At 42.5% G+C, this 60,948-nt stretch overlaps 1 protein-coding gene across 1 annotated transcript; it reads left to right on the top strand.

Annotated features, from left to right (window-relative positions):
• Positions 1-27,179: 27,179 nt before the first annotated feature.
• LOC130069450 (EMILIN-3) lies at positions 27,180-60,544 on the top strand. The gene is made up of 5 exons (XM_056233324.1): positions 27,180-27,436; positions 50,370-50,492; positions 51,909-52,168; positions 55,201-55,733; positions 58,171-60,544. The coding sequence occupies exons 1-5, from the start codon at positions 27,276-27,278 to the stop codon at positions 59,452-59,454; spliced, it is 2,361 nt and encodes a 786-aa protein (XP_056089299.1). The 5' UTR covers positions 27,180-27,275; the 3' UTR covers positions 59,455-60,544.
• The last annotated feature ends 404 nt before the right edge of the window (positions 60,545-60,948 follow it).

Consider the following 60,948-nt stretch of genomic DNA (forward strand, 5'->3'; position numbering starts at 1 on the left):
TGAATTAAACTTGTATTTTATTTTACAGCACTATGTTGTAATTTCACTAAAGTACAGTATCTACCTGGCAATAAAGTTGCCAATAAAATCCTGTAAATATATTTTACAGCAATTTTTTGTAATTTCACTAAAGTACAGTATTAACCTGGCAATAAAGTTGCCAATAAAATCGTGTAAATACCCACACAATTAAAGAAGATGCTGTAATAGTTTAACATTTAAAAAGCTGAAAAGAATCCTTTTAACAGTAAACTGTACTCTATTATTTACCATTATATTTATATAAATGCATTAAAATAAACATTTAAAAAAACAAACACAAAGTCAAAGCTGTTGTAGAAAAATATTTATTAAAATAATAAGCAAATTACTGCAAAGACTTTACTTTTTCAAGTACAGAAAATCTTTTCAAAATCAGTCACAAAATAACTACAAATAACTTGTAAGACTTAAAAGCAAGATTCTGGGTTCAATAAAAGTTAAAGGGACAGTTCATCCAAAAATAAAAATTGTCATCATTCTTTTTGCTCACCCTCAATTTGTTCCAAACCTGTATGACTTTCTTTCTTCTGTTGAACACAAAATATGATATTTTAAAGAATTTTGGTAACCAGACAATTGATAGTAAATGGCTACCATCAACTGTTTGATTACCGACATTCTTCAAAATATCTTCTGTGTTCAGCAGAAGAAAGAAACTCATACAGGTTTGGAACAACATGGGGGTGAGTAAATGATGAAGGAATTTCCATTTTTGGGTGAACTAACCCTTTAAGCTCAATCAACAGAATGGCATTATGGGTAACTCACATCTCCTGTTAAAAGTCACATTTCTGCTTTTTTTATTTATTATTTTTTGTATAAATGTTTGTGATAAACAACAATGGTGATTGACAACATTCCCTCTAAAAACATTTAAACTGTTTTAATGTAAAGTACTTTTTTACATTTTGTGTAAGTATAGACATCTCCTCCTGTAGTTTTTTTTTTATTATATACATTTGACAACTTACATGCTTAACCACTCAAAGTCCATTAGCCTTCTGAGAAGAGTAGACACATGAGGATTGACTGTGTTGTTCCTCTTCTCTGAGGTCTTTCCACTTTTTTTGACTGTCTTGGTACCAGTGGATGGGTTGATTCCAACAAAACATCTGCACAAAAATCAATCAGAAAAACACAAGCAGAAGCTTTAGGATCATGTGCAGACTAATGAATATATACCACTTTACAATAAGCATTCGCTGCACTACTAATAGGGGTGTAACAATACACGTATTCGTATTGAACTGTTCGGTACGAGGCTTACGGTTCGGTTTTCGGTACGCATTTTTAAACCGAACCGTTGGACCATTTTTCCTGCCGACCAAAATTTCGTTATTTCAAATGTAGGCGCGTTGCGCGTGGCAAGCGCGCTCATAATGTAAGAGACGCTGGCGTGACCACAACATTGCGCAACATCAAATGGTAAATGTAATGTAAGCGGAACGAAACTAAGCTACTGGTTATTGTGTGGTTGACGGACCATTTATCAGTTTGGACCAATGCAGCGCGAGCCGATCTTCATCAACAGCACTGTTACTACACAGCGAGATCCAGTAAAGAAAACATTTGAGTTCGCCACTGAAGTAATAACATCGCTGCGAGATCTAGTGAGAAACATTCACATTTCTCCGTTATTAACGGATCAAACAGCGCTGACGTGGAAACCAGGAAGAAACATTGTGCCATGAATGAACTATCCAGTGTCCACAGATCAGCAACATTCACCATGGGTTTACTGTAGTAACACTACTAACTGTAACCATGGACGTTTGGCAGGAATAGTAGGCTATAATGCTTTCAAGTAACATCCCGTCAGTTTTATTTTGACATTATGAATACAATTGCTGCCCTCAAATGTTAATCTGAACTAAAATAAACCTTTGTTTATAACTACTACAATATTTCATTTCATTTTGTCCAAGGAGCTGTTCCCTTTCGAGGGAACTCTCGATGCGTCACTTGACGCTTTGGGAACGCCCCCAGCGTGCATGCGTCTGAGCATCAATGTCAACTAGTCCAATGGAAAGAATGAGCGTCACGGGCGGGTGACGTCATGACCAGGAAGGGATAAAGGCTCACCCGGTGAAACGCGGCATTAGCTTCTGTGTCTCAGCAAGCGATCTGTGTCATTTTGTCTCTGTCTATTTACTGTTGTCTGTTGCGGAAAAGGATGGAAACTAAACAAGTGTACAAACAGTGTGCTTCTCCCTGCCCGCGTTATTTAACGGGTGGGGACACACACGAGCTTTGTGTCGTTTGTTTGGGAGTGGAGCATGCGGTCTCAGCCTTCGAGGGGGCTGAGTGCCAGCATTGTGAGATGTTACCGCTTCGCATGCTCCGCTCTCGCCTGTCACTCTTTGATAAAGAGAGTGGGCAGGCTCGCGATCCGCAGGGATCAGGACCCGCGTCTGCTGAGGCAGCGCGGAGATTGCATTCCTGGGGATCGCAAAAGGAACTTTCGGAGGGGTTGGAGACGGGTCCGAGGGCTCTTTCTCCTTTCTTACCCGAGAGATCCAGCGCTCTCCCCCCGGTGTCGGAAGCACGCTCTGCGGTTTCTTCCGCCCGGGGAGAGAGCCCTCCATTACTTCATTGCTCTTCCTCCGAGGAGGTTGATGCGATGAGTTTGGAGAGTGAAAGCACACACATGGGGGAAAGAGATTCACAATTTATTTCCCCAGCATATGATGAGCTGGTGGATGTTATGTCGAGGGCTGTAGAGAAATTAAATATTGAATGGCCATCTGAGAAGAAGGGCGCTCGTCCTAAAAGCAAATTAGATGAGCGCTTTTTATCTTCCACCACATTATCTCCACCACGAGGGCTTCCATTTTTTCCCGATTTGCACAATGAAATATCTAAATCGTGGAATAAACCTTACTCATCACGTCTTTTCAGCCCTCAAGTTAACACTTATTCGAGAATAAGAGGGCTGAAAGAGTATGGTTATGAGGCGATGCCCCAGGCGGAAGAGAATTTAGCTAGTTATCTTTCCCCTGGTCCCGCATCGTCTCTGAAAGCCTCGACTTTGCCCACTAGACCGCTCAAAGCCACTTCGGTGTTAGTGGGCAAAGCTTATACGGCAGCAGGTCAAGCTGGAGCATGTCTGCATACTATGGCAGTGCTCCAGGCTTATCAAGCAGACCTGCTGGGGGATCTGGATAGTAGTGAGGGAGTCAGTCATGACGATATTCGTGAACTTCGTGGGGCTACCGATCTTTCACTCAGGGCTACTAAGGAGACCGCCAGAGCAATTGGGCGGTCTATGGCAGCCTTGGTAGCTACTGAGAGACATTTATGGTTAAATCTGTCTGAAATTAAAGAAAAAGATCGAGCTTTTTTATTAGATGCTCCGCTTGAACCTTCTGGTGGACGCAGTCCACGCGGTCGTCGAGAGATTTCAGGAGTCAAAGAAACAAGCTGACGTTTTTAAAAAGTTTATCCCTCGCCGGGTCCAGCCCACTGGGGCTGCTGGGCGTGAGCAGCCCCAGCCGTCGAGCTCATCATATCGTGTGCATCAGAAAGAGAGTGTTGCGTCTCGTGCACCTCCACGTAGAGGCTGGAGACGGACGCAACCCTCTCAACCGAAGTCTTCTAAGTCGAAGCCGGATCTGAGGACCGTTCTTCAGGTGAAGAAGACTTCGGTTCAAAAAAAAAAAAAGGTCCTGATGTTCATGCATCAGGCCTGTGAGGACAGCCCCGACCGAAGTGGAGCGGTGTACACCTCATTACACGGTGCCCGTTCCATTTCGGGGTCCTCACGAGACCGTTCTGCCAACCCTGCCACCCTCGGTGTTTCAGGGCGCAGCGGTCTCCAGCGAGTCGCTGATGCTATGCTGCGGCACAGCATCGGTTTCGCGCCCTCTGAGGGGGGCCTTAGAGCGGCCAGTTCAGGTAGTTCCTGCCATTATGTTTCAGGCTCCGGAATTAGCCGTCTCGATAACACCAGAGACCAGCCTCGAGAGGCTGGTTCCCTTAGTAAATTTTCTGGCAGCGTGGAAGCTTCTGCCGAATATTTCTCGTTGGGTCCTGCAGATTGTAGAGAAAGGATACAGAATCCAGTTTGGTTCTCGTCCTCCTCGTTACAACGGGGTGCTGCCCACAGTGGTGCATCCCGAGCAGGCTCTGGTAATGGAGCAAGAGGTAAAGGCCCTGTTAGCAAAGGAAGCTATAGAACAGGTGTACTCACCCGACAGAGAGTCGGGTTTTTACAGCCGTTATTTCATTGTTCCAAAAAAGGATGGAGGGTTGCGTCCCATTTTAGATCTTCGTCTGTTAAATCGTTCAGTACAGAAACTCAAGTTCAAGATGCTGACACTCAAGCAGATCGTGACTCAAATCAGATCCGAGGACTGGTTTGTCACGATAGATCTGAAGGACGCTTACTTCCATGTCTCCATCCTCCCTCAGCACAGGAAGTTCCTAAGGTTTTCTTTCGGGGGCAAAGAATACCAATATCGGGTTCTTCCTTTCGGTCTAGCTTTATCACCCCGCACGTTCACGAAATGCGTGGATGCAGCTCTAGCCCCTCTCAGGCTTCAGGGCATACGTATTCTGAACTACATCGACGACTGGCTGATTCTAGCGGAATCAGAGCAGTTGGCGGTTCGGCACCGAGGTGTCGTTCTCGCTCATATGCAGATGTTGGGGTTGAGGCTCAATGCCAAGAAAAGTGTGCTTTCTCCAGTACAGAGAACCACTTTCCTTGGTGTGGTATGGGATTCAGTGACGATGCGGGCCACTCTATCGCCCGTTCGTGTAGCTGCTATCCTGACAGCCACCAAAGAGCTAAAGCTAGGCCAGTCACGCACTGTAAAACAGTTCGAGAGACTGTTGGGTCTTTTGGCGGCAGCGTCCAACGTGATTCCTTTTGGCCTGCTGTACATGAGACCTTTGCAGTGGTGGCTCAGGACCAGAGGGTTCTCCCCGAGGGGAAACCCACTTCGTATGATCAAGATCACGCGGCGATGCCTTCGTGCCTTGGTTATATGGAGAAAACACTGGTTCTTGACCCAGGGTCCGGTGTTGGGAGCTCTCTGCCATCGAGTTACGATCTCGACAGATGCTTCCCTCACCGGCTGGGGAGCGGTAATGGAAGGCCGCTCGGTTCAGGGTCGGTGGAGGAGTCATCATCTTTCTTGGCACATAAATTGCCTGGAGATGATGGCCGTCTTCAATGCGTTGAAGCAATTCCTCCCAGACCTGAGGGGCCATCATGTGCTCGTCCGTACAGACAACACATCGGTGGTCTCTTATCTGAACCGTCAGGGGGGTCTGCGGTCGCGTCCGCTTTGCAAGCTGGCGCACCAGATCCTCCTGTGGTCTCTGGGGAAGGTACTCTCCCTGAGGGCAGTGTATATTCCTGGGGACCAGAATATTGGGGCAGACATCCTGTCGAGGCAGGAGCTGAGGCCAGGGGACTGGAGACTCCACCCCGAGGCGGTGGAGAAAATTTGGGAGGTTTACGGCCAAGCAGAGGTGGATCTGTTTGCGTCTCAGCATACGACGCACTGTCCACTTTGGTTCTCCCTTACTCACCCAGCCCCCCTGGGGCTGGATGCTATGGTGCAGACGTGGCCGAGGCTACGTCTGTACGCATTTCCCCCTGTTGCTCTGCTCCCAGGAGTTCTGGAACGAGTCCGCCAGTACGGAATAAGCCTACTGCTAGTAGTACCACGCTGGCCGAGTCGGATCTGGTTTGCGGACCTGATCCATCTCTTAGACGGTCCTCCCTTGGAGATCCCGATCAGGAGAGACCTTCTGTCTCAGGCCGGGGGCACAATATTTCACCCTCGACCAGAAATTTGGAACCTGTGGGTTTGGCCTCTGAGGGGGCCCAACTCATAGAGAGTGGTCTCTCAGCTGAGGCTGCTGAGACCATTCTAAGCTCCAGAGCTCCAGCTACTAGGAAACTATATGCGCTTAAATGGAGAGTTTTTTCTGTATGGTGTCACCGACATCAGTGGGATCCAGTTAACTGTTCTGTGAACACAGTACTCGAGTTCCTGCAGGAGCGCTTTACGTCAGGTCTATGTCCTTCCACGCTCAAGGTCTACGTGGCGGCCATTGCGGCTTACCACGCCCTGGTGGGGGGTACGTCGTTGGGTCGAGACCCCCTGATTACACGTTTCCTTCGTGGCACTTTGAGGCTAAGGCCTGCAACTCGCACTAGGGTGCCAGCTTGGGATCTTGCTTTAGTACTAGAAGGCCTGTCTAGGGCTCCATTCGAGCCCTTAGATTCGGTTTCAGAGAAGTTTCTTACCTTTAAGACTATCTTTCTGCTAGCTATTTCGTCCCTTAAGAGAGTTGGAGACCTTCAGGCCCTTTCGGTTTCCCCCACTTGCCTTGAGTTTGCACCGGGGATGGTCAAGGCATTCTTATATCCAAAACAGGGATACGTCCCTAAGGTGCCGACCTTGACTCCGAGGCCTATTGTGCTGCAGGCTTTCTGTCCTCCTCCTTTTACATCTGCGGACCAGGAAAGGCTGAACCTCTTGTGTCCAGTGCGAGCACTGGATACATATGTTCATCGGACATCGTCAATGAGGAAGTCCGACCAGTTATTTATTTGCTTTGGATCACCTAAGAAGGGTCTTCCTGCTTCTAAACAGACGGTTAGTAAGTGGATAGTTGAGGCTATTTCACTTGCATACGAGTACTCTGACCTGCCGTGTCCTTTGGCGGTCAGAGCTCATTCTACGAGGGGTATGGCGGCCTCTAAAGCCTTACTATTTGGAGTTTCTCTTCAAGACGTTTGTGATGCGGCAGGCTGGTCCTCACCGCTCACATTCGTTAGGTTTTACAGCTTAGACCTGGATGCTGCCCCAGGTTCTCAGGTGCTTAGTGCTTAGTTTCAACAGACTGACACTCAGGTACTTGGAATTCTGGCGTTTTGGGTATTCTCGTTCCCAAAGTGTCAAGTGACGCATCGAGAGTTCCCTCGAAAGGGAACGTCTCAGGTTACGACTGTAACCGTAGTTCCCTGAGAAAGGGAACGAGACGATGCGTCACCCTGCCATACTTCCTGCTTCCCTGTGATCGGCTTGCTTCGACTTTTTGAAGCTAATGCTGCGTTTCACCGGGTGAGCCTTTATCCCTTCCTGGTCATGACGTCACCCGCCCGTGACGCTCATTCTTTCCATTGGACTAGTTGACATTGATGCTCAGACGCATGCACGCTGGGGGCGTTCCCAACGCGTCAAGTGACGCATCGTCTCGTTCCCTTTCTCAGGGAACTACGGTTACAGTCGTAACCTGAGACGTTTTGTTTTATAAGCTTCTAAGAAAAGTCAAATATAGCTCCATCATTGCTCAAAGTTAAAAAATATCATACTTTATGATGTTAGTTTTAAAGGGGTCATATAATGGTACATGCACTTTTTTAAGTTGATTGTACTGAAATGTGTGTTGGCAGTGCCTGTACACAACCATCATATAATGATAAAAATCCATCCAGTGGTTTTGTTTTAATCTCCTTATATGTTTTCCCCTGCCTCAAATCGAGCCGTTCGACCGTGTGACGTCACACGGTCGGACGCCCCTCCCGCGATTGTTGATTGATAGGCGCGTTTCAACACAGACCCGCCCTCGCTCGTGAGAGCTGTCAATCATAGTCTGCGCGGACCGGCGCGGTCATTGTTGATATGCTGGAGCACTGTCTATGAGCAGAATGGCGTCTAAGCGATTGTGGTGTTCTGTTCTTGGGTGTAATAACGAACACAGCAGTCATTTTAATGTTCCTAAATCCGAACCGCTGAAGACGCAGTGGTTGAGTTTGTTTTCGAAGGGAATATTCCCCACGACCAACGTCAATGCTCTCATGTTTGCGCGAATCATTTGAACCGAACCGTGAATTTTGTCAACCGTTACACCCCTAACTACTAAAAAGGGTTAGTTCACCCCAAAATTACATTTCTGTAATTAATTACTCATTAATCTGTCATTAATTAACTACTGATCATTAATTTTCAGGAACACACATTAAGATGTTTTTGATGAAATCAGAGAGCTTACTGAACCACACATAGACCACAACGTCATTACAACTTCCAAGGCCCAGAAAGGTAGTAAAAACATCATTAAAATAGTCCATGTAACTCCAGTGGATCAACCTCAATATTATGAAGTGATGAGAATAGGCTTTATGCCGAGCGCCACGCGACCAAGCCGGAAAACAGATCACATCGCTTCCGATTCAGGTCTTTTGTATGTGCTTCATGAAATTTTTTGCGGTTTTACTCAAGATAACTTAAAAGGAGCAAGCAAAAATGAGCATAACCAATGTCCCTCGCATGTGCAGATTGATATTTAAAAGTTTTTTAATTTTTCTTCTTCACACTAACATTTAGATATTTAAATAGCATAAAACACCAATAACTTAGTAGGTTAGCTGATTACCTTAAAAATCCATAGATATCGTAGATAGTTCTTACGGCCGTTAACACTTTCTCTGACAAGCGGATGCAATGAGACCCGTTTTGCGTTTTGGTCACGTGACGCTCGGCATAAAGCCTATACTTTTTGCTCTAAAGTAGAACCTGGAAGCACTGCACTGTGTTTATTACATTAACAGCTTCAGAGACTGACACAGAAGAGATTGTTGAATAAAGTCGTTATTTTGGGGGGGTTTTGCGCACAAAAAGTATTATCGTGGCTTCATAACATTAAGGTTGATCCACTGTAGTCACATGGTCTATTTTAACAATGTCTTAACTGCCTTTCTGGACCTTGAAAGTTGCAATGATTTTGCTGCCTATGTGTAGTTCAGAAACCTCTCGGATTTCATCAAAAATATCTTAATTTGTGTTCCGAAAATGAACGAAGGTCAGTAGTTAATTAATGACAGAAATTTAATTGTTGGGTGAACTGATCCTTTAACATATACACATTTATATTTAAGTAAAGTGTTACCTTTGAACAAATTCAAGTGTGCAGGATGCCTCGTGCTGGTACACCAGATTAAAGTTGTAGTAAACTGCAAACAAAGCAGCAAATCCAGCCATAAAATTGGGGTGTGGATGCAGTGAGAATTTCACCTAAAAATAATAAATATAAGAAAACACTTTATAAAAATGTATGCTAAAATACAACAGGCAAAATGTATTAAGTAATTTAAATATTTTGGAACGTACATTACCTAAGACAGTCTCGGAGAGTCTGGAAGTTTAGAACTTTTTTCCTCATCAGCTGCTGTTGCTGACATCTACAAGAAGAAAAATATAAAAGGAATTTTTTTTTAAATGTAATTAAATGCAGTATATGCAGTAAATGCAGTACAGACAGATTCCCCTGCCCTCATCAATATGGCATTTTAAATGCCTAATTAAGTCATTCAGAGTTGTACATGTGAAATGACAATATCCAATCTGGCAAATCAGTGTTGTCTATTTGGTCAAATCTGGCACCTTTACGAGACTTCTGATAACCTGTATGGTCTCTATATAGATGAGACTTAAAAGCTGCAAATTTTGTGAATGCACGGGAACAGTCAGGTACACCACAGGTAAAGCAGCAGTTTGGAACATTACTGTGATCTTTCATATGCTTAGTAATACCTACAATGGTATTGCTCTCATGTTGACACAATTTACAGTGATGCATTTCTCATTTAGATTTTGGTTCAAGTTATATTAAGAAAACGATAACTATGGGAACTTTGAACAGAAAATAAAATGAACTTTCAAATATTTTGCCAGTCATTTTGAATTTAGTTATGACGCAGGGATTTGTTAAATACTGGTTTTACATGCTCTCAATAAGAAATCCAAACTAGTGAAATAAATGAGAAAATAGCAGCATCATCCAACGATGTTACAATCATATTCTAATGTTTTTCATCAGCAAAGGTAACTGCACGTGCGTATTTACTGTATGTAGTTTTGTCTCAACAGCACTTCAGTAATTATGTCTTGTCTTCCAAACTGCAAATGCTCTAAAAAATACTCGAGAGCAAAGGCGAATAGGCATATTATCATTGTTCGCAGCAAATTGCTTTGCGTTAGTTATGACGCAGGCCTTTGTTAAACACTGGTTTTACATGCTCTCAATAAGAAATCAAAACTGGTGAAATAAATGAGAAAATAGCAGCATCCAACGATGTTAATATCATACAGGCCAAGATTCTAATGTTTTTCGTCAAGAAAGAACGTCTCAGGTTACTACTGTAACCATAGTTCCCTGAGAAAGGGAACGAGAAGATGCGTCACTTGACGCTTTGGGAACGCCCCAGCGTGAATGCGTCTGAGCATCAATGTCAACTAGTCCAATGGAAAGAATGAGCGTCACGGGCGGGTGACGTCATGACCAGGAAGGCATAAGAGCACATCCGGTGAAACGCGGCATTAGCTTCAAAAAGTCGAAGCAAGCCGATCACAGGGATGCAGGAAGTATGGCAGGGTGACGCATCGTCTCGTTCCCTTTCTCAGGGAACTATGGTTACAGTAGTAACCTGAGACGTTCCCTTTCGAGGGAACTCGCGATGCGTCACTTGACACTTTGGGAACGAGAATACCCAAAACGCCAGAATTCCAAGTACCTGAGTGTCAGTCTGTTGGAACTAAGCACTAAGCACCTGAGAACCTGGGGCAGCATCCAGGTCCAAACTGTAAAACCTGACGAATGTGAGCGGTGAGGACCAGCCTGCCGCATCACAAACGTCTTGGAGAGAAACCCCAAATAACAAGGCTTTAGAGGCCGCCATACCCCTCGTTGAGTGAGCTCTGACCACCAAGGGACACGGATGGTCAGAGTACTCGTATGCAAGTGAAATAGCCTCGACTATCCACTTACTAACCGTCTGTTTAGAAGCAGGAAGACCCTTCTTAGGTGATCCAAAGCAAATAAATAACTGGTCGGACTTCCTCATAGAAGATGTCCGATGAACATAAGTATCCAGTGCTCGCACTGGACACAAGAGGTTCAGCCTTTCCTGGGCCGCAGATGTAAAAGGAGGAGGACAGAAAGCCTGCAGCACAATAGGCCTCGGAATCAAGGTCGGCACCTTAGGGACGTATCCCTGTTTTGGATATAAGAATGCCTTGACCATCCCCGGTGCAAACTCAAGGCAGGTGGGGGAAACCGAAAGGGCCTGAAGGTCTCCAACTCTCTTAAGGGAAGAAATAGCTAGCAGAAAGATAGTCTTGAGGGTAAGAAATTTCTCTGAAACCGAATCTAAGGGCTCGAACGGAGCCCTAGACAGGCCTTCTAGTACTATAGCAAGATCCCAAGCTGGCACCTTAGTGCGAGTTGCAGGCCTCAGCCTCAATGTGCCACGAAGGAAACGTGTAATCAGGGGGTCTCGACCCAACGATGTACCCCCCACCAGGGCGTGGTAAGCCGCAATGGCCGCCACGTAGACCTTGAGCGTGGAAGGACATAGACCTGACGTAAAGCGCTCCTGCAGGAACTCGAGTACTGTGTTCACAGAACAGTTAACTGGATCCCACTGATGTCGGTGACACCATACAGAAAAAACTCTCCATTTAAGCGCATAAAGTTTCCTAGTAGCTGGAGCTCTGGAGGTTAGGATGGTCTCAGCAGCCTCAGCTGAGAGACCACTCTCTATGAGTTGGGCCCCCTCAGAGGCCAAACCCACAGGTTCCAAATCTCTGGTCGAGGGTGAAATATTGTGCCCCCGGCCTGAGACAGAAGGTCTCTCCTGATCGGGATCTCCAAGGGAGGACCGTCTAAGAGATGGATCAGGTCCGCAAACCAGATCCGACTCGGCCAGCGTGGTGCTACAAGCAGTAGGCTTATTCCGTACTGGCGGACTCGCTCCAGAACTCCTGGGAGCAGAGCAACAGGGGGAAATGCGTACAGACGTAGCCTCGGCCACGTCTGCACCATAGCATCCAGCCCCAGGGGGGCTGGGTGAGTAAGGGAGAACCAAAGTGGACAGTGCGTCGTATGCTGAGACGCAAACAGATCCACCTCTGCTTGGCCGTAAACCTCCCAAATTTTCTCCACCGCCTCGGGGTGGAGTCTCCAGTCCCCTGGCCTCAGCTCCTGCCTCGACAGGATGTCTGCCCCCATATTCTGGTCCCCAGGAATATACACTGCCCTCAGGGAGAGTACCTTCCCCAGAGACCACAGGAGGATCTGGTGCGCCAGTTTGCAAAGCGGACGCGACCGCAGACCCCCCTGACGGTTAAGATAAGAGACCATTGATGTGTTGTCTGTTCGTACAAGCACATGATGGCCCCTCAGGTCTGGGAGAAACTGTCTCAACGCATTGAAGACAGCCATCATCTCCAGGCAATTGATATGCCACGAAAGATGATGATTTTTCCACAGACCCTGAACCGAGCGGCCTTCCATTACCGCTCCCCAGCCGGTGAGGGAAGCATCTGTCGAGATCGTAACACGATGGCAAAGAGCTCCCAATACCGGACCCTGGGTTAAGAACCAATGTTTCCTCCATATAATTAAGGCACGAAGGCACCGCCGCGTGACCTTGATCATACGAAGTGGGTTTCCCCTCGGGGAGAACCCTCTGGTCCTTAGCCACCACTGTAAAGGTCTCATGTACAGCAGGCCAAAAGGTATCACGTTGGACGCTGCCGCCAAGAGACCCAACAGTCTCTCGAACTGTTTCACAGTGCGTGACTGGCCTAGCTTTAGCTCTTTGGTGGCTGTCAGGATAGCAGCTACACGAACGGGCGATAGAGTGGCCCGCATCGTCACTGAATCCCATACCACACCAAGGAAAGTGGTTCTCTGTACTGGAGAAAGAACACTCTTCTTGGCATTGAGCCTCAACCCCAACATCTGCATATGAGCGAGAACGACACCTCGGTGCCGAACCGCCAACTGCTCTGATTCCGCCAGAATCAGCCAGTCGTCGATGTAGTTCAGAATACGTATGCCCTGAAGCCTGAGAGGGGCTAGAGCTGCATCCACGCATTTCGTGAACGTGCGGGGTGATAAAGCTAGACCGAAAGGAAGAACCCGATATTGGTATTCTTTGCCCCCGAAAGAAAACCTTAGGAACTTCCTGTGCTGAGGGAGGATGGAGATATGGAAGTAGGCGTCCTTCAGATCTATCGTGACAAACCAGTCCTCGGATCTGATTTGAGTCACGATCTGTTTGAGTGTCAGCATCTTGAACTTGAGTTTCTGTACTGAACGATTCAACAGACGAAGATCTAAAATGGGACGCAACCCCCCATCCTTTTTTGGAACCATGAAATAACGGCTGTAAAAACCCGACTCTCTGTCGGGTGAGTACACCTGTTCTATAGCTTCCTTTGCTAACAGGGCCTTTACCTCTTGCTCCATTACCAGAGCCTGCTCGGGATGCACCACTGTGGGCAGCACCCCGTTGTAACGAGGAGGACGAGAACCAAACTGGATTCTGTATCCTTTCTCTACAATCTGCAGGACCCAACGAGAAATATTCGGCAGAAGCTTCCACGCTGCCAGAAAATTTACTAAGGGAACCAGCCTCTCGAGGCTGGTCTCTGGTGTTATCGAGACAGCCAATTCCGGAGCCTGAAACATAATGGCAGGAACTACCTGAACTGGCCGCTCTAAAGCCCCCCTCAGAGGGCGCGAAACCGATGCTGTGCCGCAGCATAGCATCAGCGACTCGCTGGAGACCGCTGCGCCCTGAAGCACCGAGGGTGGCAGGGTTGGCAGAACGGGCTCGTGAGGACCCCGAAATGGAACGGGCACCGTATGATGAGGTGTACACCGCTCTATTTCGGTCGGGGCTGTCCTCACAGGCCTGATGCATGAACATCAGGACCTTTTTTTTTTCTGAGCCGAAGTCTTCTTCGCCTGAAGAGCGGTCCTCAGATCCGGCTTCGACTTAGAAGACTTCGGCTGAGAGGGTTGCGTCTGTCTCCAGTTTCCACGTGGAGGTGCACGAGACGCAACACTCTCTTTCTGATGCACACGATATGTGTTCATGCGACGAACAACCGTATAAGTCCAAAAAAACAAAAATTGAGATAACCATGTGACTTGAATGTATGTGTGCCACTTTGTATACAGAATCACTTTGGGGGTGTGTTCGCGCGACCAAAACTCTGTATTTTAAATTTTAAAATAGTCTCACGCGGAAAAACCGTTTATGTCCACTAACGAAAAATGGAGACGCCGGTTGCTTTCATGTCCGCTGCGGACATTAAACGGCAAAACCTCGGCAAAAAAAGGAGAGCGAACATGAATGAATGGAAGGACAGAGCAAGGAAGTCTTTGAGGGATGCTGGGAAACCATATGTGAACCGGAGAGGAGAGCAAAAACGAGGAAAAAGTCCACCGAAAGAGGTGAGTGAAAGAACCGTATACAAAGTATCTAACTTAGCAGCTACTGTTACAGTCAGAGGGGCGTGTAGGCTCCTGCGCGTCGTCTAACGTTACTACAGTTCATTCATATAGCTCACTCTGTTTAACGGATCAATTCATGAATGGGTCGAAATTAATGCTGTAGGCTACTACTCCTTATAACCGAGGATAAATGAATCGAAACATTATAGCTGCGTTTGATGTCTGGCTAGCCAGTTACTTTGTAACGTAGCTGGTTACAGTCAGGGGGCATATTACTGGGCGTCTAACGTTACTAATGTTCATACAGCTCTGACTGTTTAGCGAATCAAGTCATGAATGGGTCGAAATGAAAGCTGAGAAAATTAGACTTTGATTGCTTTATGTCTTCACTGAAATTGGTGAAAAAAAAAAAAAAAAAAAAGTCATTGACGTGTTTAAAATATTTTGATATACTTTTTGGATCCCATGTTACCATTTATGCAACACTTTGTTTTGTAATATTGTATGCTATATTTGTTTGTTACTCATTTTTTAATAAATAAAAGGTAATAATAAAAAAATGCATTGATTGTGTAAGCTGTTACGTTATATATTATAGGTAGTAACCTTAATAGCTGCTAATAGCTCTAGTGTTCTATAGCTATATATAACAAAAAAAAACTCTAATGTGACTTTGTTTTTGTTAAGGGCAAGGTGTGCAAGGAGACGTGTCCCAGGCAGTGTTCAAGCCTAACAGAACAAAGAAAACTCCAGCTCTTCACAGAGTTTTATGCTGTCTCTTATGAGAGGCAGCAGGCTTTCATTCTCTCTGGTTTGGAGCAGGTAGGCTAACTTAAGCAATTCATGACCATATCATGTCAACAGTATGCAATGCATCACAATGTAGGCCCATGAAATAACCAGTGAATTGAATACTACTGTATGCCTTCAATTCACTAAGACTGCACATGTGCCTGATCACTGTAAATGTTAAATTTTGTGAGGATGGATGAAGGATGATCAGCATCAAGTAGGCCACCAAGTGCATTACAGTCAGACCACAGCGCTTTGGTGCCCTAAAATGCTTATTCATTCTCCTAACCAAAGCCTACTCACGTACTTAATGACCTTAACCTGACAGCTCTACAATACGGCTAGCCTGCTACGCTATGGTAAATGTCTTTTTACTTCATGTCTTTTTACTTCTAGCACAAGGTGAGTCGCAGACGACCACGTGGGCCTGACACTGAGATTACTAAGAGGAAGTACACCTTCAAGTACCATGTGCAACAAGGAGGCCAAAGACTTGCTGTTTGTAAACTCACATTTATGTCAGTCTTTCAACTGACCAACAGTCGCCTACAGGCAAGTTTTATATAGCCTAGCCTTTTCCGTTTGTTAACTTTTTATTACATGCATGATTTTAATTAGATACATTGTCCATAACATATTTATTTAAAGTTACTTATCTTTGAAAAGGTTATTCAAGAAAAGTTAGGCAGTCAGTCTGAGGGAACAGAGCAGGTAGCTAAAGTCAGGTCTCCATTAGAGGACTTCAGAGGAAAACATAAGAACAGGTAAGTAAAAAAAAACAAATCTTGAAGGACCTCATGCTCTCGTCCTGTTAGTTTTTAAAGCTGCACCATTGTCACACCTACAACATTCCCTGGTCTAATGGTGCACTGGACGCTGGTATTATAGAGCGTTGGGTGCCTTGCCACCCTATAACGCCAGTGTGCACATACCGTAATGGTTAGGATTCAGCTCACTGTTGTTGCCCAGTCAGGAAACATATTTTTGCACTTTGAAATCGATATCAGAGATAAAGTGCTATGCAAATGTAATGTATGATTATTCTTTGTATCATTACAACATGTGGATCTTAAAGGGATACTTCAGCTCTGGAAAGATTAATGTGTATTTAAAATGGGTCATTTATGTAGTAGAAATGTGAAATTATTTTTGAATGGAGCCTTCTAAAAGCCAGAACATGTATTTTTGATTTATGGGGATGAAAGACAACAACTCCCAGATTGCAATGCTAAAATGCACACATCAATCAATCACATGTTTAGCATCCATGTAAACACTACATTCAGATTCACAAATCAGAATAAATTCAGTTAGATTGAAACAAAAGATGTGCATGTAAACAATGACAATTTTTGCGTCATCGGAGGATTTTTTCCAGACAAAAAATACATAAATCTCTCATCTCAGGGGGATATGAGGGAGAAAAGCATTGTAATTCGAAAATACTAAAAAGAATTCGGTTTTCTAATGATACAAAGCTTAATGCTAAATCTTGAAGTATCCCTTTAATGACTGTATGTGAAAAACAAAATCCTATAGTTTAGAGGAATGTTTATAATTATACATTTATGGTCACAGAAACAATGCAATTGTGCAAAACAGACCAGCATAGTTTATTATATTTCCCTTGTTCATGAGTTGTGGTGTTTATTTTTTAGGCCTCATAGCATTCATCCTGCAGTGAGAGAGGGGATAAGAGAGCATATCTTGAGCTTCCCACGCCAACCGAACCACTACTCACGGATGAAGGGAGATGTGGAGAGGGAGTACCTGAGCCCTGATTTAAACCTGCTCCGCATGTTCCGCCTGTACAAGGAACACAATCCAACATCCACTGCAAAGTTCTGGCTCTATAGGGACATCTTCAAGCAGCAGAACCTCAGTTTTGGGCAGCCAAGAAGTGACACTTGTGCGAAATGTGACGCCCTGTTTTTAAAATTAACAGCTGCTACAACAGAAGGAGAAAGGTTGAAGATCGCAGCCGAGAGTGAGCTTCACCACCGGAAAGCTGAAAAAGCGTACACCCAGTTGCAGGCTGACATAGAGTGGGCCAAAGCCAATGATGACTGCCATGTCATTTGTATCGACATGCAGGGGGTAGTGTTCACGCCAAACCTGACACACTCCAACGTGTACTATCAACGGCAGCTGGCCAACTACAACCTCTGTATCCAGTAGATGGGCACTGACGATCCTCCTACAATGTGCCTCTGGCATGAGGGCATCGCTCACAGAGGTTCCATCGAGGTGGCAAGCTGTCTTTTGAAGTGGGCAGAAACATCTTTTGCTCCCCTAGTCCAGGCAAAGGAACGGAAGCTCGTCATCTATAGTGACCGATGCTGTGGGCAGAACAACAACTGGCGAGTCCTAAACCTCATGGCCCTGCTCGTATCTAGAAGGTACTTCAGTCAGATAGAGCAGAAGTTCATGGTGTCTGGTCACTCCTTCCTTCCCTGTGACCGTTCCTTTGCCACGCTGGACAAGAGGCGTAAGGTGTCCACACTCCACACCCCCAGCGATGTCGCCGAGATGATCCGTGGAGCCAGGCAGCAGCATCCATTCAAAGTCATTGAGATGAAATGTCCGGACTTCAGGCAGCTCCCTGATGCAACATTAAAGCGTCCACCTGGCTTGCTAATCACATCCATGATGTGGTTGAAAGTGACAGGTAAAAAACAAAAGAGTAGGTCTTCTGAGATTAACAGTGTTGGGGATATGTGCGTGAAAGAAGAATCTTTATTGAATTTCTTGTTGAATCATGATTTCAGCTGCTGATCCATGGTGTGTCCACACAAAAGGGAGCCACAGCCTCTACGAGGGATGGAAGACCTGGCTGATCACCAAACAGAGGAAGAATCAACCACCTCCAGCTCCCTTGTTCTCCACCACGTATGCTCGTGCTTATGAGGACCCTCTGCCCGTCAAGAAGGAGAAGCACCGGGATCTTATGAAAATGCTAGCCTACATGCCAGCGGAGGCCCAAGCATTTTATGGGGCATTAGAATGCGAAGAGTAGCCTGGTATGTGAAGGTCATGTGCAGGGTAAGGTGGGGTATATTGTGTATATTGTGTAAAATTAATCATAATAGTAGTTGTAGTTTATCTTGTATGCCTTATATTATGTTGTATAATAGGAATATATAGTTATTTATTTAGTAAATGAATGAATGGGGTGATTTATGAAATGTATTATAAAATGGTAAACTAGCATATGGAACCATAGCAAGGAATGATGATGATGTATGTCTGTATTGTAAATATGTATTGTTTACAGTTATTACTGTTGTTTATTGTTTGTATGTATTGTTGATTGTATGTACGGTTTATTGTTTGTAATGACGTTTATTTTCTGTACTTTAAGTAGGCCTATGTATTGTTCATTGTTCGTACTGTATTGTCTGTGTTTTTGTTCTGTGATTTATGTTGGTAAAAAAATAAAAGAAATTGAAAGAAAGAAATGTTTAATATTTTCTTTAAGGTTCTGTTACTGTATTAAAACTAAGATAAAGGAATCAAATCTCCAGTGGTTTAAGTGATATGATGAATTGGACTTATACTGTTATTCCACATTAACTGGACTTATACTGTTCTTCCACATTCCAGAAATGTAAATTACTCTAACTTTTTATTTTTAAGATTGATACTAAAAAATCTTATCTCATTAGAATTGTGAAACTTTTGTTGTCTATCTTCAAGTAAAAAAAAAATATATATATATAATATTCAGAGTCCAAATTAAAAAAATGTCATTATTCAAAATTTGAAAATATGGACTTATATGGTTCTTCGTCTCAAGCCCTCATATGATGAGCTAGATGGCTGGGGCTGCTCACGCCCAGCAGCCCCAGGGGGCTGGACACGGCGAGGGATAAACTTTTTGAAAGCGTCCGCTTGCTTTTTTGATTCCTGAAATCTCTCGACGACCGCATGGACTGCGTCACCAAAGAGACCAGAAGGTTCAAGCGGAGCATCTAACAAAAAAGCACGATCTTTTTCTTTAATCTCCGAAAGATTCAACCATAAATGTCTCTCAGTAGCTACCAAAGCTGCCATAGACCGCCCAATTGCTCTGGCGGTCTCTTTAGTAGCCCTGAGAGAAAGATCGGTAGCCCGACGAAGTTCTCGAATATCGTCATGACTAACTCCCTCGCTATTATCCAGATCCCCCAGCAGGTCAGCTTGATAAGCCTGAAGCACTGCCATAGTATGCAGACATGCTCCAGCTTGACCTGCTGCCGTATAAGCTTTGCCCACTAACACCGACGTGGCTTTGAGCGGTCTAGTGGGCAAAGCCGAGGCTTTCAGAGACGATGCGGGACCAGGGGAAAGATAGCTAGCTAAATTCGGTTCCGCCTGGGGCATCGCCTCATAACCATACTCTTTCAGCCCTCTAATTTTTGAATAAATATTGACTTGAGGGCTGAAAAGACGTGAAGAGTATGGCTTATTCCATGATTTAGAAATCTCATTGTGAAGATCAGGAAAAAATGGAAGCCCTCGTGGTGGAGATGAAGCAGTAGAAGATAAAAAGCGCTCATCTAATTTACTCTTAGGACGAGCGCCCCTCTTATCAGATGGCCATTCAATCTTTAATTCATCTACAGCCCGCGACATAACATCCACCAGCTCATCATATGCTGGGGAAATAAACTGTGAATCTCTTTCCCCCATGTGTGTGCATTCACTCTCCAAACTCATCGCATCGACCTCCTCGGAGGAAGAGCAATGAAGTAATGGAGGGCTCTCTCCCCGGGCGGAAGAAACCGCAGAGCGTGCTTCCGACACCGGGGGGAGAGCGCTGGATCTCTCGGGTAAGGAAGGAGAAAGAGCCCTTGGACCCGTCTCCAACCCCTCCGAAAGATCCTTTTGCGATCCCCAGGAATGCATTCTCCGCGCTGCCTCAGCAGACGCGGGTCCTGATCCCTGCGGATCGCGAGCCTGCCCACTCTCTTTATCAAAGAGTGACAGGCGAGAGCGGAGCATGCGAAGCGGTAACATCTCACAATGCTGGCACTCAGCCCCCTCGAAGGCTGAGACCGCATGCTCCACTCCCAAACAAATGACACAAAGCTCGTGTGTGTCCCCACCCGTTAAATAACGCGGGCAGGGAGAAGCACACTGTTTGTACACTTGTTTAGTTTCCATCCTTTTCCGCAACAGACAACAGTAAATAGACAGAGACAAAATGACACAGATCGCTTGCTGAGACACAGAAGCTAATGCCGCGTTTCACCGGATGTGCTCTTATTGTCACGATACACACACACAGGAAACGTAAGATCCAAAAGCAGTATATTTAATGGGTAATCCGTACTCACAAACCAGTCCAGGCAAGGGTCAAAAGTCCAATAAGGCAATCCAAAACATGAAATACAGACAAGAACCAGACAGATACAAATACCGGAAGTGTGGGGACATAATACAAGGACTCCGTAACAAACACTGAAACTAACAGGGTATATATACACAAGTGCTAAACGAGGTGACGAGAAACAGCTGAACACAATGAACACTCAGTGACAGATAGGATCATGGGAAATGTAGTAACAGAGTGTGGGACACCGTGCGGGAAGAGGACCTCTAGTTGTTACCCAGGAAACACAAACCAGACACTGTGACATTACCCCCCCTCTACGGAGCGGCTACCAGACGCTCCAAGACATGAATAACACACAACACAAGAGTTCAGGAGGGAGGTGGAACTGTGGAGGATCAGGGGGAGGGATGGTGGGCCAGGTCCATGCAGGGGAACAGGAACAGTGATACATAGCTTCGCCGGCGGCCAGGGCGAAGCAGACGACCCATCGGGCGGCCAGGGCGAAGCAGACGACCCATCGGGCGGCCAGGGCGAAGCAGACGACCCATCGGGCGGCCAGGGCAAAGCAGACAACCCCTCGGGCGGCCAGAGCGGAGCAGACAGTCCATCGGGCGGCCAGGGCGGATCCGGCTGTGCAGGCGGCCTGAATGGGGCAGGTCCTTCGGGCGGCCATGGTGGAGACGACCAGGGCGAAGACGACCACTCAGGCGAGCACGGCGGAGACCACCCTTCGGGCGGCCACGGCACAGGAACAGACACCGGCTCAGGACCAGCAACAGACACCGGCTCAAGAACAGCAGACACTGGCTCCGGCTCAGGAACAGCAGACACTGGCTCCGGCTCAGGAACAGTCTCTGGCTGGGCAGACGTGACGTGAACAGTCTCTGGCTGGGCAGACGTGACGAGAACAGTCTCTGGCTGGGCAGACGTGACGTGAACAGTCTCTGGCTGGGCAGACGTGACGTGAACAGTCTCTGGCTGGGCAGACGTGACGTGAACAGTCTCTGGCTGGGCAGACGTGACATGAAGAGTCTCTGGCTGGGCAGACGTGAAGTGAACAGTCTCTGGCTGGGCAGACGTGACTTGAACATTCTTTGGCTGGGCAGACGTGACGTGGACAGTCTCTGGCTCGGCAGAACTCCTCTGCTTCCTCCATGCCTGCAGAACTGCCACTACATAAAAAAGGAACACGGCCTTCCTGGCCATGGCAGGACTGACGTGAAGTGCAGGATTGGCAGAGCTGACGTGAAGCTCTGGTTCGGCAGGCGTGCTGTGTCTCCTCCACGCATGCAGTACCGCCACTGCATAAAAGAGGAACACAGCCCTCTTGGCTGTGACGGGACTGATGGTGGGCAGCTCCGAGAAGACCTCAGGGCTGACAGCGGGCTGCACGGGGTCGACCTCCGGGACTACCGGACTCGGGACCACCGGACTCGGGACCACCGGACTCGGGACCACCGGACTCGGGACCACCGGAACTGGGAGCCCCGGAAGAGGGACCCTCCGCCTGGCCAACCGAGTTCCCTCAAACGATCGTCCGTGTTCGATGGAAGGGGGCTCGGGAGATTCTACCGCCACGGTCTCCTCCGTACTGCGAGCCCATAATGCGAAGCACTCGAAAATATTCATCCGAGGCGGCACCTCCCCAGATTGCGAACTCCCCCTCTGCTGCTTCCTCTCCCTCGCGGTGGCTGGGGAAGAGGCACGAAAACCCATACCGCTGGATCTATTCATGACGGAGTCCTTCTGTCACGATACACACACACAGGAAACGTAAGATCCAAAAGCAGTATATTTAATGGGTAATCCGTACTCACAAACCAGTCCAGGCAAGGGTCAAAAGTCCAATAAGGCAATCCAAAACATGAAATACAGACAAGAACCAGACAGATACAAATACCGGAAGTGTGGGGACATAATACAAGGACTCCGTAACAAACACTGAAACTAACAGGGTATATATACACAAGTGCTAAACGAGGTGACGAGAAACAGCTGAACACAATGAACACTCAGTGACAGATAGGATCATGGGAAATGTAGTAACAGAGTGTGGGACACCGTGCGGGAAGAGGACCTCTAGTTGTTACCCAGGAAACACAAACCAGACACTGTGACACTTATGCCTTCCTGGTCATGACGTCACCCGCCCGTGACGCTCATTCTTTCCATTGGACTAGTTGACATTGATGCTCAGACGCATTCACGCTGGGGGCGTTCCCAAAGCGTCAAGTGACGCATCGCGAGTTCCCTCGAAAGGGAACTGCGTATAGTTTTGTCTCACCAAGACTTCAGTGGATTTGTCTTGTCTGGCAAACTGCAAATGCTCTAAAAATACTCTCTTGAGAGCAAATGCGGATTGCGAATAAAACTGTAACAAACTGCAGCATTCGTCCATAACATTTACGATGGTTTTACCTTGTAACAGTTCAGCTTCGTCTCACCACCACTGTTATGGCGCGCGCCGTCGCGATTATGCCTCGCCTGAAGCAAGAAATTTAAAATTAAAGACACATTCCTTTACTAAATAAACGTAACGTTTCGGGGGGAAAAATAGTGGAACCAAACACTTTTACATCACACTAAATGTCCTGATAACACGCAGTTGTTAACAAGTCGATATTGCATCTGACATGCCTATGTTATGAATTCTGTTCAAAATTTGAATCGCTTAAAACAGCATTAAGTGATACATTATATTGTAATATTTATGGAGGTAAATTTAAGTTAACTTACCAAGAATTGAGTAAATAGTGCCTTTTATCTTCAACTCTTCTTGCCCTGCTCCAGTCCACCAGTTTTCAAACCTGTATTCAGCCCGCGCAATCCCATAATGCCACATCACAGTAAATTGTTGTAAAACGTATGAACTACAGTAAAAACACCTCTTACCTGTAAATCAATTTACAGTTGACAGGGAAATATACTGTAAACAACTGTAATACTCTTTTTGACACATAATGCATTGCGAATTACAGTAATAACTTGTAAAATGATAAAACAATATATTTCTGTAGAATTTTGCTGTAGAATCTACAGCAATTTGTTACAGTGTAGGGCTTAGGTTAGGGTGTGAATAACTGCGAGTAACGAGTCTCTAAAGCATGTTGCTTTATTCATAGAGCAAAAACTTTACTCTAATGCCAGTGCCGTAACAAGTGGCACAGCAGCAGTCTTATAACTAATGTAACTCAAAGTCAAATACAAACAGATTATTTCCATTCACTCTAATTTCACGCACCTATGAGTATCAACTTAAAATAAGAAAGCATAGTTCACTAAAAATATTATATTCATTGTCTCATAGACTAATTTAGGGGATTTTACATGATTTATTTAGGTAGATTCTGTAAATTAAGCTTTAACTACTCTAATATTATGTGTATGTAGTTTCAAGTAAATAGCAGTACATGTTTACAGTGTGGAATATGAAGACCCTGATATGGTTGTTTAAGAATTAAACAAAAGCTACACACTCCATCAATTAGGGTTAGAAGAACTGTTGCCAAACTTATAACATGATAGAAACATAATAATCACTGCAATGTTGATCCAGTCATAGACTCTTAAGCATTTTTCCCCCTGGCAGTGTATATCATCTCAAATCTTCCTTCAACTTTCAGATAAAAATTAGTTTTGTTGTTTTCTGATTGATTATGAACTCAACTTTTCACATCAAGTTTTTTCATCAGTGTGTGAGTAAAACCGAGTGCATTTGGTCTCTTTGCATTGGTGCATTCTTGCAAGAAACTTTCTGCAAACAAGACTGCGTGGCGCTCTTTGCTTTAGATAATTATGTGTGAATGAAAAGCAAACATGACATTGTGAATGTGATCTTTTGACACCTACGAGAGAAGTGCTTGTCCTCTGGGTTTAGTAAAAACTGAGCAGCTGTTATTGGGGGAGGAATTACTCCTGATCCGATCACATACTGTCTTCAATCGTCTGTCATGCCCTTCAAGGACCTAAAACTGCATCAGCGATTGACTGATCGGAGGAGATCAGGTCCAAATCCTGTCCTCATGAATGTGTTACACAATTATACTCACCAATCCAGTTCTGGCTTTTTAGTTTGGTCTTTTTGCTGTTAAAACAACAAGATATCAAATCATATAGCACATATTTATGGGAAGTTAATGCAGGATCAATCTATGGAAGCTTGTTTCCGCCACTGAAAAAAAAACAAAAAACAAATTGCGACTTTTTATCTCACAATTGCGAGCTATGAAGTCAGAATTGTGAGAAATAAAGTCGCAATTGCGAGATATGAAGTCAGAATTGTGAGAAATAAAGTCGCAATTGCGAGATATGAAGTCGCAATTATGAGAAATAAAGTCGCAATTGCGAGAAAAAAAGACAGAATTGCGACTTTTATCTCATAATTGCGACTTTACATCTCGCAATTCTGACTTTATAACACATAATTGCGAGTTTATATCTCGAAATTCTGACATCTTTTCTCAGAATTGTGAGATATAAACTCGCAATTGCGAGTTATCAGGCCAATTCTAAGGGGAAAAAGACTAACTTTTTTCCCCTCAGAATAGTTTATATCTCACAATTCTGACTTTACAACACGCAATTTCGACTTTATTTCACGCAATTCTGAGAAATAAAGTCAGAATTGCGAGATGTAAACTCGCAATTGTGAGAAAAAAAGTCAGAATTGTGAGATAAAAAGTCGCAATTACCTTTTTTATTTTTCATTCTGTGGCGGAAACAGGCTTCCATATCAATCTGATGACACGTGTCATAAATAAACTGGGAACTAGAGTTAAATACTGTATAGAGGATGAGATGTGGATATATGTGCTGGCTGTCATAAGGGTATCAGCAGTCAAACGTGGAAGGAATTTGATTGGAAAATGAAAATGAGATTCTTTAGAGTTCCACTGGTGGTTGCCAAATTTGACAGTACTTCGCCATGATCACAATGCTGGAGAGATTGTGGGATGGCGGGGGACTATGTACATATATTCTGGGAATGCCCCAAAATACAAGTGTGTTGGCAGGGGGTTAAGAGGGAAAAATGAAGTTTTAGAAAGAGATATTCCAATGCACCTATATATTTTTTTTGCTTGATGGTTCCCCCTCAGATCTGTTCAGCAAATCCCACTTATTTGTATTGCATATATTGTTAATGGCAGATAATCACTGTGAATTGGATGAAGGTGCACGAACCCACTGTGACAGAATGGACACATAGACTGAAACAGATACACATATCTGAGTAGATGACTGCGGATTTGCAGTCAAAATCGGACATTTATCGACAGAAGTGGGCATTAATTGAAAATTTGCTTGAAATAAATAGACTTAATATATGTTAATGTTTGAACAATGCAGATAATGTACTGGTATGTGGTGTATTCTCTAAAGTGCTGTCAAGGATTTGTGTATTTATTTTAAGTTTATTTTGATTTATTTTTTATTACTCACTGTTTCTAAGAAAAGTTCAATAAAAACACAGTAAAAAACAACAACAAAAAAAACAACAACAACAACAAGAAATCACATCTCTATTTCCTCTCTTAATAACTGACCCTTGTCTTATGGTGTATGATTTATAACTGAATGCATACCGTACACTGCATGTTTACGCTGAAATCCACTTTTGCTAGTTTAACGACAGGAAAAATGGTCGGCGCTCCCGGCGCATGGTCTAAAAGGGTTGTCTCTATTCTCTTAATGAGGAATGGGTGTGTTTTGGCCACAACCTGCAATAAAACCAATCACAGGCGGATTCGCTATTTACATGGCAGAATTTGATAGTGGAAAGACTGAACGCTTCTCTAGAGAGGAGACGGATCTGCTCGTGCGCGAGGTTAAAGCGCAAGCAGACCATCTACGGGACAAAGTGTGTTGTGGACCCGCCTAGAGGCGCACATTACTAACGCGCTCTTTAAATAACAAAAATACTGCACCATTGCCTTTAGAGCAGGTTTCAGTTGGTCAATGGATCAGTCTATTTCAGTTTCCTCAAAATAGCAACGCTCCAACAATGCGCCTGAACACACACCTCGTTCTCAGACCAGCCGCCCATGGACGCAAACGCATTTCCTATTTAAACAGTGTGTGCAGGACGTGAAAATGAGAACTGAAATTAGCAAAACACACTTTTGGAGATGGAGCCTGCTCGCATTTTTCTACAGAAATTGAGGGAAAATCACAGAGCAAAAGAAATGTTTGGAGATTTATAGCTGCAGGCACGTGAGAAGGTTAGGGGGGGGGGGGGGGGGGGGGGGGGATTTTGAGCACAGAGGAACCCAAAATAAATATTCCTAATCCCAGTGTGCTTTTACACTTGAGCCACAGATTAAAGCTGCACTGAAATAAACGAGCGGCGAGATTGGCTCTTGTTTTTGAGCGGTCCGGTGGGTTTCTGTTTTGAGAGAAGCATAAAGTGAACGGGTTCACCCCTGCTGTCGCCTGCTGGGTCTCATTTGAGGCAGGAGTTTGGGGAGGGATATGCAAATGCCCCGTCGGAGCTGCAGCTGCAGGGTCGAGCTCAGCGGCCCACTGTTGACTGAGGCATCCGAGCGCTCGCAGCGACTCCTGCTTTAGGATTCTGCTACTGCTCTCCTCTCTCTCTCTCTCTCTCTCTGGTGTGTGTGTGAGCGGTGAAGTGGGCAGGATGGTGCCAGAACAGCAGATGTTTCGATTGCAGCACTGCTTGCCCGCCAGCAACTGAAGTCAGTGCTCCAGAGAAACCTTGTGGGACTCAGCAAGGAAAACAAGCAACACTTCACAACCTCCTCCCCAGCTTTTGCTTTCTACACACTTTCTCCGTCTTCTTCCTCCACTTTATGGCTTTTTCTGCAAGTGTTTTTGTCAACCTTTGCCCTGCTGCTTGAAGATGAGGGGGATATTCACATGTGGGGGTCTTCTGCTGGTCACGTTGCTACTGACTTCAGTGGATGCCAAAGGAAATCTCTATGGAAGTCCACACAGATACAACCTACACAAGTCTGGGAGCGTCCCGCTACACAACCCTGGAAAACCAATGGGTCACCATAAGTAAGTAAACAGTAAAGTTAGTATGTGTGTCTGTGTGTGTACAGAACAGAAGCCCAATGGATCAAGCATTAGACAATAGGCTGTGAGTGTGTATGGATGTGTGTGTGCACAAGTAATGAAATGTCAAGCAGTGACAGCAGCGTCCTGCAGTTTCATATGCTTCATCTGCAACATTTTTCTAGTTTTAGGAGCTCAAATTCAGTGAGAGACTACATGTAATGTTTGTAGTTAGAGAAATTCATTTGTCTCACCTCAGGACTATTGTAGAACTGAAAAAAGTGATTAATATAGGATGCAAACTTTTCTAAAATGACAATCATCACAGGGCTTAAAATGGACATTTGCATTTTATGATTATATAAATTTTAACAACAACAAACAGTGGTCACACTTTATAATAGGTGGCCTAATGAAGTGTGACCTCACTAATAATAAATACATACATGACGACGGGTACATACATAACTGTGCATTGTTCTAGAAAATTCCCACATTTATTGCCGATGAGTTTGATGTTTGGTTAGATTTAGGAGTAAATGTAAGATTAGTTTTTAGTGTGACGGTTGTTACAGTTAGGAGTAAAGTTAACGGTGTAACTGCAAATATTAATTAAATGTAATTAAAGTCCTTTAAATGTATTGCAATGCACTAACATGTACAGTATGTGCATAAGTTAATTGTATCAAATGGTTAAGTTAAGGCCACCTAATATATAGTTTGACCAAATTTTTGTCAATTACTCAAATTTTATATCTCGACAATGGATGACTATATATATCTCATCAGCATCTGCCAACATTAACGATGTATCCAATGTCAAGGTTTCCTTAATGATCAGTCATAGCTTCTGAGATTGTTTTGTGTCACCAGATATTTGGAACAATCCCTAAAGAAATAGCACACATACCTCTGGTTTCACAGACTAGGCTTAAGCTAGTCCCAGACTCAAACGCATGCCTGAGCTGTTTTAACTGAAAGCAGCTTGCACTGACGTACCTTCAAATATATCAGTGCCATTGTTTTGTGTCAAGATGCACACCATGTTTTCTTCCAAGGAATGTTTATAAAAGCTACAATGTCCTAATTGAACTAAGACCTAATCCTGACTTAATCTAAGCCCAGTTTGTGAAACCAGGCCTTGGTGTATACAGTATACTGTTGCAATACTTCATTTGTAAATGAATAGTTGCCCGATCAAAAACAGCAATTAAAATGCGCTGTGATACTGACCATACGACTTCAGTTTCTCCAGTCACTAAAGTGATAGCACAACTAAATAAGAGCATATTTCAACATTTTTAAGAGTTTAAGAGTTTTTGTACGGCGCTAACTACCGCCTAGTGTTTTATTCTGTCACATATATAGCTACTTTGAAACATTTTAATATGCGTGACTCTCTTTTTGACATTTTGGCGATATTAGCTTTCTTTAATATAATAATATATTATAATATATTATAATATATATATATATATATATATATATATATATATATATAATATAACATAATAATCATTTTTATATAATAATATATCTAAATGTCAGATATATACACACTACAAACTTTCCGATGCTTACTGCACTCAAAAATAATCAGTAAGCACCAACAACAAGAATGATTTTAAACTTAAGAAAGCTTATTGGTTAAAATATATATGCTGAGGGCCAACAGCAAAACATAACCTCCAAATGCATCTGCATAAACCCGCGCTCTTTCTGTTCCACACGCACACACACACACACACACACACACACACACACACACACACACACACACACACACACACACACACACACACACACACACACACACACACACACACACACACACACACACACACACACGCACACACACACACACACACACACACACTGTCACCATGTGATGCACTTGTTAATGACGGATCGTTTAAATCCAAAATCTGACATTTTGGATCCGGGACAACCGGCCTCAAATTAAGCACTGGTCTGAAGTCATTATAAATGTCCTAAAATCAACGAGGTTTCGTTCCAAAAGCAGCTCTGGAGCAGTATGAGTCAGAGCGAAAGATAAGCTCTCGGCATGTTGAGAAAATTCTCATCAAAGACCTGTTGGCATCTAGAAATCCTGAAATGCCAGTGGTATCAAATGCAGATCGCTAATGTTGGCAGTGATGTTGTATCTGTCCTCAATGACCCATGTTCTGAGCACTCTCTCATACCACACAAACCATTTGTGTATCTGAACATGTTCATCTGGTCCCTCAGGTAAATCACAACAGCCTGTTTATCTCCTGTCTAACTCTGTTTCCTAAGAGATGCACATGTAGGCGTTTCCAGGCTTCCTTGGCATGCTCCCGATTCAAAAGCTGACGATTTATGACAGCAAGGTGATACTGCCTTCTAAGATAGCTTCTTTTGTCCACTGTCTAAGGCAGCATCTCATGTATTCTTCAAAAGGCAATCCCAGAATGCATTGCGATGACCCCTGTGAAGATATTCCATACAGTGTTGGACAACAAAGGGAAATTATATGCTTTAACGACCCTTGTGTAAAAGAAGTATAATTTAGCATACGTTTAAAAGAGCACTTATTGCGGAAATAATATTCTTTTAAATAATTGCACATTATTTACTAATAAATGAAAATGTATTATAGTTTACATTTATTATAAATGCAATTAGTTGAGCTTAAGGGTGCTTTTCGACCCACTTAAGTAGGACTTAAATACATATTTATATGTAAGTTCATATAACTTATATTGCTTTGGAGATATGGTTAAGTGTACTGTCGAATCTACCGACAAGCATTTAAGGAAGCATTCTATTGAATACTAATGTATCATTACAAACAAAATGATGATTTTACAATTTAGTATTTTACTTTAAATGTAATATCAAATAACTCCCACTACAGGTAAAATAATAATTGAGCACTTTACATGTGCTTTAGTATGTTCATCAACTTATTACAATAAGTGTGTTTTAAAAACATTGATTTAAAATGTACTTTAAGGTAAATCTTTAAATCTGACATTATTACAAAGTGTAGAAACTAAAGTGTTTTAAGAAGCAGTCAGGAAAGTGTGCTCTCTTTAAGTACACTTAAGTGGCCTTTAATTGATTTAATTAATTGGTAACACTTTATTTTAGTGTCCTTGTTGCACAAGTTACATGTCGTTACTGTAGTAATAACTACAGTATAAATCATGCATCATTACATGCAACATTCAATACAATTAGGCACACTTCTTTGTAAAAAGGGAATATTTGACCTGAATATGAAAATTCATCATAGAATCGGACTCATTTTGTGTTAAATTGAGCATGGAGTGAAGCGTACCCCCTTCAGTTAGTATCTCGTCTTCTCCTTTGCTTGGTTTATCCATGCATTTGTTTGTCTATGAACAGCTCGTGCATGAACAGCTTGTGACAGCTACACTGGGGTGCGTTTCCCAAAAGCATCGTTAGCCAAATCAAGCGTAGCGTTAGTTCTGACGGGTCACGTCAGTCAAGCTCGCCTCACAGACGTGCCAGCTTGAGGAGCACACATCCCTTTTCTCAGACATTGCTGGAAAGTTTGCAGTTCGGTCACATATGTCGATACACTCAAAAAAATGATATGTTGGCTTTAATTAACTTTTTTTATGTAAACAGATTCCACATAACTGGGTTACGTTAAACAAACATAATTTGTTCATGTAACTTCAACATCACGGAATTAAGTCATTTTAAGCGACCCAATTAAACTCTGAGCAGAGTGTTAAATGAACACTGAAGCAGTGTTAAAGTTCATGAGATAATTAAGTAAATAATTTAGTGATGATTGAGCATTATTGAAGACACCTGATGTTAACAAGCAGAATACCGGAATTGGTGTTCCGGTTGAGAATACCAGAACACCATTATGGTGATCAGTGTTTGTTTTAGTTGGGCTCTTGACCCTTAAATCGTTAACTTTAGATTTAGTTTGGCTGCTGTATCTGAGTTATGACAGCCAGAAGAACAAATAGAAAAGGTGATCTGATGGTGTTGGTTGTGTTTTAACATGATCATTATTTCACAATCATTTGACCTGAACTCATATAGAACCCAATTTCTGAGTTAAGTGTACCTTATGAATTATAGCAGCACTATCATTGTAGAGCATACCATTTTTATCATTTTCAATGAAATCCAAATGATCAAATCATTAATAAAGAAAAAACTTCTGAAAAACATTTGTATGCAGGCAAACACAGACATCAAGAATTAACGTATGAATCTCAGCAATGGTGACAAAATAATCACCTAAGCTCATTATTTATTCATGCAGCAATGCATGATGGGAGCCATGAATGAGTTTTGATTGGTGGCACCCAGAATGAACTGCAACTTGCTTTATAAGTGTCACCATTGTTGAGATTCACAGGCTGAATCTTGATGTCTGTGTGTGGCTACATACATTTTATTTTTTATCGTAGTTCCTCTTTGTTTACTTTTTATTGATTTGATCATTTGGATTGCATTGAAAAGGCTAAAAATGGTATGCCCTACAATGACATTGCTGCTATAATCCATAAGGTAAACTTAACTCAGAAATTGGGTTCTATATGAGTTCAGTGATTCAGGTCAAATGATTGTGAAATAATGATTATGTTAAAACACAACCAACACCATCAGATCACCTTTTCTATTTGTTCTTCTGGCTGTCATAACTCAGATACAGCAACCAAACAAAATCTAAAATTAACGATTTAAGGTTCAAGAGCCCAACTAAAACAACACGGATCACCATAATGGTGACCTACAATTCCGGTTTTCTCCTTCTGCGATTCTGCTTGTTAACATCAGGTGTCTTCAATAATGCTCAATCATCACTAAATTATTTAATTGGATCACTTAAACTGACTTAATTCCATGATGTTGAAGTTACATGAACAAATTATGTTTATTTAACGTAACCCAGTTATGTGGAATCTGTTTACATAAAAAAGTTAATAAAAGCCAACATATCATTTTTTGAGTGTAGCAGAGAAAGTAAACAGTTGAGAAATTAAACGCATGTGTAACAGTATATTGAATCCGTGCATTTCGGTCTTAAAGGGGGGGTACAATGGTGTTTCATGTATTCAGAGTTGTTTACATTGTTAAAGAGATGGATTCTCATGCTAAACATGGCCAAAGTTTAAAAAAATATTTTGGACGAATAACGGATCATTTCTGTGCCGAAAATCTTACTTCCGGGTTGGTAAAAGTTTAGGCTGTTTTTTTTTCAATCGTGGATCTAATGACGTAGACGAGAGTGGAACTACTTATATGAGCATTTCTCTTGGAAAAGCGTGCCCACGCAGACGTCGACCAGAGGAGAGCGAGACCGCGCACATCAATGCGCTTCAACAGGAAATCATCGGCAGCGCTGCATAGGATTTGTTCAAGAATGTCTTTAAATACATTTAGCTGGCCACTGGTGTCTGTTTGTTTATTGTAAAACCAAATCATGTCCTCATAAACCACGAGTAAACACACACAAATGTTGTAAGTTATAACTCGCGCATGACATGGTGTTCTAAAAACACTGCGCTCAAGTTTATCATTTCTACTTTTAAAAAACTCCCGCCACAGTCGGCATCAAACTACACTTCCCTTATGTACACCTTTAAAGAAAAAAAAAATACGTCGACATAAAGTGAAAATTAGTCATTTACAAAAACCGCTATAAGTTATACAGTTCCAGTACACACCACATAGAGACGTCCTGCTGTAGACGCTGCTGCTGCTGCTCGTCTTCAATTTCAGTATGGCTGAATCTGACTGTTAGCCATGGTTTGTTTTGGGATGTCACAGCTTCCTGACACTCTCAACGCAAAAGCTTTGCGCGCTCGTGATTATTTAGCTCCGCCCACACGGCACGCCTCCACCCGCTCGTTTTGTCCGGAAAGACTCGGTACAGCCTATCTTACTTTTATAAATATAATAAAACTAAAGACTTTTTGTAGATATGAAGGATGCAATACTACTCTATAGGTACTCAAGATTAAAGCTGCTGTCCGTAACTTTTTTGGGTTAAAAATTATCCAAAATAATAATAATTAAAAAAAACATAACCAGCCAGTGTTCAAAAATATCTGCTTGCTTTTGCCCGATTCAAAACGGTTAGCTTGTAATAATGATTTTAATTCCAGTGGTACTGGTGGATTTCCGCGGGAAATTCGAGCATGTCTTTGCGTCATTACGTCACATCTGTACACATAAAGAAGGCGTCCCGGCTAGTCGGCTATATTGCGTGAGGATGTTGGAGGTGGACATTTTTAGCCTTTTCTCACAGCATTAAATAATTAAACTTATGGCGGATCCAGAAAGGTTCAAACGACAATCACCAGTGACAACTGGACATTCACCACTTGTAAAACCCCAAATAATTCGGACTTCGGAGTGGGTAGAGAAAAAAGAGACTGCAACTGGCCCACGCGAAAACAAGGATAAACATCGGTTCAAAACGGACGCAGAGACGGCTTTTTTTCTTTTAGGACAGGTAAGACATTTCAATAGTTCAATCGTGTAACAGTAGCACACTTGTTCGCTTAATTCACACAGTTACGGAGTTTCCTGTCTTTATTCGTTTAGCTATTATGGTAAATATTTTGTGCTAGCTATGAGAGGGAGCAATTCACCTCTACTCCAAGCAAACCAAACCGGCCTCCTCCGAAATTATATATAGTTTTAAATATGCATCAGATTACAGATACGTGTTTTTTTTTCTTTTCTTTTTTCTCAAAGAAAACCAGTAAAGAAACATTAATTTATTGGTATGACAATTAGAAATTAGACTGCACAGAAATAGAAACTGAACTACAGGGTAATCATAATACACATTAAATGTAGTCACAATGCTGATGTTGATAATTTGAGAACAAAGTATAATTTGAAAGGTTTGACGCGATCGTTATATTTAATCAGCACGATTTACTGCAAGGCTTTCCCCCCTTAGTTGATGTGGATGTTACTTACTTGTTCAGATGACATTTTCCGATGAAAATTCGTATGTTGTCATGGTCATACTGTAGGCCTACTTCCAAAAGTAGAATGTGTGATTCTGAATGCCAGTTTCCACATCGGCGCGGTGACTGACAGACTCGCAGTCTCAAAACATTGTGTTCATCCGCGCTGTTTCATGCCGATGTGCAACTCACGCAAAGTTAATAATTCCGCGAATAACTGCAATTACAGATTTCAAACAGAGATGGCGACAAAGAGGAAAAATGCCGGACTGCAGCTTTAACATGAGTTCCCTTTCGAGGGAACTTAACACTGCGTCGAGAATCGACTCTTTGGGGACGCTCCCTTAGCGTGCGCCTCTGAAGTATGAATGAAACTATTCCAATCCTGATTGGTGTTGCGTCATGACGTAACATGTGACGGCATAACCGGATGCATAAAAGCTACGCCGGAACAAACACAAACTAGCTTTCGCTCTTCAGCAAGCGCTCTGTGTTGAAAACTGTCTGTCTTATTTGGTGTTGTTTGTCAGAAAATATTGTATATTATGGCCAGCGAACAATTCAAAGCTTGTGTGCCTCCCTGCCCTCGTTTCATCACGGGTGGGGACACACATGCTTTGTGTGTGAGTTGTTTGGGAGCGCAGCATGCACGGGCAGCTCTCGAGGGAGCTGCTTGTGTAGACTGTGAAGCACTTTCCATTAGAGTGCTGCGCTCCCGGCTGGCGTGCTTTGATGAGCACGGTCAGGCTCGCGTTCCCCATGGTTCTGGTCCCGCGTCCGTTGAGGCGGCGCGGCGATTGAGATCGTGGGGTTCGCAGCGGGATCTTGTGGATGAGATTGAGACTGCTGAGGCACCTTCTCACTCTTCATCCGAGGATCTCGTAGCCTCTGAGAGTGGTGCAGGAGCCCGCATCGCGGCTTCTCCTGCCCATGATCAGGTCCCAATGCTTGAGCTCTCTGCTTCCGAGGAAGTAGATGTGCTCAGCATCGATGCGGATGACCGTGATCTAGGCGCGCCAGTTCACGGCCAAGGTTATGAGGAGCTGGTGGAGGTTGTGACTCGTGCTGTGGCCAGACTTAACATAAGCTGGCCACATGATGAGCAGGGAACGCAAGTGAGAAGCAAGCTTGATGAGCGTTTCCTGCAGCACAGATCGCAACCTCAGCGCCGGGGTTTGCCGTTTTTCCCCGATCTCCACAAAGAGATTTCGAGATCGTGGGATAAACCGCACTCATCCCGTGTCTCCAATCCCAGTATGGTGGATTACAGTAATGTTATGGGGGCACGGGATATGGGTTATGGGAAGATGCCTAAAGTGGAAGAGGCTTTAGCGGGTTATCTTTCTCCTGAGTCGGCATCTTCCCTAAAAACCCCGGCGTTGCCTAGTAAGCCCTGCAGAGATACATCTGCATTAATAGGCAGGGCTTACATGGCGGCAGGTCGGGCTGGTTCATGTCTGCACTCTATGGCACTCTTGCAGGCATACCAGGCCGACCTCCTGAAAGATTTGGATGAGGGGGAGGGGCCAACTCCTGAAGATATTGCGGAGTTAAGGAGAGCCACAGATCTGTCTCTTCGGGCCACAAAAGAGACGGCCCGCGCTATTGGCCGCTCTATGGCAGCTATGGTGGCCACGGAGAGACATCTGTGGCTAAATTTATCTGGCATGAAGGAAAAGGATAGATCCTTTCTGCTGGATGCGCCGCTTTCGCCTTCTGGCCTGTTCGGCGACGCCGTTACATCGGTCGTCGACAGGTTTCAGGAGGCGAAGAAACAATCTGCGGCGTTCCAGCAGTACCTCCCCCGTAAGGCGAAATCCAAATCGAGTAGGGTGGGGCCAAAAGATCAGCCCCAGCCATCAGCCGGCTCCTCACACCGAGCAGAGCAGAGAGAGAGCGTTTCCTCTAGAGCCCCTCCTCCTGGAGCTTGGCAACAGAGGAAACACTCTCAAAAGTCGAAGTCCTCCAACCAGAAGGGCGACCTGAGGGACGTCATTCAGGCTAGGAGGGCTTCAGGGAAGAGGTCCTAACCGAAGTGGTAGGACCTCTGAGGGCTGTCCCCTCCGCTGTAGGGTAACCGAGGTTGTTCTCGCAGCGGAGCCCTCTAGGAAACGATGTATGTTGCCCGCCGTCCACGACGCTTCGGGCCGCATCTCTTTCCAGCGAAAATATTCTAATAAAGAAAAAGCATCAATTATGGTCACAAAAGCCGTATCGACTACACCCTGCCGGTATTCCGCTTCAGGGAGTCGAGAAAGATGCTCGAAAAACACCAGAGGCCAGTCTCGAGAGGCTGGTACCCCTAGTAGATTTTGTAGAGGCATGGTATCATCTTCCCAACATATCTGCATGGGTCCTGCATATAATAAAATCAGGGTACAGACTGCAGTTCGCGCGCTGCCCCCCCAGGTTTTCAGGGGTAGTGCAGACTACAGTGGTTCCAGAGCAGGCTCAGGTGATGGAACAGGAGGTACAGACTCTGCTGCTAAAGGAAGCCATAGAACGTGTTCTTCCTTTGGACAGGGAGTCCGGGTTTTACAGCCGGTACTTTATAGTTCCAAAGAAGGATGGGGGGTTAAGGCCAATTTTAGATCTCAGGGTTTTGAACCGGTCTCTGAGGAGGTTCAGGTTCAAAATGCTAACCATTCCTGCAATCGTGAGTCAGATCAGGTCCGAGGACTGGTTTGTCACGATAGATCTAAAAGACGCTTATTTTCACATCTCCATCCTTCCATGTCACAGGAGATACCTGAGGTTCGCTTTCGGGGGCGAAGCTTACCAATATCGGGTTCTTCCGTTCGGCCTAGCTCTCTCTCCCCGCACATTCACCAAATGTATGGATGTAGCCCTTGCTCCACTGAGACTTCAAGGCATTCGTATATTGAATTATCTCGACGACTGGCTCATTCTGGCTCAGTCTCGGGAGATGGCAGTTCGGCATCGAGATGTCGTCCTTGGCCACATTCAGAAATTGGGGTTGAGACTCAATACAAAGAAAAGTGTGCTAGAACCATCCCAGTGCACGATGTTTTTGGGAGTCGTGTGGAACTCGATTACGATGCAGGCACGAATGTCTCCCGCACGTATTGAGTCAATTCTGGGGATGGTATCCAGGTTAAAGCTAGGCCAAGCCATCACTGTAAAGCAATTTCAAAGAATGCTGGGCCTCATGGCAGCGGCATCCAACATCATTCCTTTGGGCCTTCTACACATGAGGCCCCTTCAGTGGTGGTTAAAAACCAAGGGGTTTTCTCCCAAGGGAAATCCGTTTCGTATGATCAGAGTAACGCGCAGATGCCTTCGTTCTCTACAAATATGGAAGAAACCTTGGTTTCTGTCCCAAGCGCCAGTGTTGGGAGTGTCTTGTCGCCGGAAAACCGTTTCGACAGACGCCTCCCTCACTGGCTGGGGCGCGGTCATGGACGGCCACTTTGCCAGGGGTCTGTGGCAGGACCATCATCATTCTTGGCATATAAATTGCCTGGAGATGATGGCTGTGTTCAGGGCTCTGAGGAGCTTCCTCCCAGACATCAAAGGTCACCATGTATTAGTACGATCAGACAATACGTCAGTGGTAGCCTATCTGAACCGACAAGGGGGACTCAGATCGCGCCCTCTGTGCAGACTGGCGCATCAGATTATTCTTTGGTCCCAGGGGAAAATACTGTCTATCAGAGCAATGTATATTCCGGGGGTTCAGAATCAGGGAGCAGACATCCTGTCGAGGCAGGGGCTGAGGCCCGGGGAATGGAGACTTCACCCAGAGGTGGTGAAGTTAATATGGGAGAGGTTTGGACCGATGGAAGTGGACCTGTTTGCGTCTCGAGAGACGTCCCACTGTCCACTTTGGTTCTCCCTCTCACATCCAGCCCCACTGGGGTTGGATGCCATGGTACAGGCCTGGCCGAGGCTTCGCCTGTACGCTTTTCCCCCGATCGCTCTGCTTCCGGGAGTCCTGGAGAGGGTCCGTCAGGAGGGCATCAGTTTACTTCTGGTTGCCCCAAGGTGGCCGACCCGAGTATGGTTTTCAGACATAATATCACTCCTGATAGCTCCGCCATGGCAGATTCCTCTGAGGAGGGATCTGTTGTCTCAAGCGGAGGGCACAGTCTTCCACCCTCACCCAGAGCTGTGGAAGCTGTGGGTCTGGCCTCTGAGGGGGTTCAGTACCTAGATGCTGGTCTATCAGCCGGAGTGGTTGAAACCATACTTAGTTCTAGGGCTCCATCTACTAGGAGATTAAATGGCCTCAAGTGGAATGTTTTTTTCCGCTTGGTGTAGAGAACAGGAGTTAGATCCAGTTAACTGCCGAGTGGCTTCTGTTCTGGAGTTTCTTCAAAATCGTTTCTCTGCGGGTCTCTCCCCTTCCACACTTAAGGTGTACGTGGCTGCCATTGCGGCTTTCCATGCACCATTGAGTGAGGGGCCTCTGGGGAGGCACCAGTTGGTCATTCGGTTTCTCCGTGGTACTCGGAGGATGAGACCGACAACCAGGTCCAGGGTTCCTACCTGGGACCTGGCAATAGTTCTTGAAGGGTTATCCCTGGCCCCCTTCGAACCTTTGCAGTCGGCTTCGCCTAAGGACTTGACGCTAAAAGTGGTATTTCTCTTGGCTATTACCTCACTTAAGAGGGTGGGAGATCTCCAAGCCCTGGCAGTGACACCAGCTTGCTTGGAGTTTGCCCCTGGCAGAGTAAAAGCTTTTTTGCACCCGAGTCCGGGCTATGTGCCTAAAGTTCCATCTAGTACGGCTCGGTCTACAGTCCTTCAGGCATTCCATCTTCCACCTCATGTGTCGGCAGAAGAAGAGAAGCTTCATTTGCTCTGCCCCGTCAGAGCTTTGAGCGTGTACCTTGAGAGGTCCTCTTCTTGGAGTAGGTCGGACCAATTATTAGTATGTTTTGGGTCACCTAAGAAGGGGCTCCCAGCATCCAAGCAGACTATTAGTAATTGGATTGTTCAAGCTATTACTGAGGCTTACAAGGTGTGCAACTTGCCTTCACCTTTAGCCGTGAGGGCTCATTCAACTAGAGGCATGGCTTCTTCTAGGGCCCTTCTTTCGGGAGTACCCCTACAGGAGATCTGTGAGGCAGCCGGTTGGGCTACTCCACATACTTTTATTAGGTTCTACAGTCTCCACCTTCCTAGTACGCCTGGTGCACACGTGCTTAGTCCTCGCTGAGTGCCTAGACAGTTTCACTCCGGGACAGGCCTATTCGGTGCGTGGCCTAGTGGGCACTCGTTCCCCAAAGAGTCGATTCTCGACGCAGTGTTAAGTTCCCTCGAAAGGGAACGTCTCGGGTTATGACTATAACCCTTGTTCCCTGAGAAGGGAACGAGACACTGCGTCGTTCTGCCACGCCCCTTAAGGCCTGAGAGCGGCTTGCTTCATCGCTAGGCTAGTTTGTGTTTGTTCCGGCGTAGCTTTTATGCATCCGGTTATGCCGTCACATGTTACGTCATGACGCAACACCAATCAGGATTGGAATAGTTTCATTCATACTTCAGAGGCGCACGCTAAGGGAGCGTCCCCAAAGAGTCGATTCTCGACGCAGTGTCTCGTTCCCTTCTCAGGGAACAAGGGTTATAGTCATAACCCGAGACGATTGACTGAAACTGAGTGTTTCAGTCAATCTCATGATTGAGATTCATGAGATTGACTGAATCTCATGAATCTCAATCATGAGATTCATGAATCTCAATCATGAGATTCCCCCCCCCCCTTTAAAGTGAGATTCCCCCCCCCCCCCCCTTTAAAGTGACAATAGCCTAATAAACCTTAATGTTAATAAAACCAAGGACAAAGAAATCTCTCACTGCTCTTGGCTGAATGACTGTTGTACCTTTAATAAAGATTCGTCTATATTTGATTTAAACAGTGAAGACTATGCAGTGTTATTTTATAATTGATTACTTTATTCAAATTCTGTACCTGAAAACGAAAGCACTGTTTATTTTATTTGCTGAAGCAGCTCTAAATCTGTGCTGTGCTATTAAATAAAATATAAAATATCATAGAGCAATAAAATGAACAGTGAAAGTAACAGAAGCTTGTACAATACATTTTAACAGGCTGAATTATGCATGAAAATAACTGAAGGAAATACATATTTGCTAAACAAATTAAATCAACGAATATGATTCATATTCTTATGGTTTCTCTACCCAATATATTTAAAAATGACAAAATACAGGTGTTTGGTATCGACAAGTACCAAAAGGTCATGGGGTCAGGGGCCACTTGTGCTTTTAGGGGGCACACTTTAACATTTATTTTAAAGGTATAGTTAACTTAAAAATGAAAACTCTGTCATCATTTATTCACCCTCATGTCGTTCCAAATATTATTTTCTTCTTTTGAACATAAAAGAGGATATTCTGAGAAATTGCTAATTTTTTCATCTATACAACTCAATGCATGCACCGAAACAGTTTGGTTACCAACATTCTTCAGAATATATTATTTTATGTTCAACAGAAGAAAGAAACTCATACAGGTTTGGAACCACAGGGTGAACTAACACTTTAACCGATTTTCAGGAATACTGGAAGTCATTTTTACTGGGTCAAGTATCAATCTGCAATCTCTACATGACACACAAAGTGATTTCAATATGCAATATACTGTATATATGCAATAGAGCATTTTGTGTCTACACACTGTATATAACACATGGAGTAAAATGTGTAAATGATTGTTCGGTAACACTTTACAATACGGGTGCACTAATAAGCATTAATTCATGCTTAACTAATGCACAGATAATACTGAATTAATGTGTAACTAATGATTATCTAAGCTATTAATTAATGATTACCACATTAGGAACTAATTAAGAGTCTGTATGGTTAATGTATTAGCTCATACATGAATTGTTATTAATTAAATATGTAATTGTGAATTAATTCCCTAATAACTCATTTTTTTAACTAATAGTGTTAATTAATATGTTAATTAGCAGAATGAGCCAAAGCCTTGTATTTCAACTTCGAGATAATACAGGTACACTAATATGCATTAATACATGATTAATTACTTCATTGTTAGTGCAAATTCATGTGTAAATTACTACAATTACTAAATGACTAGTTAATAACGATGTGCCTCAACAAGTAAAGTCATAATATAATGATACCTTTGCAAATCATTAGCTAATGATTAATTAAAGCAGACAACTGGAAGTTGAAGTGCATAGCTTTGACTAATTGTGGTAATTAACACATTAATTTACACTATTAGTTAATAAAATATGTTATTAAAGAATTAATACACAATGACACATTGAATTAATAGCAATTCATGTATTACTTAATCTATTAATCATATAGACTCTTTATTAGTTGCTGATGCAGTAATCATTAATTAATGGTTTAGTTCTTCATGAATCATACATTAACTCATGATTATCTATGCATTAGTTAAACATGAATTAATGCATATTAGTGCACCCGTATTGTAAAGTGTTACCGATTGGATTGTTCTTTAACAAACAAGTCCATGCAAATGTCACGTGTTGTTTGTCTGTATGACAGAACCCGATGAGCACATCACAATAGCTCATCATTTAAGTAAGAACATATGAGAATAAAGCATCCAAGATTTACACAAAGTCATTATACCTTTGCCAGCCTGATGTTAATGACATTTTATTCCTAAATGTTTCTCATATGTTTCACATTTTCTCTTTATATCATTCAGTGCAACTGAATGATCAGTTTCTGCAAACAGCAGCTACATCATGTTGTTATACAATTAAGATAATTCCAGTTTTCAATTTGGCACAACAACTTGTATGTAATCGTTTTACATCACTGTTTTACATCATGGCTCACCACAAGCTGATAGAAGTAGTGAGAGATTCATATTCATTCATATTAGACCTAAAATATGTACCTAAACTAAGAGAGTTTTTGCACCTCATGAATTAGAAACCTGCATTCCTTAGTATATTCGGTAACACTTTATAACAACACCCTCGTACACTCAAAAAAATGATATGTTGGCTTTACTTAACTTTTTTATGTAAACGGGTTCCACCGGTTCCACATAACTATGTTTCGTTAAACAAACCTAATATGTTCATGTAACTTCAACATCATGGAATTTGGTCATTTTAAGTGACCCAATTAAACTCTGAGCTAAAGAGTTAATTAAGTGAATAATTGAGTGATGATTGAGCATTATTGAAGACACCTGATGTTAACAAGCAGAATCTCTGAAGGAGCAAACCGGAATGTTTAAGTCACCATTATGGAGATGAGTGTGTGTTTTAGTTGGGCTCTTGACCATTAACTTATTAACTTTAGATTTTGTTTGGTTGCTGTACATGAGTTATAACAGCCAGATGAACAATGAACTGAGGAGATCTGATGGTGTTGGTTGTGATTTAACATAATCATTATTTCACAATCATTTGACCTCAATCACTGAACTTATATCGAACCCAATTTCTGAGTTAAGTTTACCTTACTGTCATTGTAGAGCATACTATGTTTAGCCTTTTCAATGAAATTCAAATGATCAAATCAAGAAATAAAAAATAAACTTCTTAAAAAATATCCTGAGTAGGCACACACAGACATCAAGAATCAGCATATGAATCTCAGCAATGGTGAGTTTATTACAATACACACGGAGAGGTAATGAGGAAGCTAAATGAACTACAGGTGCATGTAATCAATAACTAATGGAACAAAGTGGCACACAGGTCAACTACAATGACAGGAACACAGGCAAACAGCAAACAGAGAAAACAGAACCAAAACGTAATGAAACTAGACCAAAACAGAGCATACACGTTACAGATATCTTTTGATATATTTTTCAGGCATACCTAAAAAGTCCTCGACACATTTATAGCTAGCTAGCTATAGCTAAGAAACATCTGGTTTAAAGCAGAGACATTTGAGTGTAACTATATTCGGTAAAGGTCTGTTACCTCCTGAGGAACACACATTAAGAACAGTCTCTGTATATAAATATAAAAAGTCAGGGACTGTCATTTCAAAACATTCAAACTTGAAATGAAGCCTCATAAGTGATCTTGAACACTACATAGGCAGAAACCAATGTCATACAGTGTTAGCATGTTATTTATGTGACACTCTAAAAATTATTTGAAATTAATTATTGAAATATTTAATAATCAAATAATTAATTTATTGATATGTTTCAGTATTAACTGAATTATACATTTCTGTTTCCACAATATTGATGAAATATTTTCACTGAGCTCATCTGCATCCTATAATTGTTGGAGATCCCAGCCAATCCGATTGCATCTCTATAGTTACATTGTAACTGTTGTTTTGCTGTATGCATCAGTCAGTCAGTGTGAACAGTTTATGAGGCAGTGGGATTCTGCTTTATTTTTTATCTAATGTCTATGGACAACATTTGTGGCACATCTGTAAACATGGACAATCATTTTGATTCATTGTGAATGTGTATACATATACAAACTGTTTTATTATATGAGAGAAATGCTAGTTGTAACGCTGCGGCTGAAGCAGAAGCAGGATCAACGTGCAACAGTCTTTTATTAAATAAACTCAAAACTTCACAAATTCAGACACAGACTCTGTAACAAGACTTGGGAACAGGACAATACAAGAACTCACTAGACACAGGGCTTAAATACACAGGTAAACAAGCTAAGGAAGATAACAAGGGGGCGTGGCTAATTAGAAACACCTGGGGAGATTAATAAACAAGAAAAACTACAAAGGACTACAAAACATGGCACAGGACAGGAAATGACAAAAAGTCCATACAAGACAAGGGGAACACAAGACAGGAATTATGACAATAGTCAGAGGCGGACAGAGTACACAGCTTCTTTACTTGAGTAAAAGTACAGATACCCCTTGCTAAATTTTACTCAAGTACAAGTAAAAGTACTACAGTCAGATATCTACTTAAGTAAAAGTACTGAAGTACTTGTTTTTAAAAGTACTTGAGTATCAAGAGTACAAGAGTAAATTTTCTAAATATTGCATTACTACTGCCACAGTGTCAAGTCAAGTCATCTTCATTTATATAGCGCTTTTAACAATGTAGATTGTTTCAAAGCGGCTTTTCAGAGATAAACATATAATTTAAGGTTACAGAGATTGGTTTGGTTTTATAGCGGTTCTTGAATTATGTTATTTTCCAGCTAAAGTTAGTTTTGATTGATTCACTTCCGTCGAAATGATCATTTGTTATTAAATTAGGGGCCGCTAAGATGACACCGTTCTCTCTAAACAGACTTTAAACTGAACCTGTGATAAACGCTGATGGCGTTCATATGCGCATTAAGAATTGATTCTATAGTTATGTGTGTTCGAATATATGTGTGCAGGTTTGTAATTCCCTACAAAACATGCCTAAACAAACTACTTGTCTTTGCCTATAAATTTGATACAGAATTTTATTTTATCACTTCGGGGTAGGTACGCGAACCGTCCTTACATTTATGTACAGAAACGTCCTACATGGAGTTATGAAAAATGTTAATGTTAATACCTTTGATAATCTAAAAGGAATTGAAAGTTAATTCAAGTCATTTTCATCTTTTTACCATGTTGCTTTATTTAACATTTCTCACTTGCCCACAAGGCAATGCACAATGGCAACACTCTGACAAACCTCTGCTAGAGTTTTAATGGATTTTTTGCACCCACATTTGAACCCACATAAATCTGACCATGGAGTTTACTTTGGCGTCAGTTTAGAGCTGAAGTTGAAGGTGATTTGCTGATAGGCTGTCCCAATCAGTGGCGCCTGCACAATCCAATCACGTTTGAGAGGGAAACAACAAATTGAGGGTTTCCGAGATTTTTTTTTTTCCTTTTTTTTTTTTTAGAAGTAACGGGTACTCACGGTTATGGATAGAAATGTAGTGGAGTAAAGAGTACAATATTTCCCTCTCAAATGTACTTGAGTAAAGTCATGAGTAATCCCCAAAAATGATACTCGAGTAAAGTACAGATCCCTCAAAATTGTACTCAAGTACTGTACTCAAGTAAATGTACTCCGTTACTGTCCGGCTCTGACAATAGTAATATAATTATAATGGAAGCTTAATATGTAAGTGGACATCCCAAAAATAAATGTTTTGAAAGGACAGCTTTCTAGGGAAGAATTGCCATAGAAAAAGGTGTTCACATACATAAATGAACATAACTGAACATATTTCTTGTTCAATTCTGCATGTTAATTGACACCTTGCCACAGATGCGGCCCATAGTGAATAAGTTGAAAATAACTCCGCTCAATTTGGCATCTATTTCTGCATGTGTCTTTGAATGCTGTGCATGGGAGCAGGTCAAATTAGCAGGACTAAAGGTCCATTTGTATTACTTCTCAGAACTCAAGCTATTCTGGAGGTTACAGTATCTCCATACTAAATGTGTCCCATTGTTCAGCGAGTAGCAGCTACTCTTTTCTTGAGTTAATGGATCCTAAAAAGCTTGCATGCACCGTATCTCCACATGTATACTGTCAGTGGCCCCATCCCTTCCACAGTGACTCTTTAAGGCATGACCAACGACTGAACCCAGCGACCGGTGAAAGACTGCTTCCATTAGTGTGAGGCAGAGAGTGGATGAGATAGAGAGAACAATGAAAAAATGGAGAGAGATATTTATATGAAGAACCAGAGGAAAATTCTGGCACAACTCCATCTCACAACTAAGCTTTAAGTGCCATTAAAAGCTTTCGACATGCCTGTGTATTACTCAAGGGTGACTAGGGGTCATTTTAAACAATGCTGGCCATTTATATTTAGATGATGAAAATCCACAGCTAAATCCTGAGCTAGATGATGGTCTAAAATAATTTGTGTGGCTCTGCTGTTTTTGCACTAGTCACATGTAGCCGGCGGCTTGAAGACGGTCCATAATGTCAGGCCAAGAACTTCCCGTTTAGACAGGAAGAGACACAGTGACTGGCATGTACAGTTACCAATAGTCCTTTTGTATTATTATTTAGTATTTGGTGCTGTTTATGGGTGGGAAATATTAAATAAAATAAAGAATAGGCTGGTGGGTAAAAAAACTATTCTAAAAACAACACATTGGGCTGCGTGAATGATTGTTCAGAAGAAATTGCACAAACATTTATAGACTTCCAATAGTACACTGAAAAGAAATGTTGGCAGTGGATCTGTAGTTAACAGCAACATAACGTGTTTAATAACCCTAAATCACAATTTCTCATGGAAGCAAAGTTCGCCTATCAGCAAGGAGTCGAACGTGTCCAAGAGTCCTGAGCTTTATTGGAAACTGAATGTTGGGTCGATGTAACTCAATTAAGTTAAAACCGCTTTCCCTTGTTTTACGTTACATAAAACTGATTGAAGTCGGCAACAGCAACATTATAATTTGTCGGTAGAATCAGGATTAGACTGATCAAAACCCTCCACTTTCAGACTCCCGGAGATTGTATTGAAGTCGGTCAATTTGATCTGCTCTCCAGCTTGCATCAGATGGTCAGAAAATACAGTCTGTCTGAGACTAAAACAAGTGTTGCCGCTCTTTCGTCATGTGGCGTACCTCAGGTGTGTGTACTAGGCCCCTTCACACTGTTATCAGTTCATCACTGTTTACCCTGAGATGAATCCAGCGCACACAGACGACACACCAGCCGAGACATCTCTCCGATAGCCTCTTTACTCCATCCCTCTGACGGATGAACACACGCTTGCTCGTGCTGTGTGGTCTCTGTGGTCTGGGAGATCAGCCGGCAGAGCTAATATTCATCTTTCATATGCAACACACAGATCATAGGCTCTGTTTAACACATCACAGGAGGCTCTTAGATCACTTTACATGTCTGACAATGTGTTCATTTGTCCTTTCACAAGTCACAGTACTGTAATTCAAGCGGCTTCACAAGATACTCTGTTCCATATGAACAAATGCAAATGCCTGAAATACGATAATGTAAATAATGTAAAGAGCCTTTTTGTTGTTAAACATTTTTTTTTTTTAAGTTGAAAGAAACTTTCAAACTTACATGCGTACTGAATCTGTGTCATGTCTCTCCTGTTCTTCCTGTCGACATCATCTCACATTGATTGAATCAACTCTTGATATGGTTGGGTTGGGTTGTGTGTGTGTGTGTGTACATGTGGAGCATTTGAACACCTGGACTCATTTTGCTTGATACAGAGCTTGTTCTCTTTCTTCCAAGCACTCACCTGACAAGCAAACACTAGATACTGAAGTCTGTTTTTCGTTACCCACAGTCAGAAAATGTTGATGTAGTTATTTGCATTCCCTTCATTTGCATGTGTTTGCACAGATCTGTTTAATGCCTCCTAAACGACAGAGACAAGTCACAAGGTCATTCCAGTTGTTGCCGTCAGTGAGAAATGCTCTATTACTCACACAACACAACTTCACACACGCACTTTTGGCATAGTGAGTAATTTCTTGCATAGGATACAACTTTTCATCCCTGCCTCGCTTAGTCAAAAGGCTGCATCTTATTAAGGCGAAATTACATTATTTGCCCACAGACTTGAATATGATGATGATGAATCCAGAAAATTAAGTAAATGTTACAGAATAAAGGGTTTAGCACTAGTAGCTGACTGTCATATAAATGGTACAATTATTAACACGAACAATTCAGGTCATATTACCTATACAAATGCTTTTTTCAGATAAATGCAATTGTGCAATGCAGTGATGGGTTTCCATGTTTATGTGGAATTTCCATAGACATAACCATTCTTATACTGTACAAACTGTATATTCTCTCCCCCTATACACTAAACCTACCCCTAAACCTACCCATCACACACACACACACACACACACACACACACACACACACACACACACACACACACACACACACACACACACACACACACACACACACACACTAACCCGACCCCTAAACCTACCCATCACACACACACACACACACACACACACACACACACACACACACACACACACACACACACACACACACACACACACACACACACACACACACACACACACACACACACACACACACACACACACACACACACACCTCTCCTCAGGTCAGTTGACTGGCCACACTTGTAATAGAGTCATTAGTCCCACATCCGGGATCTGTCCACACCTGAACTCTCTTACACACTGTGAATGACTGAGGCTCGACCACAGTCCAGATCTCTGAAGCAGAACCGCTGAACAGCAGGACTCAGAGGTTTGCTCCAGGCTCACTGGAAACGCCAGCTCTAGTACAGCAATGCATGACTGCTCTTCAGTCACACACTCTTCTTGCTGTGAGCAATGTGTGTGTGGAGACACATGAAGGCCGTACTTTGCAAACGAATGGCCAAAAGTGAGTTTCCTTGTGTGTGTTGTATGTATCACTTCAACAAAACTGTTTGTTTAATAGCTGATGATAGCACTAGACAGTCACACATCAGATTTCATCAGACATTTAATGATATACAAAATAAATCTCAAATATTTACAATTTTGCAGTATGCAGTATTTACAATTTCCACAATATGCAATTTTGTTATGCATGCATGGAATACCCAATAACCTACCACAATTGAGAAGCCCCCGTGTTGAGGGAAGTTCCTTTTAAAAGTAATGCATTACAATATTGCATTACTCCCTAAAAAAGTAACCAATTGTCTTGTAATTGTTACTTCTCATGGAGAGTAATGGCTTGCATTACTTTTTTCTTATCAGGACTGGGCTTGCTTGTTTTTTAACAACAATAACAACAAAATAGTTCTATTTTTGGCAAATTTAAAGGCCCTTTCTCTAGCCTGACGCCGTCATAGTCTAGTCTAGTCAGAATGTGAGTCTGCTCCATTGGGCTGTGATTATGGGGTGTTTCAACCCAACCAGGGAATGCCTCTGCACTCAATTGGATAGACCTACAACCAATCAGAGCAACGGAGTAATGACGTATGTTGAATCCCGTAGGAAGGACGGCAAAAACATCTTTCAAATGCCTTGATCGCGGTTCTCTGTTCCTCTTCTAAATGAATGCGCTGTCTACATCTTCTATAACAGACGCGATGGCTGAATCTACACATCTCAGTTCTCCAGCGGCGGCCATCTTTGTTGTAAACGAATTCAACCCAAGCGCTCTTTGGTGACGTGGATGATTACGTTACAGTTGATCATCTGTCCATCAGCGCATAAAGGGCCCTGACACTTTGATTGGTCCGAACAGCTCTGGGTCGAGTATAGTTGCTCCACAACGGATCAAGTCCAGACCGAACTTCCCGAGCTCAGATGTTGTGGGCGGGGCTAAGCTCGGCTGGCAGACCCATGCCTGTACAGAAGAGGCCGCCGCTCAAATAAACCTTTCAGATGTGCTGCCATTCTGGAGAGAAAGTCCAGCATTATTACTTCAGCGATAAAAGCAGAGAATAAAACACAAATGTGGTTAAAAGTAATGTTTTGCTTATAATTATTGTTGAATTAGATCATCGAAGGGCAGCAGCAAAGACATTGCTTAATAAAGTGAGATTAAATACATAAAGTATATTTGTGTAATTAAACATTTAATTATTGCAGCTTTACATAATGTTGTGTGTTTGCATTTCATTGTTTTTTGCATTTTGAGGAATTCTGAATCTTTTTTTTTTTGTTCAAGAGAGATGAGTAAATGCATGCTCACATTTAGTAGATCTTCAATAACTGATACGAATGTAAGAACTGATAATGTATCAGTATGATGTATGATAATGAAGAATGTAAGAACTGATAATGTATCAGTATGATGTATGATAATGAAGAATGTAAGAACTGATAAGAATGTAAATGTGAACCTTGAAAGTCGCTTTGGATAAAAGCGTCTGCCAAATGCATTAATGTAAATGTAATAACCATCATGTTCACACACAGCGCACACAACTACGTATACTTGTACAAATAAATGAGTTTCCATCATGAAACTCAGCCCTAATAATATAAAAAGCCGTGCTTCATTGTGAATGTGTCTTTGCTCTCGACAGGAACTTCTGTGCTTACGTCGTTCAGAAGAACGTCACCTGTGTGATGCAGGATGGAGTGGCCACATACGTCAAGCCGGAGTACACTACCAAGTGCATATGGGGACAGAAGTGTCCTGTGCTCATGTAAGTCATGCACTGACAATCTGGAATGGAATAAAATGTAGAGGGATTTTAGTTTTAGAACAAAATATAGTTTCAAATGGGTGTTTCATTTTCAAAATAGCAGGAGAAAGATGGTCTCAAACATGTTATACTTTCCATGGTGTCCTTGAGTTGCCCTCTAGTGGACACTCAGAATACTGTGCAAATCTAGTGAAACTGTTTTATATTGCATGTTTTTAAACTGGAATACACTGAAAAAAGTGAAAAGTGCTTTTCTATATTAGTTTAATTGAAAATCATGTTTTTTTCAGCTTGTCTAAAAGCAAATGACACAGCAACCACATAGAAACAGTTAAGAGGAAACTCTAGTATTTTAAACAGTGCTGAAGTGCAGAACACATTCAGCTTTACTGACTGCAGAAATGACTGTGAGTTATATTCATCTTTCTGTCTTGTGTTAGTACATAACAGAAAATATGATTCCTATTTAAAAAAGAAATCACAATAAACATTAAGATCTTTTAAAGTTGTCTTTTTTTATATTAGGTAAACTAAATGAAACATTAACCAACAAAATGTTTTTAGTTTTATCCCATGCATGTGGAAATTCTACTTTCATATTAATTTAGCTTTTGTTTATGGTGAAATTATTATAAGTTGTAAGAAGCCAAAAGATAATGATATTGACCTACTTTAAGTAACATTTGACTTATGTCTAAAGTATTGATTAAATTATATAATAAATAGATCTGATTATATAAACAATATATTAAGTATGGTATGGTCTTTAATAATAAATAATATTTTTACTTTCTATTCATCTTTTTGTCTTTAGGGTTTTTGCCTCAAAATTATATTTATGGCTTTTATTCAAACAAATATTTAATTCTGATTAAATATTAATAAAAAGTTGTTCTTTTCCCAATCAATTTGGCTGTATTTGTCACACTTTGGTTGCAGCAGAGATGAAGCAGGATCTAGCGCAGCAGAAACAAACTCAAATCTTCACATAACACTCGAGAACAGGAACAGAACAACCAAATTAACACGACGTAGAGCTGAAAATGAACTAAAAAGAGAAAGTGAAACACCTGTGAAAACTTAATCAAACAAATTGTAAGCTAGGAGACTAACCGCAGGAGAACAGAGGATGACAGGACTGATAAAAAGAACAAGAAGACCAACCTTAGAAACAGAGATGAACAGAACAGAAAATGATATCAAAAGCAAACTCTACGCATGACCAAACTCAAAACGTGACATTAACAAATTAGAGTTGGTTTTAATTTGGTCCAATATATATATATTTCCAGTGTATAATCGGCTGCATGATCACGGTCATGCCTGAATGTCAGTGAGTAAAAGCCCTGAAGCTGATCTCGATGTACAAGGCGGATGGAGAAGTGTGAAGTGACGTTCAGCGTGTTTCCCCCGCAGGTATCGGACGCTCTTCAAACCACAGTACAGAATCGGTCATAAAACCATCACTGAACTGGAGTGGCGTTGTTGCCCCGGCTTCTCTGGAGAAAACTGCTTTGACGGGTCGACCTCTGACCCGGATGCCGTGATGCCACCCTTCAAGGGCTCGTTCCCTCGGCCCGGGGTCAAGGGTTACCCCAGGGGTCACCCCAAGACCCCCTTTCCTGGAGGACACCCCGACAACAAACCCATCCCTAGTGGGTTCATACCAAGCTATGGTACATGCAAGTTACACGTCTCACCATTAGCAGTTTGATTATTAATGTGACATGGACACTTGCGTTAATATTTGGGTAAAATATAATCGTAATAAATAGATTATTACAAAGTTATAATGTTTACAATAATAATTAATTTAGTGCTGGGCAACGATTAATCGCATCCAAAATAAAAGTTTGTGTTTGCATAATATATGTGTGTGTACTGTGTGCAATCATTTTGTATATATAAATACACACACATAAACATGTATATATTTAAGAAATATTTGCATGTACTGTATATATATATATATTTACACATAATTTATATCATATATAAATATTTTATATATAAATAACCATTTTTTCTTAAATATATACATGCGTGTATGTGTGTTTTTATATATTCAAAATAATTATACACAGTACACACACAGCAAAAACTCCAGTGTTAAATTAACTCTCCTGGGAGTTTATATGACTCCACACTCAAGAGTGTTAAATTAACACTGAAGCAGTGTTAAAGTTAATGAGATAATTAAGTGATTAATTGAGTGATGATTGACCAAAATTGAAGAAGTAGAATCACTGAAGGTGAAAAAAAATCACAATTTTAAGTCACCATTATGGATATTAGTGTTTGTTTCAGTTGGGCAGTTAACTCTTACATTTTTTACTTTAGATTTTGTTTGGCTGTTGTAAGAGCATTATAACTGCCAGATGAACAAAGAGAAAAGATGATCTAATGGTGTTGGTTATTAGGGGTGGAGCCGAACCCGAATACGGTATTCGGAAAGGTACAAATAATGTGTTTTTTACGAATAGTTATTTCGAACAAATACTTTAAAAAATATTTGTATTCGGGAACAAGAAAAACTTTATATCAAAAAGCTGGGTTACACTTTATTTCGATATTCACTTTAGACATTCTACTAACTATAAGTAACTTTTCAACTACATGTCAACTAACTGTCATTAGAGTATTAGACTGTAGGAGACTGTCAATAGACTGTTAGGTTATGGTTAGGTGTTAGGGTTCGGGTTAGGAGAACAAGTTGACTTGTAGTTGCGAAGTTACTTATAGTCAGTAGAATGTCTGTTGGGGGACCAACAAAATAAATCGTTAGCAGATATTAAGTAGACAGTCTTTTAATACTCTAATGACAGTTAGTTGACATGTAGCTCCAAAGTTACTTAAAGTTAGTAGAATGTCTAAAGTGGACTATCAAAATAAAGTGTTACCACAAGCTGCGTTTCCTCACGAGACCGCAGTGCGTGCAAGGATGAGTGAGTGAGAGTGAGTGTGTGACGTTCAGGAAGAGGTGACTGACACAGGCTGCTCCACACAGCAACAGAGAGGGCTCGGCTGAGCGAAAAAACACTTAACTGCATCACTATTTTTGTTGAATAGATTTTTGTACCTTAACTGGGTTCCGGAGGTAGTTTAGAACTTTCGGGAAGCGGAGTTTGATCGGGAGATTATTCCATTACGCTGCATTATTGACGTCTGCAGTCGGGTGCTCTCATGTTCGCTCTGTTTACGTACGTTCGGTTAAAAAATGCTTCTGTAGTTGTGTCGAATTGTATGCACTTGTGGGAGTTATATGGTACGCAGACATCCCAAGTCTCTATTGATAGCGGCTCCTTGAAATTAGTTAAAATCTCCCTGAATCTAACGCGCATGCGAGACAGAACATACTGTGCTCCAAACTGTGTTAGCGCGCGCACGGAAGAGAGCTGAGAGCGAGAGACCTTGCTTGTGTGCGTTATGAAAGCTAGTCACCCCCCGTCACCAATCCAGTCAACTCCAAACTAGATTTTTAGGCCTATTTTGAATTTTACTCGAATACGAATACAAATACAAATACTTTTCCCCCCTCAACAAATACAAATACAGATACAAATACCGGCTGCTTTGCACACCCCTATTGGTTATGTTTTAACAAAATCATCAGTTGATCTGAATCACTGAACTAATTTAGAGCCTAATCTCTGACTTAAATGTATATTGTTGTTGATTACAGCATCACAGTGATTCTACAGCGTAAGATCCAGGATTTTTTATACAATTCAAATGCTTTCTTAAAAGTTGTTCTGATAAAAAAATCTTTCTTTTAGGCACTCACAGACATCAATAATCAGTGTATGAATCTCAACAATGGTGACAAACAGAATATTCAATTAGGAAAAGGAAATTACTAAGACAATTCAGATTATAATTGATTCATACTGCAATGCATGATGGGAGCCATGAATGAGTTTTGATTGGTGGAGCCCATAATGCACTTGAACATGCTTTATTATTGTCACCATTGTTGAGATTCACAGGCTGATTATTGATGTCAGTGTCTAAATAAAATAACTCTTTTGATCAGAACAAATTTTAAGAAGTATTTTGGATTATATTGAAAGTGCTGAAAAACGTTTGCAATAGAATTATGGTGTTGCTGTAATCAACAAGGTAAACCTAACGCTCTAAATGAGTTTTGTGATTCTGGTCAAACGATGATTATGTCAAACCATAACCAATACCACCTGATCACCTTTTCTCTTAGTTCATCTGGCAGTTGTAACTCAGTTACAACAGCCAAACTAAATCTAATGTTAATAGTTTAAGGGTCAAGAGGCCAACTAAAGCAAACAATGATCACCATAATGGCGACTTCGAAAATAAGATTTTCTCCTTCAGTGATTCTGCTTGTTAACATCAGGTGTCTTCAATGATGGTCAATCATCATTCAATTAATCACTTAATTAGCTCATTAACTTTAACACTCTTGAGTGTTAATTTAACACTCATATTTTAACACTTTAACACTCTTGAGTCTGGAGCCAAATAAACTCCCAGGAGAGTTAATTTAACACTGGAGTTTTTGCTGTGCATACATATATTATATAAACACAAACTTTTATTTTGGATGCGATTAATCGTTGCCTAGCACTAAATTATAAGCTTTTATTAGTGAACCCCCTGAAGTTCCTTCACTAACGCTTTTCTAATTTCGTAAATTTAGATTGTAAAGGTGTAAAAGTTTCTCACTTCTTCCAAGGTCCAAAGGCGGGAGTCTCTGGTGAACGCTTGGACCGCATAGAAGAAAATCTTCGTAGACTCAGTCAAGATCTGGACACGTTGAACGGCCTGGTGTCTGGCATGGAGGAGCGTCTGCGCGTCTCTCTGCGAGAGGACACCAGGAAGATGCTGAGCTCTCTGCTCGGTGGCGCCCCCCGGCTGCTGGACACCTCTGTGGGCTTCGGGCTGATCCCAGAGGGCACGCCAAACGGTTTGGACGGCGACGAGAACCTCCCTGGTTTTGGAGAGTTGGTGGGAAATGTGATGGAGGTCAGAGATGAGCTGAAGGTCAAGAGCGAGATGCTGGACGAGATCCGTGGAATGGTGATGGGACACGATGGCCAGTTAAAGCGGCTGATAGACACTGCCACTGGGAGACCCATCCCTGGGGATCAGCGGCGCCTAGAGGAACTCCTGGACTCCAGGCTGGCCGGAGTGAGGGCCGATGTCCTCGATGGCTTTGAGAGGAGACTGACGGGTCTGGAGAGTCACTGTGATGAGAGGATTGGTCAGGTGAGTCGATCACTCAACTTCTCACCAGGAATAAGTTGGACCGTTGAGCATAATGGCATTTGTTTTGTTGGTTCTAATTCAAGTCGGCATGAAGCGGAAATTGCCACTAGTTTAATTTTTGCAACTAATGTTTCATACATGAATTCTGTGTCAAAGTGCAGCATTGCAAGCAGGCATTAAAAACTAACCTAAGAATTACTACTCTTTAGAGATACTAGATGATGAAATCAAAGCAATATTCAATCATGCATTGAATCATGCATCTATTACGCAGTAGCAAACTCACACTCTCTCAGTATGACTCATGCAGTCATTTTTAAATACGTGCACTGTAGGGTCTAGTGTTTAATTTCTCAGCTGTTACATTCACTTAAGTCTGTTCTCAGCTGTTAGTCCCCCTGTGGTGAAAATCAAACATTTAAAGTTGTTTATAATAATAATTCATTACATTTATATAGCGCTTTTCTGGGTACTCAAAGCACTTTACATGGAAGGGGGAATCTCCTCAACCACCACCAATGTGCAGCACCACCTGGATGATGCGACGGCAGCCATATTGTGCCAGAACGCCCACCGCACACCAGCTTACTGGTGGAGAGGAGACAGTGATGAAGCCAATCAGTATATATGGGGATGATTAGGAGGCCATGATGGACAGAGGCCGAGGGGCAAATTTGGCCAGGATGCCGGGGTTACACCCCTACTCTTTTTCGAAGGACATCCTGTGATTTTTAATGACAAAGAGTCAAGACCTCGGTTTAATGTCTCATCCCAAGGATGGTGCTCTTTGACAGTATAGTGTCCCCGTCACTACACTGGGGCGTTAGGACCCACATAGACCACAGGGTGAGCGCCCCCTGCTGGCCTCACTAACACCTCTTCCAGCAGCAACTCTTCCCAGGAGGTCTCCCATCCAGACACTGACCAGGCTCAGCCCTGCTCAGCTTCAGTGGGTGACCAGTCTTGAGCTACAGGGTGATATGGCTGCTGGATGTTTATATGTCTATGAGGTGTTTTTAATATGTTTTAAGACAAATTATGTGTAAATTCATAAGTCGACAGCATTGCTGAGTATTTTCTCCTTAAAACTGCAGTGAACCAAAGACAGTCTCAAGAACACGGTTTGAAATCGCTGGTGTTTCTGACGTCATAAACTACCCTGTCAAAAGTCTACAAAAGTTGCTGTCCATTTGCCTTTGCCGCCATCACTGCTGCAGCTTCTACGACAACGTACACAATAAGCTGCTTCTTCTTTGGCTTTTGCCTTGATACCGTGTGTTACACCCTCAACATGCCCGTGGACACTGCCTACTAGTGGTCTGCATGTGTAATTGCACGTCAACACAGACAAAGATGCAGAAGTATAAATGAAAACGACCCATAGCTTACGGCGTAGGTCTAAAGTATAAATCAGCCTTAAGCGCTTGACTTTCTGGGCGAGTGCATTGTATGTTTGTGCACTGTAAACTTCTTGTCCTGTAATAATGTAGGGAACCACCCGCTGTACATTAATCACCTAACAGTTTAAGTTTTACATACATATAATATATATGAGTTAGTTTTAATCCAAATGACACGTGTGCTGAGTGAGCGATCAGCAATCAAGAGAAGTGCACATGCTCTCTCTCTCTCTCTCTCTCTCTCTCTCTCTCTCTCTCTCTCTCTCTCTCTCTCTCTCTCTCTCTCTCTCTCTCTCCCTCTCTCTCTTTCTTTCTCTCAAATCCGACAGAACTACATACTTTCCAGTGATGTCTGTGAAAAAGGGATGTGCTCTTGACAAGCTCAATCCACTCCGCGCTCCGTTTATTAGCGTACGCACACCAGCTATATAGGCGTAAATATTTAAGTTGTTTAACATTCTATTAATTCGATAGATTTACTTCATATATCCTTCTCTGATTTATCCATTCTGCTCTCTGTTTGCTCGGTTGTCAGTGTTTCTTTGTCACAAGCATTGTACTGTACACGCTGTGCGGTTGTTGGTATCGGAGCATTTTAATGAGTACGAGTACACAAGTGCAGTATCGAACCTTATATATATATATATTCCTGGTATTAATATATAAGTACAGACTAGGATTCATTAATCTAAGGCCTGGTTTCGCAGACAGGGCTTAGATTAAGTCAGGATTAGGCCTTTTTTAGTGCATTTAAGTAGCTTTTATAAACGTGTCTTAGAAAAAATAACAACTGGCGTGCATCTTGAGACAAAACAATGGCACTGATATATTTTAAGATTTGCCAGTGCAAGTTGCTTTCAGTTAAAACAGCTCAAACCTGCATTTTAGTCTTGGACTAGGCTTAAGCCGAGTATAAAGAATTTATTTAGCATTCAAATTAAACTGAATATAATATAAGTTCTTAAGGCAGAGCATAATCAGCTATGACACAACATTTATTCTGTTTGAAAGAACATTTTCCTGTGTCCTGTCCTTAGGTTCAGCAGCAGTGTCATAACGAGCACTTAACAGGTCAAGAACAGATCCAAGTCTCCCTGGATGGCCGAGAGACGGGCTTGAGGAAAGAGCTGGGTGAGCTGCAGGCACAGATCCTGGGTCTGACGGTGACCGAGAGCTGCTGCGGTGAGATGAACAGCCTGACCCAAAGGATGTTCCAGCTGGAGGACTCAGTTACGGGCCTGACCGAGTCCCAGAGGCAGCTACAAGTGGACATGACTGAGCAGACGCTTCACATCGAGACCCTACTGGAGAGCCGGATGGTGGACATGGAGGGTAGGATCAATGCCTCTGAACATGGACACCAAGATGGGTTCAGCTCCCTGGATGGGTTCAAGACTTTGTTAGACGATAAGCTGAAGACATTGGAGCGACGTCTGTTCGTAGCGGTGGAGGAGTTGAGCAACGCCACGGCACCGGCGCTGCTAGAGGGGCAAGTGGTGCCAGCACTGGAGACGGAGATCGACAGTGTTCGGAGGAGGGTGGAGGCCGACCTGGATGGGATGCAGAAGCAGATGTCCGTCCTCGAGCTCCTCTGCACCTCTGCTTGCTCCCCTGCCTCTAGCCCGGACACGGCCCTCATCCAGACGGAGGTAGAAGACTGCAAGGAAACAGAAAAGAAGATGATGGACCGCCTGGACGTGCATTCAAGAAAACTGGACCATCTCAACAGCACCTTACTGGGTCTCCTAACACAGCTGTCCCAGGAGGACAAAGAGGGCTCTATTCAAGGGGAAATCACACTCCTGAAGATCAATGTCAACTCCGTCAATCGTACCTTGAAGGGTCTACGGGATTCAGTCAGCCTGTTTGCTCGAGAAGTCGGCAAAGTGAACTCCACGTGGGAGGAACGGGAAAGCCGTTTGGTCACTCAGGTGCAAGGCATCTCGGATCTGGTGGAGCGGCAGGGGTCCATGCTTGGGTCCGGGGAGCAGAGGCTGATCCAGTTGAAGGGGGAACTCCAGAGCTTGCGGCGGAGGTTAGCCGGGGAACTGCAGGGTTGTCGAACCACAACGCTGGGAATGCAACAGGAGGTGATGGGGGTGGAAAGCCGAGTCACCCAGGTTGAAGGACAGTGTGGCAGCCTAAGTGAGTTGGCCGATGACCTTGAGAGAATCCGCAGTGAGCTGGAAAGACATTCGGACAGCTTCCTGGAACAGGTCAGCGGGACACTAGAAAGCCATTCTGAGCAGCTGGTCCAACTGAAGGACGGCCTTAAAGACTGCATGAGCAAAACGGACCCCGCAAGGGGTGACGGTCAGTAATCCTTCCTCTACAGAGAAACCACAAGGCCTGAGGTTGTACAAACTTGCAATATTTGTGTTCCCTCAACAGGGCATGTTGTCTCCTATTATTTGTTTTAAGCCTTTATACCGAGTTTTGTTAACTTATATGAAGAAAGTGTGACTGCATTATTAAACATATTTGACGATTTGTTAAATGAAGTAACAAACATGCAAAACACATGAAAGCGAATGTTATGACACTACTAAGTTGCCACGGGTCTCTGGCAAGTACTGTTCACTACCTTCTCATCTCAGCATCCAAGTCATCTCCTGATTTAATTACTGTATCATAACACTACGAAGCTACACATTTTTTATAAAAGTTTGATGAGTGTGAAATAGTTTGTTTTAAAAATATATTTCGCATTATTGAAATGTTTTCTAAGAGATTATAATTTTTCATTAATAAAAGCGAATTGTGTGAACTGAAGAAAAAAGTTTGTCAACTATTTCCTTTATATTCTGATTATTCTGATGGATCATTTGTGGAAGTTCCAGTAATGACCACCCAGTGTCATCAAGAACAAACTAATGAAACTGAGGCCATAAAGGGATAATGGACTCTTATTATTACAAAATAAACCCAATTTGACATTCATGACAAGCTAAATGCCAGGACACGCTGGGGGGATTATGTCTCCTGGCTGGCCTGGGAGCGCCTCGGTATTCCCCCGGAAGAGCTGGAGGAAGTGTCTCGGGAGAGGGAAGTCTGGGCATCTCAGCTTAGACTGCTGCCCCCGCGACCCTGCCCCGGATAAGCAGAAGAAGAAGACAAGCTGAATGGACATTCATATGCTGAATACGTGGTGAATTACCAAATAACTGGACACAAAATATTTAGTTATAGTTTAGTTATTTAAATTATTAAATTATTTTATTAAATGAGAACAGTGTTGTGCGAGACATGAAACTAGCACCGGTCATGTAGGTTAAATTGTTTGCATGTATAGAAAGTGGTCAATACTGTTCAACAGTCATCATACTGAAGTATCTATTCCAGAGAAATATTTTATGTTCATCGTATTAATGATCAAATGTTATGCTATACACAAATAAATCTTTCATATTCGTATCCATATATGATTAATATTCCAACCCATTTTCTTTTATACTGGGTGAACATTATTTTATATGCTAATACAGACACAAGCATCTGTTTGACTGTATTTTTTACTTTTCTACATTTCATGATAACCATGTGATAATATCTTCAGGTTTAAATATTCATACTCATTGCATTGTGAGGAAGACAGATAACATGAATGTAGACAAACATACTTTGTATATTTTTCATGAGGGCATTGTTTGTAGTGTTTTGGCCTCAGAGACAGATACAATCCGTCCCTGAGCTGTTCTGTAAAAACACCCACTATTGTACCAAGGTCATAGCTGTGTGTGTGTGTGTTGGATAAAAGAACAAAAAACAAATAAGTGGACTTTTCTGACATCAAAAGCTATAATTTTATTGAGCAC

The sequence above is a fragment of the Rhinichthys klamathensis genome, unplaced genomic scaffold (assembly GCF_029890125.1).
Source record: "Rhinichthys klamathensis goyatoka isolate OS25496 unplaced genomic scaffold, OSU_Roscu_1.1 h1tg000368l_1, whole genome shotgun sequence".
NCBI classification, from domain to species: Eukaryota; Metazoa; Chordata; class Actinopteri; order Cypriniformes; family Leuciscidae; genus Rhinichthys; species Rhinichthys klamathensis.

Bases quoted from the DNA above. Each gene is read 5' to 3' on its own strand.
- LOC130069450 (XM_056233324.1), top strand. From the start codon at position 27,276: ATGAGGGGGATATTCACATGTGGGGGTCTTCTGCTGGTCACGTTGCTA. The intron at 27,437-50,369 runs GTAAGTAAACAG...TGCTCTCGACAG, and splicing joins AAACCAATGGGTCACCATAA to GAACTTCTGTGCTTACGTCG. The intron at 55,734-58,170 runs GTGAGTCGATCA...TCCTGTCCTTAG, and splicing joins GTGATGAGAGGATTGGTCAG to GTTCAGCAGCAGTGTCATAA.